The following is a 72,089-nucleotide window of genomic DNA, read 5'->3' as shown; positions in this document are numbered from 1 at the left end:
TCATATGCAAGCTATCTGTTATATGTCCAGTCCTGTGAAGTATAACTGTAGACAGAAGTGTCCAGAAGAAGGGAACACGACAGAGGTATCCATTTTTCCAGGCTTAAACTTCCAAATTGACAAAATCAGCATAACCTTAGACAGGTCAAGTTAAATATCACCGTAATCTAATATAACATAGCTGCTCACCCACACTGAGGTTAATTCTAAGAACAGCCACCAGCTATCAAGAAATGGAAACTGCCAAACGAGTTTGTGTGAAGTTGCTAAAAATGGGTAGGCTTGTCTGGGTACAGAAATGGAAAAGCGTGGGAGTTGTAGAGAGAGTGTACACGTGCATGCTAGTGTACAATGCAAAGCATGTGTAAGTGAGTCAGCCTTATCATCAGGAGCCAAGGTTGCAGGAGAGAATAAAAAGGTCTCCAGGGATGTGTAGTATGAGCAGGTCACTTCTCTGGACAACATGAACACTCTCTCTGCCATTCTTCTCCTGTCTTTTGGTCTGTGCTTTGGTGAGTCACACACACACACATTGAGGACACAGGCAGATTATTTATTATCAGTTTGTCTCTTTTTCACGTCAGCTTATATTGTACACTGCATGATGCGACAAATTAAAAGTGTTTCCCCCCCCCCCCCCCAGTCAAACAGATTACTGACTGATGGATTGGAGTTCAATACTATTTTGTTTTTGATGAAGCCAAGGAGTACTGGAAAGTACTAGAAAAGGAGTACTGTGCTGTACCATGCTAACTGCTGTTTCTAACATGCATCATTTTAACTGTAGCTTGGTCTTATCCCGATCTTAGATGCCACATACAGCTGAAGGGGCACATTGTATATTTTATATTGTAATTTTGCCAGGAAACATTATTATAGTAAACTTTAGTCCTTACTGCTGTCAGCAGTGACAGTAAATGTAAAGTAATTATTGTGTGAATGCTTTCTTTCTTAACTTGCTCTTGGCGTGTGTGTGTGTGTGTGTGTGTCTGTGTGTGTGTGTGTGTGTGTGTGTGTGTAGCTCAGGCCATGGACTACAGGGCGCTGTGGCAGTTCAGGGACATGATCCTCTGTGCAAACCCAACCAGCTGGCCCATCCTCGACTTTGCTGACTACGGCTGCTACTGCGGAAAGGGCGGCTCTGGAACCCCTGTGGATGATCTGGACAGGTCAGTCTCCTTGACGTGAAGGGAAATATGTGCCATATAGCCTGGTACTGCTAGCCGTTGACCTGTGGTAACGCAATACCAGCCAAAACACCACCACCTAGTGCTGAGAGGCACATAACTACACTCACCTTATTAAAAGTGAAATCTGCAATTGTAATCAAACACTTTTCTGGCAAAATTAGCAAATTGCTTCTTGCAGTCCTCTAGCTGTCTGTTCTGTGTGCGCTAAAAAAAATCTCTGGTGTTCATACACAGTCCTGGCTTTGTAAATGGGAAAAGTATAAGACTGGGTGTTGAGTTCAAATACCAGCAACCTTTCACCAGAATTGCGGACGGTGCCTTTAATACTCAATTTCTATTAAGTATTAATTGGCCTTATTCTATTAGCGTCACAATAGCCTGCCGTGGCCATTTTGTTGACATAGAAAGACACATCTAGGGACACAAACAGTATATTCATATCAGCTATGTGGGTCTACAACTATACCAAGTTTCATGTGAATTGGTAAAGTAGATTATATCGTCCACTCAAAATGAGTGGGAAAAATTATGTTAGTAGAGGAGCAGAGGATATCATAATTATACCATACAGATCTAGAATTCACATTTATCTGCATATATCTACATATCTAACTTTACTTATTGAAGCCATTGCGTACTAGTGACTCAAATATGCTGTCAAGACTGGGCTGACTAGCTACGTAGGGGGCGGGGTGTTTCTATGTCAACAAAATGGCGATGGCTTGGTTTGCAAATAAGGCCAATAGGTGCATGTGGCATATTGATAGATGTTCAAGAGAGATCCTATGTAGGTGATGTCTGTTACATTCAACACATGACCACTTGTCATACACACCCAGGTGCTGTGAGGTGCACGACCGTTGCTACAGCGATGCCATGCAGCATCCTAATTGCTGGGCCATCTTTGATAACCCCTACACCGAGATCTACAGCTTCACCTGCGACGAGCCAAGCAAAACCATCACCTGTCCAGGTGAGTCACAGTCAGACACTCGCCTGTCTCCTTTGGTTAATAATCATCTATGGCTTAGGCCTTACTTGCACAGTATGTTGGTATCTATTTCAGTGTAGCACACTAGCAAAGCATTCAACATAAGTCTGGAGTAAGATAGAACAAAAGGAGAGGCTAAGTTCTAAAGCTCATGCTGTCCGTGTCGTACTGGATATCGCCACTGTGCTTCTGCTCACTCTCCCCTGCATCTTTCTCTGACAGTCAACAACAACGACGAGTGTGAGCATTTCATCTGCGAGTGTGACAGGAAGGCCGCAGAGTGTTTCGCCACCACTACTTACAACCCTGAGAATGAGCACCTGCCCGGCAGCCAGTGCAAGTAAACACACACACACCAAACAACCTGGACTGGAAGTACAACTTGGATCAACTTCAGCTGAGACCATCTAGGCTGAACCAGCACAGCTGCACCCATTCCAAAATGGGGCACATATTGTGTTCTACTGTTACCATAGAAACCACTTTCAGTAACAGCAAGAGAAAGGTTAGCTTCAAGGGGAAAAATGTGTATGCTTTGCTTAAAAGTCTTTTATTTCACAATCTCCACCTAAATGCATGTATACTGTCTGCATGCTGTCAGTAGATTATCATTGTCTCCATATTGTATGCTTGTTTTTTCCAACATGGCCACCGATGCACCTCATAGTGTATGAATCTGTTTCCTCAATCAAATAGATAAATAATAAACTCCAGTAGGCATTGAAAAGGTCTGTTGTGTTTGTGTTTGCCTGTGCCTTCTAGTTCATGTCTCGCCTCCACTACTTTAGAGAGCTGAATATTTATACAACACGTGGATCAATACATCTTCATTAGTTTATTAGCTTCCTCTGTGAAGCAGACTACTGTCCTGTCTGATGCCAAGATGGGCCTTCTCCTCTAAGTTACCGCTACTCTTCAGCTGATACAGCTACATGGTATCTTGGTACCAACTATAATACCATCTATCATGGCATTACAGTAACAGTTAAAATGTCTGGTTTCACCATGTAATGGCAACATTCAAGAATTCTTTAACTGAGTAATGAACATTTATACTGTATATGTACACATCACTCCTTTGTGAGAGGATGCAGCACTAAATCACATACAGTCAATATACACAATTTTGTGACAAGGTTTCCAATGTTACTAAGTGTCCAAATTTCACTTCTGCACTTCTGTCCGACAAAGGCCATAACTGTTTATTCCCAAATGTTTAAATGATGTGGCTAATTATAGATTATAGTTTAGAGTATGGACTTATTTATTTAAAACTGTTTTGCAGGTAAATGGAGATTAAACAGGTCAAATTTGATCAGAACAGAAACACTAGATCACGTGTGTGTGTGTGTGTGTTTGGGGGGAGGATAAGCAATAACTTCAGGCTGCAGCTGATTCTGATTCTGGCATGGATCCGGTAGAGCCGTTCCAGTGGCCTGCTATCTGTCTGCTATCTGGATTGGAGTTCAATACTTTTTAGTTTTTGATAACGCTTAGGAGTACTGGAAAGTTCTAGGAAAGGAATACTGTGCTGTACCATGCTATCTGTGCTGTTTCTAACATGCATCATTATAACTGTGTAGCTTGGTCTTATCCCGATCTTAGATGCCACATACAGCTGAAGGATTTTCAGTGGTGTGTGTTTAAAATGAAACATTATGTTATTATAATTATTATATTATTATATCACATTGTATAATTTATATTGTAATTTTACCAGGAAACTTCATTGAAGTAAACTCTAGTCCTTAATGCTTTCACCAGTGACAGCTCTTGGTGTGTGTGTGTGTGTGTGTGTGTGTGTGTGTGTGTGTGTGTGTGTGTGTGTGTGTGTGTGTGTGTGTGTGTGTGGTTCTTCTTCTTAGAGCGGCGTGTTGATCTCAGATGCTGCTCAGGGGCACACACTCCCCCTGGAGGTGGGAAGGGTCACTAACAATGGTCAGTTCAGGGACTCCAGCTGCTCTTAGTCTCTGTGGAAAAGGAGATATGGAAGAGGATTAAAAGAGAGGGCCATATGTTATGAAAAGAAGGATACCTTCATTAAACGACTTTCATTATGTGCACTTTGTGTGTGTTTTTATGCTTGTGTTTAATGTGTCGGGTGTCTAGTTTGTTCTGTCCATGTCTTAACCTGCAGCAGTGTCCCCTCCCTGCGGCACAGCTCGTGCAGAGCGCCCAGAGGGATCCAGCCGATGGAGCAAAGGGTGAACATCCAGCCCAGGCCTTGGGCCCAGCCCGGGTACCGGTAGCTCCTTCCGTACTGGGGGGGAGTGAGCTGGACAAGGCTAATGATCAGAAGTACCTGTACAAGTAACGTAGGACACATTAAACTGGTGTTAGATGTCACAAATGTTAGAGCATGTTTGCCTAATAGTTAGAAAATAGTGTGTTCAGTACTATATATTTGCAACATGTGTGGGGTGAAGATATGACATATCAGTTATAGCACAAACTGTGCTATACGGTGTCTTACACTTAATAACTCAATTCAATTAAATTTAATTTATATAGCAGGAAAACAATGCAATTGTCTCTAGGTGCTTTACAGAACACAGGGCTTGAACTCCCTTAGAGCAAGCACAATGGCGACAAGGACAAGGAAAAACTGCCTTAACAGGGATTTTATTTGTATTTTGTTGTGGTGAGTTATGTTTAGTTATTTTGGCTTGGTCCAAAGGGATTTTAGTTATACAAGGATAGCAAGGATGGCAGGATACACGACAGTCTGCATCTCAGATGGAAGCAGGAAGATTATTTCACAGGAAGGGGGTTGATAGCAGAAGGCTCTGCCTCCTATTGTGTTTTTTGATATTCTTGGAATTACAAAGAGATCTGAGATCTAGGAACAAATTGGTCTTGGTGGGCAGTAGGTGACAATTCATTCCTTGAAGTCATTTGGAACTAAGCCGCTTAGGACTTTGTATGTTCGAGGGAGTACTTTGAAATCAACTTTACTTTTAACATGGAGCCAGTGCAGGTGAAATGTGTTCACATTTTTTTTTGTTCTAGTAAGTGTGCAAGCAGCAGCGTTCTGTAGAAGTTGGAGGCTCTTTATTGAGTTGTTGTTACTTCTGGACAGGAGAGCAGTAGTCTAGCCGCAACAAAATAAAAGCATGGATTCATTTTTCTACATCTTGTAGGGATAGGGCCATTCTGATTTTAGCAATATTGCATAGATGAAAAACTGATGTCTTTGAGATCTGTTTTGTGTGTTAAGTAGGAGGTCTTTGTTGATAAAAGTGTTGGATGTTGATGAATTGCCATCGAGTGTGGGTAGAAGGACTTAAGGAGCAGGACATTGTTAGTCATTCAAGCTTTTGGTGGACCATGGCCTGGTGGCCTGGATCACACAGACTACCTCACCAGCAGACCACAATACGTGAGACTGCAGGGCAGCCTGTCGGATGTGCTGGTGAGCAACACCGGCGCCCCCCAAGGAACTGTGCTGTCACCTTTCCTGTTCACCTTCTACACCTCAGTCTTCCGCTTCAACTCAGGTACATGCCACCTACAGAAGTTTTCTGATGACTCCTTCATCGTCATCTGCATCACAAATGACAACGAGGTGGAGTACCGAGCTCTGGTACAGAGTTTTGTAGGGTGGTGTGACACCAACCACCTCCAGCTCAACATCAAGAAGACCAAAGAGCTGGTGGTGGACTATCGGCGGAGCAGGAAGAGGGCCCGACCCCTATCATCATCCGAGGGGAGGAGGTGGAGGCGGTGGACAATTACAAGTTCCTGGGTGTATATATTAATAACAAACTGGACTGGACTGACAACACCGAGGCCCTTTACAGGAAGGGGCAGAGCGCCTTGTTCTTCCTGAGGCGGCTCAGGTCCTTTAAAGTTTGCAATAGGCTGCTGCAGATGTTTTACCAGTCTGTAGTAGCCAGTGTCCTCTTTTTTGGCGTGGTGTGTAACATCAATACCAGGGAGGCAAACAAATTAAACAAGCTTGTAAAGAAGGCTGGCTCCGTGGTGGGAGTTAAACTCGATAAACTGGAGGCAGTTGCGGAGGAGAGGACGAAGAGGAAGCTGGACGCTATCCTGAGGAACCCCTCCCCTCCCCTCTATGACGAGCTAGCTACTGCAGATGGGGAGCACGTTCAGCCACAGACTGATCCCTCCTCGGCACACCACAAAGCGCCTTGGCCAGTCCTTCGTGCCAGTAGCCATTAGACTTTACAACCAACACAATCAAACATACGTTTTATATAATTTGTCTATAATTTGCTATTTTGTCTATTTATTTATTTTATTTCTTATTCAAATTTTTATAATTTTTTTGGGATAATAATGTGTATAGATAATTGATTACTATTCCCACTACCCTGCTGCTTTGGCAATTGAATTTCCCGCACGGGATTAATACAAGTTTATCCTATCCTATCCTATCCTTTTACATCTAGCAGGCAAGCTTCTATCTTGGGTAGCTGTACAATATCAACAGGTTAAATAACATATTGAAGTACTTAGCATTCTATGTCAGGGATAGGAGACAGCGCTAATTTACATGTCAGAGGTTTTGGAATGTTAAAGGCATCAGACTCACTATGACGACAAGTGGAGTGATGACCAACAAGCAGGCCTTGAATTACACATTAGGAGGTTGGCCCAGAACCTTCTGTACAACTGCTGAGAAGCAGCAGATTCCTTTGGGAGTACACATTTAAAAACACACATTTCAGGCCTTGACTTGTAATTGCATTTTGTTGATTTTGTGGACAGATAGAGGACTGCAAGGAGCAATTAGCTGAATTTGGTTAAAAGTGTATGGGATTTGACGGTGCTAGAATGGTGCTGTTCTACATTTAAACAAGACACAAAACACCATACATAAAAGTCCCAAACAATCAGTCCATAGCATAGTACACTTGACACATGCGTGTATTTCTCTCTCTCTCTTGCTCTCTCTTCCTCTCTCTCTCTCTCATCCTCTCTCTCTCTCTCTCTCTCTCTCTCTCTCTCTCTCTCTCTCTCTCTCTCTCTCTCTTTCTCATCTGGCTCCCCAGGGCAAGGAAGAAGAGCATGAGAAAGAAGAGAAAAGCCCAAAGCTGAGAAGCAGGCATGATGGCGAGGATCTCATATCAGAATGCACACACTACAAACACAAGGTCCGGGCATCTCTGGGCATATTACAAATGACAGGACAGGCCCTGAAATTGACAGGACAGGAGATTTCAGATTTGAATTGTTAGGCCATTATGATCTCCATCATGGTTTTCTCCACCATCTAACTACTGTGATGGACAGGCGATATCAGAATGCACACACAACAAACACCAGTTAACTCCAAACTCCAGGCCAGGCGTGGGCACCGACATAAACACTTATCATATCACAGGAATCATGGTGTTCATGTGTTTCTTTTATTGACAGCAGTCAATATAACAACTGAACAATTTTTTGAACTGTAGATTGAACTAAACACCGGAACAAAAATAAATGGGTAGGCTTGACAGGATACAGAAATGGAAAAGCGTGGGAGTTTTAGAGAGAGTGTACACGTGCACGCTAGTGTACAATGCACAGCATGTGTAAGTTTGTCAGCCTTATCATCAGGAGCCAAGGCTGCAGGAGAGAATAAAAAGGTCTCCAGGGATGTGAGCAGGTCACTTCTCTGGACAACATGAACACTCTCTCTGCCATTCTTCTCCTGTCTTTTGGTCTGTGCTTTGGTGAGTTACATCACACACACACACACACACACACACACACACTGAGCACAGAGGCAGATTTTTTATTTTCAGTAGTTCTGTCAAACGATTAAAATATTGAATCGCGATTAATCGCATTTTTGTCATATTTAACTCAAAATTAATCGTGATTAATTCGACATTTTTTAAATCTATTCTAAATGTCCCTTCAGTTATTTTTTTCCATAATTTTTATTTTATTTTAATGCTCTTATCAAATGGAAAAGTAGATCGGCTTGCTTTATGCAATGTTTTATTTTATCGAAAAACAACATTGCCAAACAGGGCGGTACAAAATAAAATTATAAAGTGCACATTTCAGATAAACAAGGACTCAGCCTAGTGCAGTTAAACCATCGCTTAATATTTTCTTTTTTTCAAGTTTGCCGTGAATATAGAAGTCAGGCCTCTTATTTAAAAAACAATGAACCGTTAAAAGGTAAGCCTACTACTGCTGTGCTTTCAGCCAGCTGCCTGTTGACATTTTCACTGAAGCTCGCTTCTTTTGCACAACACAACTTTTAAAGGTACATTTTCTATTAAGAAGCTATTTATCATCCATTTCGCCGTATTGCGCTCACCATACACTCTAACGTAACTATAGCCTTCTACACAATTTGGGAGGGCAAAAAGAAGGTTAATCTCGCGATAAAAAAAATGAAGGGCGTTAAAATGGGTTTGCGTTAACGCCGTTAATAACGCGTTAAACTGACAGCACAAATGTTCAGTTTGTCTCTTTTTCACGTTACCTTATATTGTACACTGAATGATGTGACAAAATAAACGTTTTTTTTTTCTTCTGTCAAACAGATCAGTGACTGATGGATTGGAGTTCAATACTTTTTAGTTTTTGATGAAGCCTAGGAGTACTGGAAAGTATTACGAAAGGAATACTGTGCTGTACCATGCTATCTGTGCTGTTTCTAACATGCATCATTATAACTCTGTAGCTTGGTCTGATACCGATCTTAGATGCCACATACAGCTGTAGGGTTTTCAGTGGTGTGTGTTTAAAATGAAACATTATGTTATTATAATTATTATATTATTATATCACATTGTATAATTTATATTGTTATTTTGCCAGGAAATATTATTATATCAAACTCTAGTCCTTACTGCTTTCAGCAGTGACAGCAAATTGTAAGTAGTTATCGTGTGAATGCTTTTTTTCTTAACTCGCTCTTGGTGTGTGTGTTTGTGTGTGTGTGTGTGTGTGTGTGTGTAGCTCAGTCCATGGACTACAGGACGCTGGGGCAGTTCAAGGACATGATCATCTGTGCAAACCCAACCAGCTGGCCCATCCTCGACAATACTGACTACGGTTGCTACTGCGGAAAGGGCAGCTCTGGAACCCCTGTGGATGATCTGGACAGGTCAGTTCAATTTTTAATAATTATTAATGGGCCTATTCTATCAGCGTCACAATAGCCTGCAGTGGCCATTTTGTTGACATAGGAAGACACACCTAGGGACACAAACAGTATAGTTTCATATGAATTGGTGAAGTCTCCGGACCAGAGTTCGGTGGTTTGTATTCAGACCATCCCAAAAGGTCCGAACCAACGAAAATCTGGTCCATTTGGTCGTTTGGTCCGGACCAAACGGGGTAGGTGTGAATACGCCCTAAGTAGATGATATCGTCCACCCAAAATGAGTGGGAAAAATAATGTTAGTAGAAGTAGGATGAAAACGTTGTCAAACACTGGCCCGGAGGCAATCATAATTATACCATACAGATCTAGAATTCACATTTATCTGCATATCTAACGTAACTTATTGAAGTCATCGCGTTCTAGTGACTCAAATCTGCTGTCAAGACTGGGCTGACTAGCTACGTGGGGGGCGGGGAGTTTCTATGTCAACAAAATGGCGACGGCTTGGTTTTCGAATAAGGCCAATAGATGCATGTGGCATATTGATAGATGTTCAAGAGAGATCCTATGTAGGTAAATGGCTATGAATGTCTGTTACATTCAACACATGACCACTTAACATACACACCCAGGTGCTGTGAGGTGCACGACCGTTGCTACAGCGATGCCATTAAGCACCCTCAGTGCTGGACGATCGGTGATGACCCCTACAGCGCAAAGTACACCTTCACCTGCAACATACCAAGGGAAACCATCACCTGTCCAGGTGAGTCACAGTCAGACACTCACCTGTCTCCTTTGGTTGATAATTATCATCTATGGCTTATGTCTTACTTGCACAGTATGTTGGTATCTATTTCAGTGGAGCACGCTAGCAAAGCATTCAACATAGGTCTGGAGTAAGATAGAACAAAAGGAGAGGCTAAGTTCTAAAGCTCATGTTGTCCGTGTCGTACTGGATATCGCCACTGTGCTTCTGCTCACTCTCCCCTGCATCTTTTTCTTCCAGTCAACAAGAACGACCAGTGTCAGCATTTCATCTGTGAGTGTGACAGGAAGGCCGCAGAGTGTTTCGCCACCACTACTTACAACCCTGAGAACGAGCACCTGCCCAGCAGCCAGTGCAAGTAAACACACACACACACACACACACACCAAACAACCTGGACTGGAAGTACAACTTGGATCAACTTCAGCTGAGACCATCTAGGCTGAACCAGCACAGCTGCACCCATTCCTAAATGGGGCACGTATTGTATTCTCCTGTTACCATAGAAACCACTTTCAGTAATAACAAGAGAAAGGTTAGCTTCAGGGGAAAAACATGTTATGGTTTGCTTAAAAACCATAGTGTGTCACAATCTCCACCAAAATGCATGTATACTGTCTGTATGCTGTCAGTAGAGTATCACTGTCATATTGTATGCTTGTTTTTTCCCCATAGTACATGAATCTGTTTCCTCAATCAAATAGATACATAATAAACTCCAGTAGGCATTGAAAAGGTATGTTGTGTTTGTGTGTGCCTGAGTTAAGTGCCGAGGAGAAAGGTAAATCCTTAAATCCTGTTCTTAGCCAAGAATGAATCCCAGATAAAACCTTCATATGCCAGAATTGCCCCTGGCACTTTAGTGGAGTAACGAAGAAAAGATTGGGAAGATGAGAGTGAATGTGAACAGGTGGGCGTGGCTGTTAAGCACAGACATGACATTTTCTCAGTGATTTTGTTCTTTATTAATGTTTGTTCCTCCTTGCGATCGTTGTTGTGTTTATTTGAAAGAAATGCAACCTTACAGAGCAAAATACCGCCTGAAAGTTGCAATTCCATTTTCTAGGAAAATTTAAAAAAATGGGGCTCCTGGGTTGGAGCACAAAAGGGGAAGGTTGTGGAGTGTTGAATGGAGAAGTGGCGGCAAACTAAATTTAAACCTCATTTTAAAACGTATTGTTCCAATCCTTGATTGTAAAATTCAGCATAACCTTTCAAGTTGTCCTCATAACATTCTATGATAACATTCCATATTGCGCAGCGAATGGCAAGGCAAGGCAATTTTATTCATATAGCGCATTTCATACACATGTGGAGCAACATCATCTTGGACACTGAAGCGTCAAAATCAGGATACCCCTGGCGCTGCACCAGCAAAGTTTGAAAACTATTTCAACAATTGCACAATTTTTTCCGCTTCGCGTCGTGCCTAAAAACTCCCCTTTCCTGTTCTAAAATCAGCACAAAGCACGGCCTCTTGGGGCTTATTGCTTAATAACAACACATGTTCAGTAAGAATCCTGGCAGCTAGATTGAAAACCACACATTCCAAAATGAATATCGGACTAACAGAATCAAGGGGATTGGTCAATTAAGCTATTTTTTTTTTAAACATTTGAAAGTAACTCCGAACAAAATCATATTCAATATAATATAATTCAAAATGTTTTAGTTAACATTCAAATGACAAATAGAACCAGTTAGATTAGAATACAGTCATGGGACCATTATCAGAACCAGCTTAAACTCAGAACACAGGACTAGACCCACCTGGATTAGAACATCAGCCTCATACTCATTTTGTAAAATAGAACACATAACAAGACCTACTCTACATTCTAGCCCTGAAGGTTACAGTCATCTGAAGTGGATGGACCAGTGGATGCAGGCTGCAGCTCAGGATTTGGCCGGTCTGACACCATAGATGGTGCAAACCCTTCTTCAGGAAAATAATCTCGGTTATGGGAAAATCCCAGTGGATTTGAATCCAGAAGAGATATTCCATTGTGTCACTGCTGACAAGAACGCCTCATTCACCAGTCCTTCAATCTGGTAGATGGGGACTGTTTTGCCAGGGTTAGATCTCTCTTCACAGCGTCTCACTTTACCCCACAGCATTTGTCTCACTTTACCCCACAGCCACTTTTTTTAGAAGAAACATCTCTTAGCAATTCAGGCTATTCTTCACTAGCATCAATCATACACACACAGTTGATTAAGTTCACATCAAGAACATTTACTTTTACATGCAAAAAACACATTTTTGTGCAAACGCATACCTTCCACAGCACCAGCACCAACCTCTCCTTCATGGCAAGGGGGGAATGGGAAAGGCTTGAAAACATAATTGTCACTTGACCACAAATGTGTTCCTTTGCCTAGATACAGGGGGTCTCACATTACCCCGCTCTCCCCTATATGTATGATTGCTGTGTATGTGTGTATGTTATGCTTATTTAGCCTATTGGCATTAAATACAGATCTCCTGAAAAATGATAACAGCTAAATGTGACGAGTTTCTGTTTGATCTAAATAGAATTTGTTATAGTGTCACCAACAGAATGGTGTTAAAAAGCCAGTAAGTGCAGCCTTCAATTTAATTTCCCCCAGAAGTGTCAACCACACAGCAACAATCAAGTTCGTCAGCCTTATCATCAGGAGCCAAGGTTGCAGGAGAGAATAAAAAGGTCTCCAGGGATGTGTAGTGTGAGCAGGTCACTTCTCTGGACAACATGAACACTCTCTCTGCCATTCTTCTCCTGTCTTTTGGTCTGTGCTTTGGTGAGTTACATCACACACACACACACACACACACACTGATGACACAGGCAGTTGTACACTGAATGATGTGACAAATTGAATGTGTTTTTTTTTTTGTCAAACAGTGACCGATGGATTGGAGTTCAATACTTTTGAGTTTTTGATGAAGCCTAGGAGTACTGGAAAGTACTAGGAAAGGAGTACTGTGCTGTACCATGCTATCTGATTGTGTGCTGTTTCTAACATGCATCATTATAACTGTGTAGCTTGGTCTTATCCTGATCTTAGATGCCACATACAGCTGAAGGGTTTTCAGTGGTGTGTGTTTAAAATGAAACATTATGTTATTATAATTATTATATTATTATATCACATTGTATAATTTATATTGTAATTTTACCAGGAAACTTTATAGTAAACTCTAGTCCTTAATGCTTTCACCAGTGACAGCAAAATGTAAGTAATTATTGTGGGAATGCTTTCTTTCTTAACTCGCTATGGTGTGTGTGTGTGTGTGTGTGTGTGTGTGTATGTGTGTGTGTGTGTGCGATTGTAGCTCAGTCCATGGACTACAGGGCGCTGTGGCAGTTCAGGGACATGATCATCTGTGCGAACCCTACCAGCTGGCCCATGTTGGACTTGGCTGACTACGGCTGCTACTGCGGAATGGGCGGCTCTGGAACCCCTGTGGATGATCTGGACAGGTCAGTCGTCTCCTTGGGGTGATGGGTTTAAGGGAAATATGTCCCATATAGCCTGGTACTGCAAGCCTTTCTCTTGTGGTATCACAATAACAGATGAAACACCACCACCTAGTGCTGAAAGGCACATAACTACACTCACCTTATTAAAAGTGGAGTCCACAATTGTAATCCAACAGACTTTTCTGGCAAATTAAGCACATTTCTCCTTGTGATCCTCTAGCTGTCTGTTCTGTGCGCGCAAAAAAAAACTCTGGTGTTCATACACAGTCCTGGCTTTGTAAATGGGAAAAATATAAATAGCAGCAGCCTTTCACCAGAATTGTGGACTGTGCTTTTAATACTCAATTTAAGTATTAGTAGATGCATGTGCCATATTGATAGGTGTAGTTGAATGGCTATGAATGTCTGTTACATTCAACACATGACCACCAAACATACACACCCAGGTGCTGTGAGGTGCACGACCGTTGCTACAACGATGCCATTCAGCATCCTGAGTGCTGGTTCATCCTGGATAACCCCTACACCAACATCTACAGCTTCACCTGCGACAAGCCAAGCAAAACCATCACCTGTCCAGGTGAGTCAGTCAGACACCCGCCTGTCTCATTTGGTTGATAATAATCATCTATGGCTTATGTCTAACTTGCACAGTATGTTGGAATCGATTTCAGTATAGCACACTAGCAAAGCATTTTAGGTCTGGAGTAAGATAGAACAGAAGGAGAGGCTAAGTTCTAAAGCTCATGTTGTCCGTGTCGTACTGGATATCGCCACTGTGCTTCTGCTCACTCTACCCTGCATCTTTCTCTGACAGTCAACAACAACAACGAGTGTGGCCATTTCATCTGTGAGTGTGACAGGAAGGCAGCAGAGTGTTTTGCCACCTCTACTTACAACCCTGAGAACAAGCACCTGCCCGGCAGCCAGTGCAAGTAAACACACACACACACACACACACCAAACAACCTGGACTGGAAGTACAACTTGGATCAACTTCAGCTGAGACCATCTGGACTGAACCAGCACAGCTGCACCAATTCCAGAATGGGGCACGTATTGTGTTCTACTGTTACCATAGAAACCACTTTCAGTAATAACAAGAGAAAGGTTAGCTTCAGGGGAAAAACATGTTATGCTTTGCTTAAAAACTCAGTGTGTCACAATCTCCACCAAAATGCATGTATACTGTCTGCATGCTGTCAGTAGAGTATCATGTATGCTTGTTTTTTCCAACATGGCCACTGATGCACCCCATAGTGTATGAATCTGTTTCCTCAATCAAATAGATACATAATAAACTCCAGTAGGCATTTAAAAGGTCTGTTGTGTTTGTGTTTGCCTGTGCCTTATCTAGTTCATGTCTCGCCTCCACTACTTTAGAGAGCTGAATATTTATACAACACGTGGATCAATACATCTTCATTAGTTTATTAGCTTCCTCTGTGAAGCAGACTTCTGTCCTGTCTGATGCCAAGATGGGCCTTCTCCTCTAAGTTACCGCTACTCTTCAGCTGATACAGCTACATGGTATCTTGGTACCAACTATAATACCATCTATCATGGCATTACTCAGTGGCGGACCTAGTCATTTGGGGGCTTAAGGCGAACATAGCCAGGGGCCCTCTTCATCTGTCCTTTTAATGCAAAAAAAAAAGGGCCACCTCAAGCAGGGGCGGACTGGGGGAAAAAAGTGGCCCGGGAGTTGTCTGTCAGAGCGACCCACTTAATACACTGCGCGCTGCCCACTATACGGCGCGTTGCCTGCTCAATGGGGGCAATTTTTTTGATAATGATTAGGGCGACCTACATTAAGCAATATCAATTTTTTTGTAGGCTGATTAACTCATACAGCAATACCTTTTTGTATAGTAGATGGCAGCACACAATCAAAATATTTCCCCTCTACCTACATAGCTACAGTAGCTAGTTATATGGAAGAAAGTTGCATTCAGGAGCCTTCATAAGCAAACATGATTTGGCTCCACATTAAATTTTCCCACTTTTTCATTATCCACATGTCTCAAATGTTGTATGATGCAACATAGCTTTACAGGACACATAAAATATGTCCAGTAACAACGTAAAGAAGGGGGCAACATATAAGTCAAAACCAACTATATTTATTGACTGATCTTGAAAGTATTGGCTTACAAAAGCTAAATAAGTCTTCACAAAGAAAATAACTCGGTGTTAGAGCAAAAAGCGAACATTCACACTGTACAACCTTTGAAAAGTGACAGTGGTAGCCTACAAATAAAGGAATACAGACCACGTTAGCCAAATCCGTGTATCATTCGTTCATTTGTTTTTCCGATTTAGACGAGAATTGAAAAAATGAAAACAACGTTTGATTTCTCGTTTTTCCCTTTTCAAAACCAAAACCAGAAATCGGATTACGGTTCGTTTTCTCGTTTTTTCCATTCTGCACCCCCAAACGGAAAATGGAAAATGAAATTCGAATAACAAATCCACGCTGCTTTTTTGTGGGATCCCCGCGCCCCGGTGAATCGGTCGTCCGACCTGGGTGGGCCTAGAAGCTCGTAGAGAGTCCGTTGATGGTGCATCTTTCTCGGACACATATTTTTGACATCCCGGTGCCTGTGGAGGTTGAAAACAAGGGCCTAGAAGCTCGTAGAGAGTCCGTTGATGGTGCACTGTCCTCGGACACATTATGTTCACATCCTGGTGCCTCTGGATGATGATAACAAGGGCCACACACCTCGTAGCGAGTCCGTTGATGGTGCACTGTCCTCGGACACATTATGTTCACATCCTGGTGCCTCTGGATGATGATAACAAGGGTCACACACCTCGTAGCGAGTCCGCTAAAGGTGCACTGTCCTCGGACACATTATGTTCACATCCTGGTGCCTCTGGAGGATGGAACCAGGGGTGTAGCTGCTCAGGGCCAGTCCGCTGATGGTGTACTATTCTCGGACACCTGTTGCTCTCATCCTGGTCCCTCTGGAGGATGGAACCAGGGGTGTAGCTGCTCAGGGCCAGTTCGCTGATGGTGTACTATTCTCGGACACCTGTTCCCAGGGTTAACCAGTTTGGACTTAGAAATATTTTGAAATATGACAACCAATACGGCCAGGATTTGTTATTCGAATGTTTCATTTTCCATTTTCCGTTTGGGGGTGCAGAATGGAAAAAACGAGAAAACGAACCGTAATCCGATTTCTGGTTTTGGTTTTAAAAAGGGAAAAACGAGATATCAAACCTTGTTTTCATTTTTTCAATTCTCGTCTAAATCGGAAAAACAAATGAACGAATGATACACGGATTTAGCCACTCCACAGCGTGCTAGCCATGATTTTCTTTCGTTCCAATTCTTGGATGTAGGATTCACCTTTGTAGAAACCTGTTGAATCGATACATTTGGTGTAGGAAGTCCTAATTGTTTTTGTTGTCAATTTATCTTAATTAGTACGCCGACCAAAAATGAGTTTCTTTCAAGGAGTGACTCCAGTTGTTGCACTGAATGTTAGACATCTTGACAGAATATGCCTTGACCGTTTTTTTTAAACACATACGTCCTTATACTTATGACGAAAGCATGGAGCATGGCGAGCCCTCCCGGAAGCCATGGAAAATGCATTGAGAGCCCTCTTTTATGAAAGAGAATGGATTTAACATTAGAGTGAGAGAGATCTGGGGCGATTTCCATTTAGCCCCAAATAGGGACGCCGCCTTCTGAAGCACAACTGTTGCGTGACTGTTGCCTGATTCGACATTTGGTAATTTCCGACAGAGAAAAAAAATCTCCTTTTCCTGAAGGCAGTTCGTAGCCACAATCGCCTTTAAGGTCCGCCGCCACTGGTTTGAACTTTATTGTAGAAATGAACAGAACAGAACATACGATGGGGTGTAAACCTAATGGTAGTGTTGCATGCTGGTTGTGTGATTATGTGTGTGTGTAGGGGTGTTAAAGGTGTCTACGACCGAGACACGCAAGTATTAGGCTAGAGTGATTGACATTTAATAAAAAATAAACATAGTAAGACTGACGGAGGAGATTAGATTAGAAAATAGTAACCATGAGTGTGAATACAGGTCATGAGTAGTATAAAGAGCAGACAGTGATTCCTATTGATTATCATTAGAGGTATATAGGCTGATATATTCTGTGAAGCAAGGAAAACTGTCGCGACCGACGATATCTGCGGGAGGGCCGGTTGGTTATAGACTTGGGCCATCCCATCCCCATCGGCCCATCGGTAGCCCCGTTGGCTAATCCGCCCACCGTCGGGGGCCTTCTGCTGGTTGGGGGCGTAAGGCAGTTGCCTAGTCCGCCTCTATGGTAGGTAAGCCACCATGTATTGGCAACATTCAAGAATTCTCTAACTGAGTAATGAACATTTGGGGTGGACATCACTCCTGTGTGAGAGGATGCAGCATTTAAATCACATTCAGTCAATACCCAGGTAGCAAGCATACGTCGGGCCAACGTCATATGTGGTTGGCTACATCTCCCGACAGTATGCACGCCACCCTGCCAAAGTGTCACTGATACCCATTTGATACATTAAGTAGCATCTCCTCCTGAAGAGAATCGACCCCTCGCGGATAAACCAGCGCGTGCTAGCAAGGTAAGTGGCTTTAGCAACAGAACTTTTTTACCGTTAACATTTCACCGCTCACTTTCGCAAATTCATCTTGTTAGCCAGCCAGCCAGCCAGCCAGCCGAAGGTAACCATTTCTGTTTTAATTTATGTATGTCAAAACACCTTTTTGTGTATGACACACTATACGTGTAAAGCTGTAAATTCTTCTAATAATAATAATTCTTCTAATAATTTCAAATACAATCCTTGACAGTCCGCTACATCAACTAGTCTGTATTGGTCTGAGTTGAGTTAACAGACTGAGTGTTTGATTTTTGAGTATTGTGATTTGCTAGTAATGTATGTTGTTGTGTTATGATCTTTATAATGTGTCACAGACCAGGTATCTCTGCAGCCTGGGAGGTGCAACCCCGAAAGATATTCTGCACCGCATCTTGCGGCACGTGATAGGCGACGACCTGGCCACGAAATTCAATTGGCGAGGGAGAGGGGCAAAGAGCCCCTTTTCAGCACTCTCCCTGGCCAAAATCATAATAGGTACTGTTACTACCGTCATATTGTATGATGTTTCAATACAGATTTGCAAACATGTTAAATCCCATCTGGGTGTGATGCTAGCAATCACCCTACTAACACAAAGCTACAATGAACAAGCCCCATCAGTGAGTTTCTTTGTTTTTTTCTCTCTTTCTTTCTTTCTTTGCTTACAGATGCCGCCAAAAAACAAGGGGCCACCACAGTTGAGGCTGAAAATATCATTAAAAACTGGCTCAAATACAGTGCCGACAGAAGTGGAGGGCGGAAGAAGAGAGCAGGTAGGCTATTTTAAATGGTCCAGACACCTATCAGAAATGTATTGGGATGACATTAATACTGGTAATTGTTGTGTTATTATTGTAATGTGTAATGTATTTCTTATCTATTTCTAATATATTTCTAATGAATGTTTTCCAAAATGTTATGATTCCAGCTGGATAGATCCATGTTCTTATATTGAACACTTGAAAGTGATTTTAGGCATATTTACCCTCTTTAATTAGGGTTCATGCAGCGAAGCTGCAGAAACCTATTGTGTTTCTATGTTTTTAGGGTTCATGCAGCGAAGCTGCAGAAACCTATTGTGTTTCTATGTTTTTAGGTTTCCTCCGGTAGGAGGTAACCTATTGTTATCGTAGGTATTATTAGGTTTCCTCCGGTAGGAGGTAACCTATTGTTATTGTAGGCTTTCTTATTATGTTAGTACCATGGGAGTCAATGGCAGCCCCTAGAACCATATGGTAACTTTTTGTGAAATTTGGCACACTCATTAAGGATAGTCCCTTCTTCATTCACACCAAGTTTCATGGCTCTCATTACACCACTCTAGCGCCACCAACAGGGCAAAGTTGGACTTTTGTAACACACACAACTTTTGAATCGTATGACCGATTTTCAAAAATGAGGTACCATTGGATTCCCTGGATCAAGACGAATTAATCACACCCTATGGCGTCAATTTCCGGTTATATAGATTTTCCGCTATTTCCGGTTTTATCAAAAACCTTTGAAAGCCTTCTCCTCCTACATTTTTTGGCAAATCTTCTTCAAAATCACCAGAGATGATCTTCAGACCTAGCCTCACAAAAGTTATCGAACAGAATTTTGATCCTCACAACCGTTGGTCCGGTACAGCCACTCAAATTCAGCAGAAAAGTCGCCAAACAGGAAGTGAGGTCATATTTTGGCAAATCTTTGACAAATCAACACCAAACTTGATATGTCACTGGAAGACACTACAACATAATCCCATGTGCAAAGGCAACTTCATATCTTGAAAAATGATTGATATAAAGCAAATTGGATAGATTGTTAATGCTAAAACAATGCTTTACACATCAACAGGTCAAAAAGTGATACTCTGATTGAATCACAAGTTCATGTGAAGACACTTGAGAATGTTTAGAACACAAATCTGAAAAAAAATTGACTGTAAGATGAAAAGTAGATTTTTGGTGAATATTTGAAATACGCATGCTTGGCTTATTACTAGGGTGTTTCTCAAGTCTGCCTCTCTGCCCCTGCCCCTCTGGTCTTGCGCGCGTGTGTGCTCCAGATTCTCTCTCTCACACACACACACACACACACACACACACACACACACACACACACACACACACACACACACACACACACACACACACACACACACACAGGGACAGGGACAGGCTCCTTTGACACGTGCAAGCACACACACACAACATTTAAGGAAATGTAGGGATGAACACACCCCTTCTCACTCTTAGCTTGAAGCCATGGCCCTTGAGGATCTTCAAAGTAATGCATTTGAAATGTAATATCCCATTGGCAAGTCTGCAGCATGGATCTTTCTATACAATGACAAATTGTCACAAAAATACATTTTTCCCTGGTTCGCAATGTCTGGAGGAGGAAACCGCCATTGCTGCTTGCAGCTATATTTATTATTCTTGTACCATGGGAGTCAATGGCAGCCCCTAGAACCATATGGTAACTTTTTGTGAAATTTGGCACACTCATTAAGGACAGTCCCTTCTTCATTCACACCAAGTTTCATGGCTGTCATTACACCACTCTAGCGCCACCAACAGGTCAAAGTTGGACTTTTGTAACACACACAACTTTTGAACCGTATGACCGATTTTCAAAAATGAGGTACCATTGGATTCCCTGGATCAAGACGAATTAAACCCTACCCATGGCGTCAATTTCCGGTTATATAGATTTTCCGCTATTTCTGGTTTTATCAAAAACCTTTGAAAGCCTACTCCTCCTACAATTTTTGGCAAATCTTCATCAAAATCACCAGAGATGATCTTCAGACCTAGCCTCACAAAAGTTATCAACAGAATTTTGATCCTCACAACCGTTTGTCTGGTACAGCCACTCAAATTTAGCAGAAAAGTCGCCAAACAGGAAGTGAGGTCATATCTTGGCAAATCTTTGACAAATCAACACCAAACTTGATATGTCACTGGAAGACACTACAACATGTTCCCATGTGAAAAGGCAACTTCATATCTTCAAAAATGATTGATATAAAGCTAATTGGATACATTGTTAACGCTAAAATAATGCTTTACACATCAACAGGTCAAAAAGTGATACTCTGATTCAATCACAAGTTCATGTGAAGACACTTGAGAATGTTAAGTACACAAATCTGAAAAAAAGTTGACTGTAAGATGAAAAGTGGATTTTTGGTGAATATTTGAAATACGCATGCTTGGCTAATTGCTAGGGTGTTTCTCAAGTCTGCCTCTCTGCCCCTGCCTCTCTGGTCTTGCGCGCGCGTGTGTGCTCCAGATTCTCTCTCTCACACACACACACACACACACACACACACACACACACACACACACACACACACACACACACAGGGACAGGGACAGGCTCCTTTGACACGTGCAAGCACACACACACAAAACATTTAAGGAAATTTAGGGATGACCACACCCCTTCTCACTCTTAGCTTGAAGCCATGGCCCTTGAGGATCTTCAAAGTAATGCATTTGAAATGTAATATCCCATTGGCAAGTCTGCAGCATGGATTTTTCTATACAGTGACAAATTGTCACAAAAATACATTTTTCCCTGGTCCAAATGTCTGGAGGAGGAAACCGCCATCGCTGCTTGCAGCTATATTTAGGGTTCATGCAGCGAAGCTGCAGGAAACCTATTGTGTTTCTATTTGTTCTTATTATTATTATTATGATTCTGTGCTGGGATCCTATGGCAGCCCATAGAACCGTCTGGTAAAAAGTTGTGAAATTTGGCACACTGATTGGGGACAGTCCCATGATTCATTTCACCAAGTTTCATGTAGGCAGATGTAGCGCTCTAGCGCCACCAACAGGTCAAAGTTGGACGTACGTTCACACACGTAACTTTTGACCCGTTGGCCCGATTTTCAAAAATGAGGCATCCTTGGAATCCTTGGACCAGCACGAGTTCAACGCACCCTATGACGTCATTTTGCGCCATGATGGATTTTCCGCCATTTTGGATTTTATCAAAAACCTTCAAAAAGTTTCACGGGTCGCAATTTTTGTCCGATCAACACCAAACTTGACACACATCATCTTCAGACCAAGCCTCACAAAAAACATTGTAGTACATCTTCGCAACTAAAACCGTTCGCCCGTGACAGCCAATCAAAGTTTGCGACGAAGTCGCCAGACAGGACGTGGGCTCGTATCTCAGCAAAGATTTCATGTATCAAGACCAAACTTACTACATGGACCGCTTACCTCATCAGGAGGACGCTTAAGAAATTTGGTGACCTTTGACCTCTAGGTGGCGCTGTAATTACAAAAAATGCATTTTGGCCTGTAGCTGTTGACGTGTTTGGAATTTCAACTTACTAGTGGGATCTATACATGCTCTTGGAGGTCTTTAGATTGACACATGCAAATATGTGACATTATCATAATTGATCAGGGCGCCATATTGAATTTAGTCAAAAACACTGAAATGCAAACACAGGTCACAAATTTGATCTGATCTTCACCAAAATTGGCGCAGACCATCATTAGACCATGCCTTATAACCGTATTAGTTTATGGAACAATTGATGAAAGCGTTCGCCAGTAGCAGCCAATCGAATTAGGCGGCGAAGCCGCCAAACAGGAAGTGAGCTCATATCTCGGCAACCCTGTAATGTATCAAAACCAAACTTGATAAATGGACTGCTGACCCCATCTGGGGGACAATCAATACATTTGGTGACCTTTGACCTTAATTTAATCCAAAACACTAAAAAGTTTGCACAGGTCGCAAATTTGATCCGATCTTCACCAAAATTGGCACGGACTTTCTAAAGACCATGCTTTATCACTGCATTGCGCCCTGAAAGCATTCGCCTTCAACAGCCAATCGAATTTGGCCGATTCGCTGCATGAACCCTCCATTGCTGCTTGCAGCTATATTCTTATTATTATGATTCTGTGCTGGGATCCTATGGCAGCCCATAGAACCGTCTGGTAAAAAGTTGTGAAATTTGGCACACTGATTGGGGACAGTCCCATGATTCATTTCACCAAGTTTCATGTAGGCAGATGTAGCGCTCTAGCGCCACCAACAGGTCAAAGTTGGACGTACGTTCACACACGTAACTTTTGACCCGTTGGCCCGATTTTCAAAAATGAGGCATCCTTGGAATCCTTGGACCAGCACGAGTTCAACGCACCCTATGACGTCATTTTGCGCCATGATGGCTTTTCCGCCATTTTGGATTTTATCAAAAACCTTCAAAAAGTTTCACGGGTCACAATTTTTGTCCGATCAACACCAAACTTCACACACATCATCTTCAGACCAAGCCTCACAAAAGTTGTGGTAGTACATCTTCGCAACTAAAACCGTTCGCCCGTGACAGCCAATCAAAGTTTGCGACGAAGTCGCCAGACAGGACGTGGGCTCATATCTCAGCAACAATTTTATGTATCAAGACCAAACTTACTACATGGACCGCTTACCTCATCAGGAAGAAGCTTAAGAAATTTGGTGAACTTTGACCTCTAGGTGGCGCTGTAATTACAAAAAATGCATTTTGGCCTGTAGCTGTTGACGTGTTTGGAATTTCAACTTACTAGTGGGATCTATACATGCTCTTGGAGGTCTTTAGATTGACACATGCAATATGTGACATTATCATAATTGATCAGGGCGCCATATTGAATTTAGTCAAAAACACTAAAAAGCAAACCCAAGTCACAAATTTGATCTGATCTTCACCAAAATTGGCACAGACCATCATTAGACCATGCCTTATAACTGCATACGTTTATGGAACAATTGACGAAAGCGTTCACCAGTAGCAGCCAATCGAATTAGGCGGCGAAGCCGCCAAACAGGAAGTGAGCTCATATCTCGGCAACCCTGTAATGTATCAAAACCAAACTTGGTACATGGACTGCTGACCCCATATGGGGGACAATCAATACATTTGGTGACCTTTGACCTTAAATTAATCCAAAACACTAAAAAGTTTGCACAGGTCGCAAATTTGATCCGATCTTCACCAAAATTGGCACGGACTTTCTAAAGACCATGCTTTATCACTGCATTGCGCTCTGAAAGCATTCGCCTTCAACAGCCAATCGAATTTGGCCGTTTCGCTGCATGAACCCTCCATCGCTGCTTGCAGCTATATTTGTTATTATTATTTTATACAGAAAAGCGGGGAATGCGGACAATCAGCAGCAGCTCAGAGTCAGACACTGAATGTAAGTGTTTCTGTTGTGCCATCGTCTCCTCCTCACATTACATTTATTTATGTACTTACTTAGCCTAATTATTTGTTTGTTTATTTGTTTGTTTGTAGAATTCTGCAAGACCACGGGCAGCACCAACGAGCATTTTGCCTTTTGATTTTTGTGAGGGCCTAGATTTTTGCCTACCTGTGCCCTGAACTCTGCCTGTCTTTTGACCAAGTTTTTGCCTTGACCCTTTGTGCCTCTGCTCGTGAACTGCCTCCCTGTGTTTTGACCTCAGCCTGCCCCCGACTTTGATTTTTGCCTCACCCCACCTGGCATCTGCCCTGAATAAATCTCACTTTGATATGACATTTTTTGTCCTGGTCTGCTTCTGGGTCTCCTAGCATTGTTCTGACAAAATGTACATTTTATTCTATCAATAAGTTTGTTTTTAATGTATCTAAATGCTATTTTGGACAATTCAATACCAGTACATGAACATGTTGATAAAGCAAGTATTTTTGTGATTGGTAACCTATTGGTAATATGATTTTCCAGTATTGGTTGAGTAGATTTTAGATTTTTTATTTTTTTAGGTTGGTATAGTTGAATAAAAAAGGTTGGCCCAGCGTTGAATAGGTTGGTTGTAGGTTGGCATTAGGTTGGCATTAGGCATTAGGTATTAGGTAAATTTCTATATTGAAATTTTGGTTGGGCCAACGTTGGCCCACCGGACAAAATTACGTTGGGCCAACGGCGGCACCCAACGTTGGCCCAACACTACTCCTGACGTTGGCCCAACGTTGGCCCAACGTCTGCTTGCTACCTGGGTATACACATATACACATTTTAGTTTCCAATGTTACTAAGTATCCAAATGTCACTTCTCTACTTCTTTCTGATAGAAGCCATAACTGCATTCCCAACTGGCATTTTTGCATCATGTTGCTAATTATAGATTATAGTTTAGAGTATGGATTTATTTTTTATTCAAAACTGTTTTGCAGGTAAAAGGGGATTATAGAACAGAAACACTAGATCAGGGGTGTTTTGGGGAAGGATAAGCAATAACTTCATAACCCAGACTGCAGCTGATTCTGGCTTGGATCCGGTAGAGCCTTTCCAGTGGCCTGCTATCTGTCTGGAGAGTGTGTGTGTGTGTGCATAGACATGTATACGTAGACGCCGCCTCCACTGCTTCTCGGCGAAACGCGTCGCCGCCATATTGTTACAGGAGCTCTCTGACGTTAGAGGTCTGTCAAACGTGTCAAACAACCGCAAGTTGCCAGGAGCTGCGGTTTGTCTGGATACAAATCACGATAACCTTTTACATTTCGCAACCAATTTCATGGAGTATTCAAGGGTTTATGCTCTACGTGAAGTGTGTGAAAAAGATTTGCCTCTACATTACTTTGAATCTCGCTAGTTAAATCGCCAGTCATTCATGTGCATGGGTCTATGATAAACGCGCACCTGTCTTGCACAGCTCGTGCACTTTGAAAATACTGAGAAGATCTATAAACTATCGAAATAGTACTTCTTTAGTTACTAGGTATTGACCATCATTAAGAGAAAGAGCATACATCAAATAGTGAGAAACTGGCAGTCAGTGTGTTTTTCATAGTTTAATAGTTCCTTTTCAAGTATGTGCATTAAGAAACCTTGAACAGTGCAATTGGCAATACACAGTTATTTCACAAATCAACATTACAAAAAAAAGCTATATATTTCTATAGCAGTAAAAATATACACATCTCAATATATACATACACATCTCAATAGTTGAACTGTAATATAAATAACATAGCATATATATAATACAATATAATATAATGACTCAGTATAATGTGCAATGGAATAACATATGATATATATAATATGTGATACAATATATGTAATATATTTTAAGTATAGGTATATATTCATATTATATAATATATATATATATATGTACATTTGTACAATTTGACATATACAATCATGCTCATAACATTTTCAGATCTATGCAGTGCAATTGACACAATATAGAATTTCACACAATATATGATATAATATGTAAGGGATAATGTATTGTCCGGAGGTCATTCTACAAAAATAATTCCCGACGGGGCGAACAACACCCCGACGCGCAGCGGAGGGTGTTGTTTCATACCGAAGGGAATTATTTTTGTAGAATGACCGACGGACAATACATTATCCCGCTTATTATACGGGTACTTGCCAAAAACGATAGAAGACATTCCTCCAACATACCTCTTTTTAATGATTTAGGTGCCGTTTCATGTGTCCTGTTTAGAAATAAATAGTTCTTCAAGCAAATAGAACTTTGAAGTTTCAGGTGTTGCATAGCAACCCATTACTTGCTGACTTCAAATTACTCTCTACTGTTGCGTTAAAATGACTGGACTTCTGGCGGAATGATATGAAAGATGTGAATTAGAAGTACAAAACCCGTTGCCAATGACAGCGGTGATTATCTTTGGCAGAGGTCTGTTAGCAGGAATTAATGTATGGGTATGAAGTAGGGATGGCCCATTCAAATCAACGGTACTTTTTGGAACGTTCTGAAGAGCCGTATAATAAATATATGTTATTCCATTGCACATTATACTGAGTCATTAATTTCTTAATGCACAGTCATTCATTTCTTAATGCACATACTTGAAAAGGAACTATTAAACTATGAAAAACACACTGACTGCCAGTATTTCACTATTTGATGTATGCTCTTTCTCTTAATGATGGTCAATACGTAGTAACTAAAGAAGCACTATTTCGATAGTTTATAGAGCTTCTCAGTATTTTCAAAGTGCACGAGCTGTGCAAGACAGGTGCGCGTTTATCATAGACCCATGCACATGAATGACTGGCGATTTAACTAGCGAGATTCAAAGTAATGTAGAGGCAAATCTTTTTCACACACTTCACGTAGAGCATAAACCCTTGAATACTCCATGAAATTGGTTGCGAAATGTAAAAGGTTATCGTGATTTGTATCCAGATAAACCGCAGCTCCTGGCAACTTGCGGTTGTTTAACACGTTTGACAGACCTCTGGCGTCAGAGCGCTCCTGTAACAATATGGCGGCGACGCGTTTCGCCGAGGCAACGGGCTGAAGCAATGGAGGCGGCGTCTACCTATACATGTCTATGTGTGTGTGTGTTTGTGTGTGGTTCTTCTTCTGGGAAGTGCTTAGAGTAGCGTGTTGATCTCAGACGCTGCTCAGGGGCACACACTCCCCCTGGAGGTGGGAAGGGTCACTAACAATGGTTGGCTCTGGGACTCCAGCTGCTCTTAGTCTCTGTGAAAAAGAAGATATGGAACAGGATTAAAAGAGAGGGCCATATGTTATAAAAAGGAGGATACCTTTTCATTATGTGCGACTTTCATTATGTGCACTCTGTGTGTGTGTGTGTGTGTGTGTGTGTGTGTGTGTGTGTATAGGTGCTCACGTGATTGTATGTAAGTGTGTGTGTGTCTGTGTGTATGTGATTTTCAGAGTGATAGCATATAGCTGTGTGTCTATGTGTGTATGTGAGCGTGTGTGTGTGTGTGTGTGTCTTTATGCTTGTGTTTAATGTGTCGGGTGTCTAGTTTGTTCTGTCCATGTCTAAACCTGCAGCAGTGTCCCCTCCCTGCGGCACAGCTTGTGCAGAGCACCCACAGGGATCCAGCCGATGGAGCAAAGGGTGAATATCCAGCCCAGGCCTTGGGCCCAGCCCGGGTACAGGTAGCTCCTTCCGTACTGGGGGGGAGAGAGCTGGACAAGGCTAATGATCAGTAGTACCTGTACAAGTAACGTAGGACACGTTAAACAGTTGTTAGATGTCACAAATGTTAGAGCATGTTTACCTCATCGTTTGGAAATAGTCTGTGTGTTCAGTACTATATATTTGCAACATGTGTGGGGTGAAGATATGCCATATCACTTATAGCTCAAACTGTGCTATATGGTGTCTTACACTTAACAATTCAATTCAATTTAATTTATATAGCGGGAAACCAATACAATTGTCTCTAGGTGCTTTACAGAACACAGGGCTTGAACTCCCTAATGGGAAGCACAATGACGACAAGGGCAAGGAAAAACTCCCTTACCAGGGATTTTATAAGTATTTTGTTGTGGTGAGTTATGTAAGGGATAATGTATAGAAAGCAGGTCATTATCGGGAAAATAAGCCCAGAAAATAAGCCCAGAGCCCAGAACAGCACCCCGAAGCGAAGCTGACTTCGGCTGACTTGGTGCAAAGGGATTTTATTTATACAAGGATAGCAAGGGTGGCAGGATGCACGACAGTCTGCATCTCAGATGGAAGCAGGAAGATTATTTCACAGGAAGGGGGTTGATAGCAGAAGGCTCTGCCTCCTATTGTGTTTTTTGATATTCTTGGAATTACAAAGAGACCTGCGATCTAGTAACAAATTGGTCTTGGTGGGCAGTAGGTGACAATTCATTCCTTGAAGTCATTTGGAGCTAAGCCGCTTAGGACATTGTATGTTCGACGGAGTACTTTGAAATGAACTCAACTTTTTACAGGGAGCCAGTCCAGAGAGGCCAGTACAGGTGAAATATGTTCACATTTTTTTTAGTTCTACTAAGTGTGCAAGCAGCAGCGTTCTGTAGAAGTTGGAGGCTCTTTATTGAGTTGTTGCTTCTTCTGGACAGGAGGGCATTGCAGTAGTCTAGTTGCAACAAAATAAAAGCATGGATTCTTTTTTCTAGATCTTGGAGGGATAGGGCCATTCTGATTTTGGCAATATTGCATAGATGAAAAACAGATGTCTTTAAGATCTGTTTTGTGTGTTATGTAGGAGGTCTTGGTTGATTATAGTGTTGGTTGTTGATGAGATGCCATCGAGTGTCGGTAGATGGCTAAAGGACTTAAGGAGCAGGAAATTGTTAGTCATCTAAGCTTTTACATCAAGCAGGCAAGCTTATATCTTGGGTAGCTGTACAATATCAACAGGTTTAATAACATTACTTCAATAACATATTGAAGTACTTAGTATTCTATGTCAGGGATAGGAGACAGTGCTAATTTACATTTCAGAGGTTTTGGAATGTTAAAGAAGCAGAAAAGAAAGGCATCAGACTCATTATGACGACAAGTGGAGTGATGACCAACAAGCAGGCCTTGAATTACATATTAGGAGGTTTGCCCAGAACCTTCTGTACAATTGCAGAGAAGCAGCAGATTCATTTGGGAGTACACATTTAAAAACACACATTTCAGGCCTTGACTTGTAATTGCATTTAGTTGATTTTGCCTCAAATGTACCATATGGACTCATATACATTAAAGGCAGAGTCTGCGATCCTGGTGTAAGGTTGTTGATATCTGAGCTGAACAGCCAATCTAATTACACCCCTCCCTTCCATGCTCCTGATGCAATATGTTGATGGGCTAGAATTGTTTATGGCTCGGCCCCAGCCACTATGTTTGTTTCCCATTTACAGAGTACACACACTGAATGGACAGCCAGAGAACTGCAAGGAGCAATTAGCTGAATTTGACAGAAAGTGTATGGGATTTGAATCACAGACCACACCTTTAAAACACAGAGTCCATAGGGCATGTCATGATGTATTACATCACTCTGTAATCACTGAGCATCACTCCCCAAGACCCAGCCTGATGAAGACTATATCCTTCCTCAGACTCACCAAAGATCCAGATGATGGCTGCCACCTCAGCGAAGGCCATGATCATGACTGACACAGACGCAGTGTAGTGGTCCATCAGCTGAAACACATACACTCCTCCCTACAATACAGAAAAACAGGATCGACTTTAAATCAGGGGTCTCCAACCTTATTGGTACAGAGGAATACCCGAACAGTAGAAAATAATGTGCAGGGCTACTTATTTAAAAACTATTCTTGTATAAAAATATATTATGAATATGTAAAGACACAGGAAGACGGTATTAGAATGGTGCTGTTTTAAACAAGCTTTTTTTTTTTTTTTTTTTACCACATTAACACTTATAGGTACTATTTTGAAGGGCTGAAGGTCTACCGGGTTTCCGTGGAGATGGTGAAGCCTGCTTAAAATGGCAAATGTGGCATACAATAGCATAACAAAGGACAAAGCTAGTCTACAGTTAAGTCACCTCTCCCCCCTAAAACCTCACTCCCATTCTGGGTCACCGCACCACTGCACCTGACTTGATTTAAACTCGTCCCCTCAGGTATGAGTGCGCTAGCAAGGAGGCTAAAATCAATGGAGTCACTGGTGCATCCTGGCACTGGTGAATGAGTGTGAGCTCACTGCTTGTCAAACCCTTGATCTTGGTGTTGGTGGCACCTTCTTCTACCAGTTGAGCCACAGGAGTGCTAGATGTCAGCAATCTGCAGGCTGTGTCCAAGCCAGATCAGGGCCAGATCTAGGACTGGTTCATCCTCACCTGTGTAATAAACATGAGGCCCAGCAGGAGTCCAGGCAGGCAGACCAAAGCCACCAGCAGCTCCTTGTGTCTGAGAGCCGAGGGAAGTTTCGGGCCCAGACTGTCCACAGCACAGGTCACCACCACCTGTAAGTGAGGAAACTGCCAAGACAACACAGTCTCAACACACACACAAACACACACACACACACACACAATCCTTCTCCCTTTCCTTGTTCTTATCTGTCATTCTGTGTGTTTGTGCGTGTGCGTGAGTGTGTGTGCCTGCGTCGTAGAGATAAGCAGCAACGATTGCAGCCCAGTGTCCAGTTCTTAACAGACGCAAAACACCATACATAAAAGTCCCAAACAATCATCCATGACATAGTACACTTGACACATGCGTGTATTTCTCTCTCTCTCTCTCTCTCTCTCTCTCTCTCTCTCTCTCTCTCTCTCTCTCTCTCTCTCTCTCTCTCTCTCTCTCTCGCTCTCTCTCTCTCTCTCTCTCTCTCACCTGGCTCCCCAGGGCAAGGAAGAAGAGCATAAGAAAGAAGAGAAAAGCCCAAAGCTGGGAAGCAGGCATGATGGCGAGGATCTCTGGATACACCACGAACGCCAGGCCAGGCCCTGTGATGGACAGCACATAGCAGAATGCACACGATACAAACACAAGGTCTGGGCATCTCTGGGTAAATTACAAATGACAGGACAGGCCCTGAAATGGACAGGACAGGAGATTTCAGATTTGAATTCGTAGGTTAGGCCATTATGACCTCTGGGTTAATTGCAAACACCGATCTAAGTACTGTGATGGACAGGAGATATTAGACACATACTTCAAAATGGCAGTACAGGTCCTGAGATGGAAAGGAGATATCAGAATGCACACACAACAAACACCAGTTCAGACTGTTGCGATGAATAGACGTTTGGGTTAACTACAAACACCAGGCCAGGATCATTTCACCTGCCAAGGCTGGTAAACTGCAACTACAAAGGTCTAGCCAAGCCTTTTTTGTCATTCAGATAGTGGAACAACAGAGAATATGTAGGCAACGTCTGGCGCTTAAAGCACTGCTTAGAGCAAGAGGGTTTCAGCCAGTCTCGATAGTCTATTACCTCACCTCCCAAGCTGTACAGAATCAGACTCATTGACTTTACCCCCGACTGCGAGCTCGTCCACAGGAAGGTCCCGTATGTGGGCCAAGTAGCCCATGGCGGAGAAGATGACGAAACCAGCAAACACACTGGTGGCTGAGTTAGCCAGACAGACAATAACAGAGTCCCTGCAAGGAAAATCAATACATGGCAGATAAGGCAACAGCAGGAGAAGAGACCATTATTAGCTGTGAGCATATGCATGAAGTATACCTCAGTATATTATTGAATTTGTTGTAGCTAGCAAGGGATGTCATTACTCCAAAGCCAACTCCAGCAGAGAAGAGAACTTGAGAGGCAGCATCAATCCAAACCTGGCAGTGAGAGAGTTTGTATTGTGTGTGTTACTCCTCGATGTGTAATATTATAAATGAAGAACAATTGAGTGTGTATTTAATAAGATGCAGTCATTGAAAACTGTTAACATGTTTACACAAGGCAATTGTAAGTTGCTTTTGATAAAATTGTCTGCCAAAATGAGTCAGTGTACACGTAAGTTTTACCTGAATCTCCCCAAGTTTGTGCCACTTGGGGGTGAGGAAGAAGAGGATGCCCTCGGTGGCCCCGGGGAGACGCACGTTGTTGATAAGGAGAACCAAGAGCACAGCATACGGAAATAAAGTTGTGAAGTATACCACCTGTGAACACAGAGACCGCAGAGACGCCACGTCAGGGCCAGACACAGGACAGGGCTGGCCCAGACCAGCTGCTACTGGTCTTGGTGGTAATTAAATGTGATTGGAGAGATATTTCTGCATGTTTACTCACAATGGTGAAGGGTAATTTTGTCCTTTGTTGTGACTGTCAGAGCTTCGCCTATTTACTAACTCATTATTGACCGCAAAGACTCATTCAGACCATGAGGGAACTGTTTATCATATAATATGCTCTTGACTCAAAGACTATGAATGAATATAGTACACATAGTTCTGACCTTTCCAGTGAATCGTATTCCCTTGAAGATGCAGAGATACTCAATAATCCAGGCCAATACAAGTAGACCAGCTAGCTCCCAGCGTATGTCCCCCACAACATTGATCCCTTCACTGATATCCAAGAGTCTGTGGCTAGAATAGAGAAGGATTCAACACCATCTTTATATTATTCATCTCCTGTCTGTGAATGGAGGCTTAATGAGGACATTTGTGTTTATGAAAGTTGGTGCAATTTTTCATCCTCGACTCTACTGGAATGGCCACAGTAACGGCTGTGTTGTTATATTAACCAATATTTTCTCTTTGGTCAGTTTTATTTACTGTGTCATCATTTGAGCGCATATGTAGATAAAAATGCCGGATGTAGCCTTACTTGTTTTCTGTTCTATCCTCAGGGGATTTGGAACTACAGAGATGAGATTTTTTTTATAATGAGATCTCCAACATAATCCATCAGGTATTATCAGGTAGAGCTCACTGAATTATTATCAGCAGTTACACTTATGAATCACTGACCAACCTAAATAACTGACTATCCTAAACTACTGACCAGCTTGAACCAGAGACCAACCTGAACAACTGACGAGCCCAAACCTGAGGCGTGCCTAGACTCAAGCTGTGGAGATCTTACTCAAAGAACTGCTGGCTACGGGAGCGCAGATGAGTGGTGTTGCTGTGGGCGCTAATCGAGCAGTTTTCCGGAATGTTCCAGGTGTTGTTGCAGGACTTCCAGGGCAGTGGGTCATTGAACGAGTGGAGCATGTAGAACAGGATCCAGGTCACGATGGTGTTGGTGTAGGTGCAGGTCAGGTATGATATTACCACGGGGGCGATGCCCACACCTGCGTGTACAGACATTCACATGGTGGAGCTCTCATTCTAAAACAGGAAACATGACTGCAAAACCACTGATCATTCGTATTCCACTGTGAAAAACGGATCCCCCTAACATGACGGTTAAAGTAACACTATGGAGTTTCTGGAGGTGGCTACTTTCTGCTGGACTATTCAGTAACATATTTATTGTCTTGCTTTGTCTTTTGTTGCACTTGTTTGATGTTTGACTGTGTTAGGAAAGTTGTTTACTCGCTAGTTTGTCATGAACAAAGTAATTACATTTCAACAGGTTATGCTAAGTTTAGCCGCTAGCACGATATCTCGTTAGTGCTGATGTTAGAAGCTTGTAATTAACACGCTTGAACATTAATGCTAGTACGTAAGTAAGTGCTCTCGCGTCGGCTTCTTTGTAACATAATTGTGATAGCTACGTTGGTGGGTGGGCTATTTAACATAGTCAATAATCAAGCAAGTGCAACACAAGACAAAGCAAGACAGCAAATACGTTACTGAATAGTCCAGCAGAAAGTAGCTCCCTGGTGGCTCCAGAAACTCCATAGTGTTACTTGATCATATTGAAGCTAAAACGGTGTTTTAGTTTTGCATTTTCAGAGACCCTCTATTTACGACTCCCCTCATTCCCATGAACTCATTCATTCTGTCATTCAGTGTGTGTGAACCTATCTGTGTCACTCGTGCAGGGCAGCAGTGGCAACTGGTCTGTGGCCTGGCTCCAGGACTGCCCACCTTTCATGATGGGACATATCTGAGCAAACGCCTGCATAGGCCCCTTCTGTGTGTACTGGCCTACGACGTTCTCCAGAAACACCATTGGTATGGCACACAGGAACAGCATGATGAAGTATGGGATTAGAAAAGCACCTGGAGGAATCACAGACCCTTTTTTACTGAACAGCAAATTCTGCTAACATCTAAGCAATCAGTTTAACCAATGTCTAAAACAGAAGCACCTGGGGGAAGAGAAGAGACTGCATCTTTTCACAGAGCTTCAAATTAGCTTATTTCCTGGAGATACTTTCCAAATTTGATCTCAATATAGATAGATAGATACAGTGCCCTCCACAAATATTGGCACCCCTAGTGAATATGAACTAAACGGGCTATAACAAAATATGTCTTTGCTGTTTATCCTCTCAGTCTTTCACTCGAAAATTATTAAAAGAAAAAAAAAACATTGACATTAAATAAATATTTTCCCCCAAAACATGTGTGCCACAATTATTGGCACCCCTAAATGTAATTTTTTGTGCGGCCTCCATTTGCTAAGATAATAGCGCCGAGTCTTCTCCTATAATGCGTGATGAGGTTAGTGAACACGTGGCACGGGATCTAAGACCATTCCTACATGCAGTATCTCTTCAGATCCTTCAGAATCTGAGGTCAACGTTTGTAGACTTGGCTACAGCTCATCCCTAGATTTTCTATGGGGTTTAGGTCAGGGGACTGTGATGGCCATTTATTCTGAAAAAACCTTTACTCTGTGGTCGGTGAACCATTTTTGTGTTGATTTTGAGGTGTGCCTAGAATCATTGGCCCTCATTCTCGACAGCAGTTGGGAAGACTTTCAGAAGGACTTCAGAAGGAACTCCACTTCGGTGGATTAAGTAAAACATTTGCCATTCTCCATAGTTTTCTCACCTGCGATTTCTTCTGAACTTCAGAAGACTTTCAGAACGGGAAATAGCAGTCGTAACTCTTCCGGAATCTTCTCAAATGCGATTCCACGGGGCCATCTTGTGGTTATTTGAGGAATCGCGTTGAGGAATGACATTTGAAAAAACTCAACGGTTGAATTTGTGAGAAACCGTTGGTGATTGCGTTCACGTCAACTCTACAGACATCCTCTGATTAAAATAATTATAATAATAACTAGAATGCGTTTCGTGAACGAACTGCGAGAGTGTGCTTGCTCTGTTGCGGCCATGACCTTTGACATTGCAGCCATAACATCACACAAAAGATCAGACATGGCAACCAAGCTCAACCATTATATTTTGGCTCCACTGACGTCTAGACATATGACGGTGTCTTTGTTGTTCTGTTTTTGTTTGCTTGTTTATTGTGAAAGGGTCTAGTGTGTTACATTTAGCCTTGAGAAGTCTTAAAATAGGCTCCAAGTGACATTTGTCTTATTGTGTATGTGTAATTTACCTCCAAAGGTCGTGTTAATCCATGAGTGCACCTGAATTGTGCGGTATTTGCTGAGTTTTAATCTGCTTGTTTTAATTGTGTGTGTTGCGGCTGCAATAAATCTTGTCTCAGCTTCAAATGTAAATATAAACAGGTATGTAAACGCGATCATATGGATAAGGACGACGCACACCGAAGTAGAATTTAGTGCGATGCACTGTTCTAAATCTAGCTACAGACAGACGTGAATGACATTGAAAAATCGCTGTGGTCTACACAGCTGTTTTTAATTGATGTAGCCTAGAGGTGTATTTGGCTCAATGATGGTTGGGATTGTTAAAATTGTCGATTTTTGGCCAGATAGATTGCCTACTTCTTGCAAAGGCAAACCTTTGTCTGGAATACAGACAGCTCATGAGTATGGTTGTCTTTGGAACAGAATGTGTACAAAATTTAAAATTCTTTGGTGTCGGTTGGTTTTATTGTCTGAAACGTACTGGAATGTACCTTGCGAAAACTTGGGGTAGTGAACCGAAATCTCCAGTATGGCAGTTGAAATAATCGCACAGTCATTTAATCTGTGTGCCAGTTGCATGCTAGCTCCCACTAGCATGTATGCTAAAAGCTTAGCTTAGGCTAGCTAGCTGCTTATATTGTTTTACTATGGGGCTAGGCTAGTTGCTTCGCATATTGTAGCAATGGTGTTCGCGAATGAGTTGTTGATCAAGGTGTCTTGTATTCTTCCACTTGCTTTTTACATTTCCATGGCTGTGTGTGTTGTGTTAACCCTGTCTCTTACTGTCTGTGTAAGAGGAGGTTGAAACTCTCAGCCCAGCTAGTCATTTATTTATTTTGATGCCACCGCTGTGTTACAGAAATAAAGTCTCTTGTCCTAGAGTGGGTGACGTCACAATGGCTCAAGATTCCCCCATGTTAGTCTATGAGAGAAAAAGGTGATGAAAAGGAGGAATAAAAAAGGAGTGGCAAGGAGAACCACCGCGAAAAGATATAGCAGGTTGCACCGGATCGGGCCAGACGTTTCGGTGTTTGAACGGCGTCTGTACCTCGAACGAGCGAGGCCTGATTCGATGCAAGAAAAACTGGCGGAATAAAGAACATTTATGAAGAACAATAGTGTGCTTCCCTTCGGGCAAGCACACCAATAAATACGAGAATATTTGTATCATTAACAATTACGTTTTACATTTATAGTCATGATTCTACTAAGAGGTAGTATTTATTGTTACACTAGGTCTCTATTGCTCGTAGCTTGACTGTTCTCTCCCTTGTACGTCACTTTGGACAAAGGCGTCTGCTAAATGACTGAATGTGAATGTAAATGTACACGAACACTGCAAATGTAAGTGAATCAATAAATAAACACTAAACCCAATCTCTAGGAACTATCATATGTACTGACTGCACTTTATACTCCTACTTAAATAAATAAACAAATACACAAAATGGTGGCTATTTTTTGATTTAAAAAAAGCAGCCCGAATAAGGAGCTGGCGGGGCGTGTATGTATGCAAATCCACTTTCACGAGAATGCGCATCAATTTAAGAAACTAATCCGAGGGAACACAGCTGAGAAGACTTTGGCTGCTTATAAACGCATTTTCAAGCGTGCGGGAATGCAGCGGAAGCGTTTCCCTTACGTTGTTTTTACGAAGTCTCATAAGAAACATTCCTGAAGAATTACAGAAAATGATCGAGAATGAGGGCCATTGTCCTGCTGGAAGGTCCAACCACGGCCCGTTTTAAGGCTTACTGGAGGGGGCTGTTATGTTTTCATTTAATATCTGCTGGTATTTGATAGAGTCCATGATACCATGTATCCTAACAAGATGTCCAGAGCCTTTTTTAAGAAAAACAGCCCAACAACATCAAAGATCCGCCACCATACTTCACATTGGGTATGGGGTGCTTTTTCTATATGGCTATCTTTCTGTCTACGCCAAACCCACCTTTTGATGTTTGTTGCCAAAAAGCTTTATTTTGGTCTCATCTGACCATATAACTCGGTCCCATTGAAAGTCTGACTTACATTTGGCAAACTGTAGGCGCTTTAGTTTGTTGTTGATTGACAGCAGAGTCTTTTTTCTGGCAACCCTCCAAAACAACTTGTGGTGATGTAGGTGGCGTCTGATGGTAGTTTTGGAGACTTTGCCCCCAAGACTCAACTAACCTCTACAATTCTCCAGCTGTGATCCTTGGAGATTATTTAGCAATTAAACCCATTCCCCTCACGGTGCGTGGGGTCAATGTACAGACACGTCCTCTTCCAGGCTGATTCTTAACATCTCCTGTCTCTTTAAACTTCTTAATTATTTCCATGATAGTGGAAATGGGTATTTTCAACTGTTTAGAGATTTTCTTGTGTCCTTTTCTTGATTTGTGCAGCTCAACAACTTTTCGTCGCACATCATCACTGTGTTATTTGGTAGGGGTGCACGATTCAGAAAATGTCACGATTCGATTCAATACCGATTTTTAGGCTCACGATTCGATTCAAAATCGATTTTCGATTCAAAAACGATTCTCGATTCAAAAAAATTGATTCACAGTATGAAAATGTTAGTGCTGTCAAACGCTTAAAATATTTAATCGCGATTAATCGCATTTTTGTCATAGTTAACTCAAAATAAATCGCGATTAATCGCAAATGAATTAATCGCAAATTTTATTTTAATGCTCTTATCATGGAAAAGTGGATTGGCTTGCTTTATGCAATGTTTTATTTTATTGAAAAACAACATTGCCAAACAGGGCGGTACAAAATAAAATTATAAAGTGCACATTTCAGACTATAGTGCAGTTAAACCATGGCTTTATATTTTCTTTTTTTCAAGTTTGCTGTGAACATAGAAGTCAGGCCTCTTATTTCAAAAACAATGAACCGTAACAGTTAGGTTACCAATAAAAGGTAAGCCTACTACTTCTATGCTTTCAGCCAGCTGCCTGTTGACATTTTCAGACAACAGTGAAGCTCGCTTCTTTTGCACAACACAACTTTTAAAGGTAAACTTTCTATTCAGAAGCTTTTTATCAACCATTTCGCCATATAGTGCTCACCATCACTCAAACCGTAACGTTAGCCTACCACACAGTTTGCGAAGCCAAAAAGAACGTTAATCTTAGAAAAATATGAATCGATTTTTGGAATTCTATGAATCGATTCTGAATCGGAAGCACTTGAATCGCGATACGAATGTGAATCGATTTTTTTGCACACCCCTATTATTTAGGTATTTCCCATTATGATCAATGACTAATGGAATTTGGCCTGTGTCACCTCATATTTGTACGCCAGTGGAACTGGAAGTCATGGTTGACCTCATAAGAGTTCCTTATCAAACAGGTGAACTTGAAAATGAAAAATATGACTGGAAATATACTTCAGTTAGATTTTAATTAAAGATTTTTCTAGGGGTGCCAATAATTGTGGCAGACATGTTTTGGGGAAAAATATTTATTTAATGTCAACAGTTTTTGTTTTTTTTCAATAATTTTTGTTCAATGAAAAGGTAAGATTTTTGTGAATATTTTGAGTGAAAAACCAAGAGGATTAACAACGAAGACATATTTTATTATAGCCTGTTTAGCTCATATTCACTAGGGGTGCCAATATTTGTGGAGGGCACTGTAGATAAAGATTCTTACTCTGAAGCATATTGTACTGCTTAAGTACCCAAAGTAAATTTCAGGTGAGATAAGAAATGAAATTAGCTTCACAAATGTTCTCTATGCTCCTTACCTCCTCCATTCCTGTAACAAATGTAAGGGAAACGCCACACGTTTCCGCTGCCGACCGCATATCCCACCGATGCCAGGATAAACTCTGCGCGGCGAGCCCAAACTCCTCTGTGGTCGGACAGATCTTTGTCCATGCTTAGGGTCGGGCTAGCAGTCCCATCCATGACTGAGCTTCACACCCTGGGCATCCCCGCCAGACTGTGCCCCTAACTCTGGAGCTTTTCCTGTGACTGCACCAACTCAGGTCTAAGATGAGAAACAGCACAAAGGGGTTAATTTCCCTTGCAGACTCAGGGTGAGGGAATGCTGAATGTTTTAGAATGAGATGGAACCCTTTAGGTGAAGAGACAAGGGGGGAAGTAAGAGTGTGTAGGAAGGAAGGATTCTCACAGATCAGGGTTGGCAGTTCTGTGTGGACGTTGCCCCTCATTTCTAAAATGCAAATTAGTGGTTTTGTAAGTTACAGTTTTAACAGAACAGGGCCATGCTCTAGTTTTTTTCAGAAACAAACAACAAAAACTTTATTTAACCCACATAGAATTATATATTTATACTTAAATAAATCTATATTTACCCAGTACAGAAGTTGGCCTAAAAATAGATTTTTTTTTTATTTTGATGGATCCCAGTTTTGATGAGGTTCCCCAATCGTTTTTTTAATAGTACTGTACTGATGTTGAGCGGTGTGCGACCGCTGTCAGTGTGAAATTACCATTCTGTCAAGACTCAAGTCTCTTTGGTGTTGTTATGGAAGCAGGACTTTAATACACCTGCTCATTACCTCCCATTTCAAACAACACAAAATCCCAAAGGTCAAGTCATGCATTTAAGTATAATCACTGTGCATATAATTAAAAAAATATTACATTAAAATACTTGGTCTGCCTTCATCTGAGGGCATCTCACATTAGTCAGTGCAACTGTTCAACACTGACACAGCATCATGCAACAGAAATAAAATACAGCAAATCAACATAAAGTATCAATGCAGTTATAATTAACATAAGACTTAGCGCAAAATATTAAAGTAGAGCACTTCCTAAAGGAAATAGTACATATATCATTTCTACAGCTGCAGAGGAGTCAAGTTTACACATTAGCGTAAAACTCCTTATGAGAATTTCAAGCAAGCATGTCCTTAGTTTTTGTAATATATTTAGTCCATAGTGGGAGTGATGTTAGCCAAGCATCTCTCCTGTATCCTGCAAAGTCCATTGTATCAGTTCCCCTCAGCTCCCATCTCTCTTCATACAGAGGACAGCTCCCCCATAGTGGCTGGAATCCCATGCAACACCTGGGTTCAGAAAAAGAGAGCAGGAGAGGAGTGCAAGGGAGCAGGCACGTTCACAGATAGACCCCTAGTGGTGCTCAAGCACCTTCCATTTTGCCCTGGATGAGAAAAGTGCCCCTTCTGCTGGAGCCAAATTCTTTCTGGATTCTTCAATGTTTAAGAATACAATTACTCTCTCTGTCATCAATTCTCCCCAAATGTGTTTTGATTTCTGACCGGGCATTTATTTGAATTCTTGTGAGAATTTCGCTCCGACATGCTCCGCGGCGCTAACAAGCCCCTCCCTCCTCCTCCTCCACTTAATGCTCATGCAGTGCCTAGCGCCAGGCCAAACGGCTGCAGCCTACTTCTTCTCTGACCCGCAGTATCAGACAAGCAGATAATGACAGTGTTTGTGCAATCCCACGACGTTGTTTGGTGATAAATAAACCACAACATTAGCGCCGCTTAAAACATTATGTCGCAACTGGTCCGACGTTTCCTAAAAAATAAACAAACACAAAACTCACAAAATCTGTGATTTCAAAGCCTTGTCCAGCTCAGGCACGTGCACAGACATTATGCTTAAACTCAGTCAGAAAACAGTAAAAAAAAACATATATGTGTTTGTACTGTCTTGTCAGTTTTACAGAGATTATGTAAGTCACTCTTGATTATTATGCACAGCACAACATTGATTCATCTCATTTACACAATTTGCAGCATAATGCCAAAAAAGAGACTCAAAAAGCAGAAGTTCAGGGAACTGCAGCAAGCAGCTCAGGGTAGCTGCTCTCTTTCATCTTGGATCAGGTTATCAACAAGTAAAACAAAAAAGGGAGAATCAGTTACCCCTACCTGGTTCAGAGGAGCCCACACAGATGAGGAAGGACAGACAGAGTGTATGACTGAGTTATGTTCAGGAGATAATTTGAGTTAGTTTGTTAACAAAAATAAATATCTAAGTTGAAAATATTAAGAAGATTTCCCAAGCACAAGCCAAGGATGATGACCTCAAAAAGCTCAGGCCAATCACTGACTCCGATGGCAGAAGTGATCGGATCGGTTTTGAAGAATACCAGGGGGTGCTGTATCAGAGACTTCCTAGTACCAAGGGTGTGGCCAGATACCAATTAGTTGAGCTTAATGCTTTGGTGAATGACTTTCTTGGCTATTACCATGACAATCCATTACGAGGGCATTTGGTCCGTATGAAGAAGTTGCCGAAAATCATGGACGTTGCTTGGTGGCCCTCAATCTTAAAAGATGTATGGTCTTACATAAAGAATTGCCAAACCTGTCAGCAATATAAACCATCTAACCAAAAGCCAGCAGGTCTACTTCAAACAACAGTCGTAGAAGAGCTGAACTGCATGCTGGGGATTGATAACATGGGACCCTTGCCAATGACCAAGCAACGGAACACCTTCCTATTAGTAATAGTGGATTACTATACTAAGTGGGTGGAACTGTTCCCTTTGAGAGACAGTACATCTACTAAGCTTTGTCGGATCATCAAAGGTGATGTGTTTCTACTGTTGGGTGTACCCAAGTACTTACTGACAGACAGAGGATCCCAGTTCATCAGTGATCTGCTGGCAGATCTGTGTAAGAATTGGGGTGTCACCCAGAAACTGACCACTAGCTACCACCCACACTCAAATTTAACAGAGCACGTCAATAGAACCCTTAAGACAAGGATGGCCTCGTATGTTGGGCGTAATCACAGGGAGTGGGACCACTGGTTGCCCGAGTTTAGGTTTGCAATAAACACTGCCGTGCATGATACCACCGGGACAACACCAGCTCAACTGGCGGTTGGAAGGAGCCTGAAAAGACCACTGGAAAGGCTCATTGCCAAATCCCCTATGCCATCTCCAGAACAGCCAGCACTATGTGCTGGAAAGACACCAGAAGCTAGCAGAAGAGGTCAGTAGGAGAGTGAATGCAGCCAAAGCCAGACAAGCCAGGTATTATAATATCCACAGGAGAAATGGGCAATTATCTGATGGAGACTTGGTCTGGGTTAAAGCTCATCATCTTTCTAATGCAGCAGCAAAGTTTCCATCAAAGCTTGCGCCAGGAGTGAAGCTTGCCCAGAGCGCCAAATGTGCTTGGGCCGGCCCTGCCTATCACTTTAAATAGGTACGCTCCTGGGTTGTAGTGAGGCAGGTGAACGCAAGAAAGGGGGAGATTGTGGAATGTTGAATGAAGAAGTGGCGGCAAGCTAAGTTTAAACTTTAAAATGACTTTAAAAGGAATTTATCCAGCTCGGGATTTGGTGAGATAAGCGGGAATTTGGTCGTGTTTTTTTTTGTAGGCCTACAACGGCAATGTATTTCTATTTTTGATTTTAAATAGGAATGTTTTCCTTCTTGGGATAACGTTTACGCACGGGATTTTTGGATATATTCTAAAGAAAATCGAGGAAGCAGGCCGACGCTGCGGCCTGGCAATAGCCTACTGGTTCACGTTTGGACTTGATGTTTAAACGGATCATTCTTTTTGTTGTATAAATAATCACACACGGATAACATCAACCAAAGACAGTGTAAGATTCCTGTGTATGTGTGTCTGTTATCTTTATTTAGCCTATTGACGTTTAATACAGAGCTCCTGATAAATGATAACAGCGAAATGTGACGTTTCTGTTTGATCTAAACATAATTTGTCACCAACAGAAAAGTGTTGAAAAGCCAGTAAGTGCAGCCTTCAACCACACAGCAACAATCAACAACTCAATTAAAATGTACAAGTGCACGCTAGTTTACAATGCACAGCATGTGTACGTTTGTCAGCCTTATCATCAGGAGCCAAGGCTGCAGGAGAGAATAAAAAGGTCTCCAGGGATGTGAGCAGGTCACTTCTCTGGACAACATGAACACTCTCTCTGCCATTCTTCTCCTGTCTTTTGGTCTGTGCTTTGGTGAGTGACATCACACACACACACACACACACACACACACACACACTGATGACACAGGCAGATTATTTATTTTCAGTTTGTCTCTTTTTCACGTTACCTTGTATTGTACACTGAATGATGTGACGAATTGAAATTGTTTTTTTCCCCCAGTCAAACAGATCAGTGACCGATGGATTGGAGTTCAATACTTTTTAGTTTTTGATAACGCTTAGGAGTACTGGAAAGTACTAGGAAAGGAATACTGTGCTGTACCATGCTATCTGTGCTGTTTCTAACATGCATCATTATAACTGTGTAGCTTGGTCTTATCCCGATCTTAGATGCCACATACAGCTCTAGGGTTTTCAGTGGTGTGTGTTTAAAATGAAACATTATGTTATTATAATTATTATATTATTATATCACATTGTATAATTTATATTGTTATTTGACCAGGAAACTTCATTATAGTAAACTCTAGTCCTTAATGCTTTCACCAGTGACAGCAAAATGTAAGTATTTATTGTGCGAATGCTTTCTTTCTTAACTCGCTCTTTGTGTGTGTGTGTGTGTGTGTGTGTGTGTTTGTGTGTGTGTGTGTGTGCGCGTGTAGCTCAGGCCATGTACAACAGGGGGCTGTGGCAATTTAGGGACATGATCATCTGTGCGAACCCTACCAGCTGGCCCATCATGGACTTTGCTGACTACGGCTGCTACTGCGGAATGGGCGGCTCTGGAACTCCTGTGGATGATCTGGACAGGTCAGTCTCCTTGGGGTGAAGGGTTTAAGGGAAATATGTCCCATATAGCCTGGTAGAGCAAGCCTTTCTCTTGTGGTATCGCAATACCAGATGAAACGCCACCACCTAGTGCTGAAAGGCACATAACTACACTCACCTTATAAAAAGTGCAGTCCATGATTGTAATCAAACACACTTTTCTGGCAAATTTAGCAAATTGCTCCTCGCTGTCCTCTAGCTGTCTGTTCTGTGCGCGCTAAAAAAAACCTCTGGTGTTCATACACAGTCCTGGCTCTGTAAATGGGCAGAAATATAAATAGCAGCACCAGAATTGTGGACTGTGCCTTTAATACTTAATGTAAGTATTAGTAGATGCATGTGCCATATTGATAGATGTTCAAGAGAGATCCTGTAAGGAGGAAATGGCTCTTTGAAGTGGAAAATCACAGATGGCAGTATTCTTCTGTTAATTAATTCATTTGGTGGGACTGGGTGTTGTTTTATGGTGCCCTGTTGTGCTGGTGTAGTGTTGATCTTCCCAGCCCCCTGCAGAGACTCTTATCTCAGATCTCAGTTCCTGTTTGTCTCTGTGTAAATTGCTGAGGTCAAACTAGGAACAGGACAATGAGGATGAGAGGGTCAAACTCAATGTGATATTAGAAAGTGATTTCTGCATGATGTTTGGACTCATTTTAATGGTCTCAATCTGAGTGGGAAAATGGTCTCAGTTCTACAGCTGTATATATTAAGGAAAACATAGGTAACAGAGACTTGATCCTTTTGGCCTCTGTGAGAGGGCGAAGATGCCCCTGAATAGAGGGGGAGGGAATTCCCTCCATTTGGTTGTTAATGTGTGAATCTCATCTTGAGAAACATCCTGTTAAGGGGGGTTATCATTAGGTTTAGATGCAGGATGAAAATGGGTATATAAGGGTAAGACAGACAAAGCTCTTGGAGTCTTCTGTCTTCAGATCTCCCTCACATCCGTGTGAGTTAGTCATTTCGCAGCAGCCAGGTATGTTCATGTTTCTGGAAGTGTTTTTATGTTTCATGTAGACTTAACATCCTTCAATTTAGATATGTTCCTTGGTAGTTAGACTGGTTTATTCACTTAGGATTGTTTTATAACTATTAATGGTAACTTGCTTCTTGTTAAAATAAACTTGGTAAATTCTGACCTACGCTGTCTTCTTCTGAAATCATTAACTGATGTTATGATATAGTGTCCCGCTAATACTAACTAGGGTTAAGTTGCAGACACCAGCATCAAGCTGGGTGTTCCTGGCTATAATCACCTGAGCTAAGACATGCCATAGTGAACTGTTAATGTATAATATAGAGATAGGTAGGTGATCAGCCTCTGTACTGCGTGTGCGTGTTTTAAACTAGGAACGGGCAGCAGTCTGGCGTTCTGTCCCTGAATCACGTGACGCCATCAAGCTGAAAATATACCTTTAGCAGCATTATGAGACCTCTGTGGTTAGCTCAGACTAGATGCATATTATGACGGTGGATTTGTCCAAAAGGGAATCGGCCGGCCGAGGCAAGTCCTTCAATGACGCTATTACTGTGTGGAACACGGTTATTAGAAAGTAAGAGAAGGAATTCAAATACAGATGATGAGTGCATAGGGTTGGAGACCAGCTCACGATTTAATATAACTATATACAGTTTAAGAGAGGAACTTAGACTGGGTTCCCAAAAAAGTAGAGTCAGATCTTAGAGATAATGGAGTCAGATTAAATACGAGCATTAAATGTGAGGTTTAATGAACGTTACTTTTCCAGCAAAACGCCGACAGCACCGTTCACTAATACACGCCTTTCAGACGGCCCGGTCCCTTTTTTGGTCCAGGGAAACTTCCGTTTTACAGTGGTGACCAGGCGACGTGTGATCGACGTGCTATACGTCCAATCCCATCTGAGTGACGTTTTCTCCGCGCAGTTCGAAATCCCGTGTGACATGAGTTTTTCGATTCTTGTTCGCGGCCTACAGCTGTGGTGGTGAGTATAGAGTTTTGTTCTTTATTGTATGAAATTGAGGGCAAGTTACTGCATTCATACATATATACACATTGTAGAATGGGTCGACATACCCACTGATATACCGGAGATCGTAGAAATCCGGTGGGGGAAAACTTAGTGGAAACATGACATTTCAGGGACATGAACATATTGACGGAGAAGTCAGAAAGTTAAAACAACTAAGTGACACATTCCGTCGCCTGAGCTCAGAAAGCATTACTTTAACATCGAGTAATGACCCGGAATTAGTATGGTTTGCAAGAGAAGGTTGCGAGTTCCGAGACGTTCATGCGTTAATTTACATGGCTGGGCTGAAGTGTGTGTGCTTTCATTCACATGGAATAATCAATTTAATTATCTGTTTTTAAACTCAGCGAAGTGGTTAGAAAGTCACTTCAGTTTGTTTTCTAATTGGTGAAATATAGCATTAATAGTTATACAACATGTGGGGTGTTAATCTCATTAATGGTAAAGCTACGGTATAAAACCAGGAAATTGCATCGGCTATGCGCCGTATTGGGGAACAGTGGCAGGACTGTTATTAGTGTCTATGGGACAGTTGGGTTACTGCTGCCTGGTCTCCCCTTTTAGGATAGATACTGACCTACGGGCTGATAGAAGCAGCACACAGATAAGGCTGGCAGGCTTGAAGGAGGTTAGTAATATTTACTTTCCGAATGAGAAAAAAGCCCCGACATCGTCGGAAAATTATTATAAGAAAGGACATGACTAGAAGGTTCACCTTGTGAAAATGGATAGTGAGAATAGTAAATGGGAAATATTTTTCAATCGGAATAGAAACAGCGAATGTTCAAACAGCATGATCTGACCCATATATTTAAGTCAAAAGCAAGGATACATATAGCGGCAGGAGCCTAAAGGGCAGTTAGCAGGAAAAAGAAAGTCAAGAAGTTAGAAGAAAAAAGAAAGTCAAGAAGAGGGGAAGAAGGAAAGAGGAGTGAACAAGAGTGGCTCTGGATAAAGAGCTAAAGAGGGAGCGAGGTAGAGAGACTGAGGGTGAGAGAAAGTAGATTGAGAGGGATAGAGAGAAAGACGGAGAGAAGAGGTTCCTTGGATTTGGCTTAGCCAGGTGTCAGTGAAGCACAAGTGCAAGCCAATTTAAAGACCAATGTAAGTCAATGAGAGAAATGTATGTTTTTAAGTAGAATACATGGGAATAAGATAGTTTTGAGAGAAAACATACGTAACGGGAGAGGACGTGGTATCTGGGCCCATGCTGTTTGATCATTGCGCGTTCTGTCCGATAGAATTAGGCCATTTAATACTGCAGCAGGTTGGTTATTAAGTAAGATGGAAATTGATCGGCTAAAGTAACAAAAGTATTAGACAATCATGTCCAACAGTGAAAGAAAGCATACACACAACAAGAGAGCCCTCCCAACCTCCTTTATCGAAACGATTTCGCGTTTCTATCCGCGTAAACGCGTGAATGGGAGAAGGTGCGTAATTTGGGAAATAGGTGTTTTGTGGTCTTTTTGCATAGGTAACAATCACCAGTCAATTAAAGCGATGATCAATGCAGTCAGCAGATTTGCGCAGTATAGTGGTTGAGAACAGCAATAGAGCTCATTGTTTGTTTGTAGGCCATGAGGGTGCATAACAAGCACACGCTGCTCGGAATGCTGATGCATGGCCGAATGATATGCGTCACTGCTCAGAGATCGGTTAGGTAATTAATAGACGTGATAGAGATCTAGAAATGCAATTCAGGCGCGCAAATCTTCCGTATCCAGTGTAAATGTACGCACTCATATAATCAAAAATCCGAATGAACACGAGCAACGGAACAACAGTGTTGATATAATATTACTACTGATTAAAATGTGCGTTTGATGGCCAGCAACGGCCTCAGATGTACATAGCGGATGCGACTCATGCCTTGTCTGTGATTCTGTGAATCAAGACATACCAGGTTGCATCTGATTGCGCAGGCCTGAACCACCAAAAGTCCCGTGGGAGAACCTACAGAGGGATTTCATTGGTCCGCTATAGTGCCAAGGGGGGTATCGCTATTGTTTTCATGAACATTGATAGATACATTTTTCAAAAATAAAAATAGTAAAAGTAATTCCTACTCGAAACAAAACAGCGCAAACAGTGGCACAGAGGTTAGCGAACCATATTATCCCTCTCTTGGGCGCACCAATTTAAATAAAATCTGTTTAGGTAACCCACTTCACAGGGCAGGTGATGAATGACATGTGTAAAACTTTAAACATTGTGCAGAATTTCCATATCCATGCAGACCTCAAAACTCTGGAATGGTTGAACACAAAAACCAAGCCATCATGGAAAGAAATGGTAAAACATATTGCTCACATAACAACAACTGGTCTGATGCACTGTCTACGGTTATAACCATTGCTGAGGGCAATGGTATTAAAACCCACAGGCATTAGTCCATATGAGCTAATGACAGGGTGGTCATTGATGTACCATTGAGCCCAAACTCTGAAGTCAAATTTGGAGGCGGAGATATGGTGATGGGGGATGTGTGTGTGTGTGAAAGAAAGGGCCTGGGCTTCCCAGGTGTCAGTGAAGCCATATCGAATCAAAGCAGACTGGAACAGCTGCTTGGCTGTGACCATTGAAGGGAAGCTATAAAGGTACCATATGTTACGATGTAAAAGTTTAAAAATCAGTCAGTCAATAACTGTTTTGTGTTGTGTTGTGTCCAGGTCAGTCACCACCATATCATGGGCACCGACGTCAGGAAAGAGTCGGGCCAACAGCCATAAGTTCCAGTGCGGGAGATGGGTATGGAAATATTCTAAGGGGCCATCCACACGTCATATACAAATTCTATTTTAGCAGATATTAACATGGCCTCCCGGATTAGCACCGGAACCAAATTGTAATAAACGGATTTGCTGTAACTCAGGATCCACCCATCTCCATAGATTAAATATCACTGGACATATGTTTTGTTAGACTTTAATATACCACAGTCGGGTAACAACTAAAAAGCATTCTGGTTCTGACGTAAGCGTCATGAACATAATGTATTGGCAAGAGAACAACGGTCTAGATCCTAAAAAAAGTCTCAGCACTAAGGAGCTAGAACTGTCCGCATACCAGTGCATACACATAGTACCACATAATGTCATACATATAGGATACACAAACACAAACATAACCTTAAATCTTTTTACTCCAACAGGGAAACACGATATAAATCTTGTCATGGCACATGTGTCGTACAACATTTCCAATGTAATGTCAGCGTATGTAGAACACTGTAGTAATGCAGATGAGGAAAATAGGCATGGCTACAGGCACGCATCGATGATTTAGTTTCTGATTATGAAAGCAGATTTGTTGTTCCAGCTGTAAACTGCACAAGCAAAGCAAGACCTAATTGAAGATATGATTGGTCTCTTTGACGCAGCTAATTCTCTTGACAACATATACAGTCTTACTGGACAATCTCAATATTCAGCAGGGTTGGCAAATCAGAACGCGACTGGTTTTCAACACTTCACTAATAGCAACAACATTTTTTAATCAAAGCGGTTAAATCCGAGGCGCTGGCGCCTCTAACCGATAGTCACCCAAATATTCAATCAGACCCGTACCATCGAACGTGCCTTAGCCTGCAGAACATATACACAGGACTTGTTCACCACTGCCAGGCAAAAAGTATCACAAAGTATCTGTGCCTGCGCAAGTCACCTAAACATGCTTAAGGGATCATTGGCATCCTGGATCTGCATAGGTGGTTTGCGTCTGAACAAATTAAAAAATATCCAGTATTCAAAAATGGGAACATTAAAGATGTATACAGAAAGTGAATATACCGGCTGCATAGGGTTCTTGGCTGCCTTTCTTTTAAGTCACCCTGAACAAGTCTTTCTAAATTCTACCACCAAACGTTCAATAGGAGTAGTGGTAGAAAATCGGGTATTGAAACGAGATCACACAATAGAATAGATGACAGTGAGAAGGACTGAGACCTTGTTTTCCACTCTGACTTATTGCCATGAGATATCATGTATGTTGTATGTACCTGTATTACTTTGCAACCTTTCTCCTTTAATGGTACTTAATGCATGTATAGTCACTCCATGGATATGCTGATGCCATCCAGGTGTCACGCACACAAGAATGTATCCTCCGTGAAATGAACTCCTTTCCCTATGGAGGTCTGACCTGCCCAACAAACAACAGTGTTGTCTGGAGGTAACCGAGGACTCCATGGGGCAGTTCAACTTTATAAAAAGAGTTCCACTGGACATGAATGTTTCTCCCTAGGGGGGAGGACACCTTTTGTGAGGAAGGTATGCAGGCTCTTACTAACACCATGAGCCTGGTGCAACAGGTCAGACAACAGACCAAATACCTCCTGAAACCTGGATCAGGGGTGGTACTCAAACGCTTCATTCATGCCCTGAAAAGGGACACAAAGACATTTTCATTCTCAGACAATTACATACATCAGCAACAACAAGTGAGAATTGGAAGAGCCATCCTGCCACAGGCAAAACTGCCCGAATGACTCCTATGGGGTCATGTTCATATTTGACCCCAATGGGGTCAAGGGGGGTCTGTAAGGAGGAAATGGCTCTTTGAAGTGGAAAATCACAGATGGCAGTATTCTTCTGTTAATTAATTCATTTGGTGGGACTGGGTGTTGTTTTATGGTGCCCTGTTGTGCTGGTGTAGTGTTGATCTTCCCAGCCCCCTGCAGAGACTCTTATCTCAGATCTCTGTTCCTGTTTGTCTCTGTGTAAATTGCTGAGGTCAAACTAGGAACAGGACAATGAGGATGAGAGGGTCAAACTCAATGTGATATTAGAAAGTGATTTCTGCATGATGTTTGGACTCATTTTAATGGTCTCAATCTGAGTGGGAAAATGGTCTCAGTTCTACAGCTGTATATATTAAGGAAAACATAGGTAACAGAGACTTGATCCTTTTGGCCTCTGTGAGAGGGCGAAGATGCCCCTGAATAGAGGTGGAGGGAATTCCCTCCATTTGGTTGTTAATGTGTGAATCTCATCTTGAGAAACATCCTGTTAAGGGGGGTTATCATTAGGTTTAGATGCAGGACGAAAATGGGTATATAAGGGTAAGACAGACAAAGCTCTTGGAGTCTTCTGTCTTCAGATCTCCCTCACATCCGTGTGAGTTAGTCATTTCGCAGCAGCCAGGTATGTTCATGTTTCTGGAAGTGTTTTTATGTTTCATGTAGACTTAACATCCTTCAATTTAGATATGTTCCTTGGTAGTTAGACTGGTTTATTCACTTAGGATTGTTTTATAACTATTAATGGTAACTTGCTTCTTGTTAAAATAAACTTGGTAAATTCTGACCTACGCTGTCTTCTTCTGAAATCATTAACTGATGTTATGATATAGTGTCCCGCTAATACTAACTAGGGTTAAGTTGCAGACACCAGCATCAAGCTGGGTGTTCCTGGCTATAATCACCTGAGCTAAGACATGCCATAGTGAACTGTTAATGTATAATATAGAGATAGGTAGGTGATCAGCCTCTGTACTGCGTGTGCGTGTTTTAAACTAGGAACGGGCAGCAGTCTGGCGTTCTGTCCCTGAATCACGTGACGCCATCAAGCTGAAAATATACCTTTAGCAGCATTATGAGACCTCTGTGGTTAGCTCAGACTAGATGCATATTATGACGGTGGATTTGTCCAAAAGGGAATCGGCCGGCCGAGGCAAGTCCTTCAATGACGCTATTACTGTGTGGAACACGGTTATTAGAAAGTAAGAGAAGGAATTCAAATACAGATGATGAGTGCATAGGGTTGGAGACCAGCTCACGATTTAATATAACTATATACAGTTTAAGAGAGGAACTTAGACTGGGTTCCCAAAAAAGTAGAGTCAGATCTTAGAGATAATGGAGTCAGATTAAATACGAGCATTAAATGTGAGGTTTAATGAACGTTACTTTTCCAGCAAAACGCCGACAGCACCGTTCACTAATACACGCCTTTCAGACGGCCCGGTCCCTTTTTTGGTCCAGGGAAACTTCCGTTTTACAATCCTATGTAGGTGAATGGCTATGAGTGTCTGTTACATTCAACACATGACCACTTGACATACACCCAGGTGCTGTGAGGTGCATGACCGTTGCTATGACGATGCCATGCAGCATCCTGAGTGCTGGGCCATTCTGGATAACCCCTACACCGAGATCTACAGCTTTACCTGCGACAAGCCAAGGAATACCATCACCTGTCCAGGTGGGTCACAGTCAGACACTCGCCTTCTCCTTTGGTTAATAATCATCTATGGCTTAGGCCTTACTTGTACAGTATGTTGGATTAATTTCAGTGTAGCACACTAGCAAAACATTTGACATAAGTCTGGAGTAAGATAGAACAGAAGGAGAGGCTAAGTTTGAAAGCTCATGTTGTCGGTGTCATACTCTCCCCTGCATCTTTTTCTGACAGTCAACAACAACGATGAGTGTGAGCATTTCATCTGTGAGTGTGACAGGAAGGCAGCAGAGTGTTTCGCCACCACTACTTACAACCCTGAGAATGAGCACCTGCCCGGCAGCCAGTGCAAGTAAACACACACACACCAAACAACCTGGACTGGAAGTACAACTTGGATCAACTTCAGCTGAGACCATCTAGGCTGAACCAGCACAGCTGCACCCATTCCAAGACGGGGCACGTATTGTGTTCTACTGTTACCAAGATTAAGGCCATGGCTCCACGAGCCCGGTTATTTTTGAAACCGGAGTTTTGCTCCGCGACCACACGAGTGGTGTAATAAAAATACTCTGTACATACGCAACCGTGGAAGCCGCCACCAAGTGACACAATGCACGTGTAATACACATGCCACAACCATAAGTGGCGATGTAAGGTAACATGGGAAGGCTGTTTTAACCAATGAAAAGATACCGGGAAAAGAAATCACCAAATACAAACAACAATGGCGCGCAAGGACTCGTTTGTATGGACGGACAGCGAGGTGGAGTTGCTGCTAAACATCGCAAATGAATACAGAGTTCAGAAAATAGAAGAGAGTGTGGACTGGGAGAGTGTGCAGTCCAAATATACTGACATGATCATCGCTGCTGGTCTAGGCGCCTTTGTTGTTGCATTAGGTTGAGCAACTGCATGTGACAACCACATAATGCCGACAGCATGGCAATAAACAACATCCACTTCATTTTTCTAACCGCTGATGTGTTTTTCCCGTTAACGTCATTGCTGTGCGTGTGCTGAAGTGAAGCAGGCTCGCAGCTATGACGTAAACGGGAAAAACAATCACAGTTGCAGTGTCCACACGCACCCGGTGAAACCAACCCTGGCCGAAAACCCCACCCTGGACTCTGGTTTCAAAAAACCACGGTTTCAGGGTTCCAAAAGCGCGGTAGCATGTGGACAGGACATACAACCAGGAACATCTGTTCATGGTTTCAAAAATAACCGGGCTCGTGGAGACATGGCCTAAGGTTAGCTTAAGGGGAAAAACATGTTATGCTTTCCTCAAAAACTCAGTGGATGGATAAATAATAAACTCCAGTAGGCATTGAAAAGGTCTGTTTGTGCCTTCTAGTTCATGTCTCACCACCACTTCTTTGGAGAACTCAACATTTATACAACACGTGGATCAAATACATCTTCATAAGTTCATTGGCTTCCTCTTTGAAGCAGACTACTGTCCTTCACCTCTTAATTACTGCTACTCTTAAACTGATACAGCCACATAGTATCTTGGTACCAACTATAATACCATCTATTATGGTACATTGCATTACAGTAACAGTTAAAATGTCTGGTTCCACCATGTAATGGCAACATTCAAGAATTCTCTAACTGAGTAATGAACATTTGGGGTGGACATCACTCCTGTGTGAGAGGATGCAGCATTTAAATCACATACAGTCAATATACACATATACACTTTGTTTCCAATGTTACTAAGTATCCAAATGTCACTTCTTTACTTCTTTCTGACAGAGGCCATAACTGCATTCCCAACTGGCATTTTTGCATCATGTTGCTAATTATAGATTACAGTTTAGAGTATGGACTTATTTTTTATTCAAAACTGTTTTGCAGGTAAAAGGAGATTATAGAGGTCAAATGTTATCAGAACAGAAACACTAGATCAGGGATGTTTTGGGGAAGGATAAGCAGTAACTTCATAACCCAGACTGCAGCTGATTCTGGCTTGGATCCGGTAGAGCCTTTCCAGTGGCCTGCTATCTGTCTGGAGAGTGTGTGTGTGTGTGTGTGTGTCTCTCTCTGTGTGTGTGTGTGTGTGTGTGTGTGTGTGTGTGTGTGTGTGTGTGTGTTTGTGTGTTTGTGTGTGGTTCTTCTTCTGGGAAGTGCTTAGAACGGCGTGTTGATCTCAGATGCTGCTCAGGGGCACACACTCCCCCTGGAGGTGGGAAGGGTCACTAACAATGGTTGGCTCAGGGACTCCAGCTGCTCTTAGTCTCTGTGAAAAAGAAGATATGGAACAGGATTAAAAGAGAGGGCCATATGTTATAAAAAGGAGGATACCTTCATTAAACGACTTTCATTATGTGCACTTTGTGTGTGTGTGTGTGTGTGTGTGTGTATAGGTGCTCACGTGATTGCATGTAAGTGTGTGTGTGTGTGTCTGTGTGTATGTGATTTTCAGAGTGATAGCATATAGCTGTGTGTCTATGTGTTTATGTGAGCGTGTGTGTCTTTATGCTTGTGTTTAAAGGCACCCAGTGCAACTTTCGAGGCTTAAAAATAAACATTCAATTTTTAGTCTTTTTTAAACGTAGTAAGTTTCAATAACTCCATACCATTCCATATCGACATTCAAGGAGCAAAGATGAGACGTCGTTGTGTGGTGAGAACTGATAGAAAATCGATAACAACAACAATCGCCGCCATTTTCTTTATTTTTTGTAACCTACAATAAATACAGCAGGCTTCCAGTCAATGGAAAAATGGCCTCTCCCCCCCGGCGATTGTTGTTGTTTACGATTTTCTATCAGTTCTCACCACACAATGACGTCTCATCTTTGCTCCTTGAATGACGATATGTAATGGTATGGAGTTATTGAAACTTACTACGTGTAAAAAAGACTAGAAATTGAATGTTTATTTTTCATTGAATGTTTACATAAAGTTGCACTGGGTGCCTTTAATGTGTCGGGTGTCTAGTTTGTTCTGTCCATGTCTTAACCTGCAGCAGTGTCCCCTCCCTGCGGCACAGCTCGTGCAGAGCGCCCAGAGGGATCCAGCCGATGGAGCAAAGGGTGAACATCCAGCCCAGGCCTTGGGCCCAGCCCGGGTACAGGTAGCTCCTTCCGTACTGGGGGGGAGTGAGCTGGACAAGGCTAATGATCAGAAGTACCTGCACAAGTAAGATAGGACACGTTAAAATTTTGATGTCTCAAATGTTAGAGCATGTTTACCTCATAGTTTGGAAATAGTCTGTGTGTTCAGTACTATATATTTGCAACATGTGTGGGGTTAAGATATGCCATATCACTTATAGCACAAACTGTGCCATATGGTGTCTTACACTTAATAATTAAATTAAATTAAATTAAATTAAATTAAATTAAATTAATACAATTGTCTCTAGGTGCTTTACAGAACACAGGGCTTGAACTCCCTAATGGGAAGCACAATGACGACAAGGGCAAGGAAAAACTCCCTTACCAGGGATTTTATAAGTATTTTGTTGTGGTGAGTTATGTAAGGGATAATGTATAGAACGCAGGTCATTATCGGGAAAATAAGCCCAGAAAATAAGCCCAGAGCCCAGAATAGCACACCGAAGCGAAGCTGACTTGGTGCAAACGGATTTTAGTTATACAAGGATAGCAAGGATAGCAGGATACACGACAGTCTGCATCTCAGATGGAAGCAGAAAGATTATTTCACAGGAAGGGGGTTGATAGCAGAAGGCTCTGCCTCCTATTGTGTTTTTTGATATTCTTGGAATTACAAAGAGACCTGCGATCTAGGAACAAATTGGTCTTGGTGGGCAGTAGGTGACAATTCATTCCTTGAAGTCATTTGGAGCTAAGCCGCTAAGGACTTTGTATGTTCGAGGGAGTACTTTGAAATGAACTCTACTTTTGACAGGGAGCCAGTCCAGAGAGGCCAGTACAGGTGAAATATGTTCACATTTGTTTAGTTCTAGTACGTGTGCAAGCAGCAGCGTTCTGTAGAAGTTGGAGGCTCTTTATTGAGTTGTTGCTTCTTCTGGACAGGAGGGCATTGCAGTAGTCTAGTTGCAACAAAATAAAAGCATGGATTCTAGATCTTGGAGGGATAGGGCCATTCTGATTTTGGCAATATTGCATAGATGAAAAACAGATGTCTTTAAGATCTGTTTTGTGTGTTATGTAGGAGGACTTGGTTGATAATAGTGTTGGTTGTTGATGAGATGCCATAGAGTGTCGGTAGATGGCTAAAGGACTTAAGGAGCAGGAAATTGTGAGTCATCCAAGCTTTTACATCTAGCAGGCAAGCTTATATCTTGGGTAGCTGTACAATATCAACAGGTTTAATAACATTACTTCAATAACATATTGAAGTACTTAGTATTCTATGTCAGGGATAGGAGACAGCGCTTATTTACATGTCAGAGGTTTTGGAATGTTAAAGAAGCAGAAAAGAAAGGCATCAGACTCATTATGACGACAAGTGGAGTGATGACCAACAAGCAGGCCTTGAAATACACATTAGGAGGTTTGCCCAGAACCTTCTGTACAATTGCAGAGAAGCAGCAGATTCATTCACTGAATGAACAGCTAGAGAACTGCAAGGAGCAATTAGCTGAATTTGACAGAAAGTGTATGGGATTTGAATCGCAGACCACACCTTTAAAACACAGAGTCCATAGGGCATGTCATGATGTATTACATCACTCTGTGATCACTGAGCATCACTCCCCAAAACCCAGACTGATGAAGACTGTATCTTTCCTCAGACTCACCAAAGATCCAGATGATGGCTACCACCTCAGCAAAGGCCATGATCATGACTGACACAGACGCAGTGTAGTGGTCCATCAGCTGAAACACGTACACTCCTCCCTACAACAGGATCGACTTTAGGGTCTCCAACCTTATTGGTACCTAGGACTACCTGAACAGTAGTAAATAATGTTGAGGGCTGCTATTTAAAAAAAATTCTTGTATAATATACAGCCGCGGAAAAAATTAAGAGACCACTTCAAAATTATCAGTTTCTCTGGTTTTACTATTTATTGGTATGTGTTAAAGTCAAATGTACATTTTTGTTTTATTCTATAACCTACTGGCAACATTCCTACCAAATTTCAAATAAAAATATTGTCATTTAGATCATTTATTTGCAGAAAAATGACAATTGGTTTTGTACTCATTTTCGCTAGTTTCGCTATTTTACTATCACGTGAACGAGACAAGCGTCTTGACGTGACAAGAGGCACAGGCGAATATTACGTCCTAGAAAAGCCAGTCGTTTTTCAAAATAAAACACCTTTCAGACGCTAATAATGAATAGGCTACAGCGGACATTACATAAATTATTTATTCTTTCTGCGCGGCCCGGTAACAGATGCCTCACGGACCGGTACTGGGCCGCGACCCGGTGGTTGGGGACCACTGTTCTAGAAGGCCCGGAAGATTTCTTTCCTCGTGTTGAACGTGACACGTAAACGTCCTTTGATTGGATACTGAGGCAGACCAGTGCAGTGCTTCAGTGCTCAGTTTAGCTGGCTAATGTGAAAACGACGTACATCGGTTTCAATGCTTATTATGCTAGTTGTTTCAATTGGTAAGACTAAATATAATTACATTAACCAACTCAAATTAACTAGTTTACACCAACTTGATAATTCCAGTTTTTGATACAATTACAACGCCATTTTCAAGACGGAACTTTCAAGAAAAACTGGATATGGTGAGGATGGGAAGTTTAATGAAACTGCTTTGCAGGTGGGACAATGCGATGTTTAGTGGACAAACTTGTTAAAGCTTTCGGTGGACTTAATAAAACTTTGTAGACTAATCCCTGAAAATCGCCTTTTATTTTTAAGTTGTGACAGTAATATCCAAGCGATCATATAACTGAGAGTTTACTACTCTTAATGTATTGTTAATACGGGTGTATTGATTTTAAATGCTCCGGAAATATTTATAAAGTCTGTTGTACTCGACTATGTTAAGGTGATGCAATGCTCACTTATACTGCCTTTCTGTATAGCCTAAATATAATGGTTCGAGAGCCATGGCGTCATAATGATGGTATTAGGAGGTGGATTGACTCAGTTTAACATCGTGTAGGACATCGCTGAAGGCCCAGTCGTGAAATGCACGGACCGCCACTGCCTAGTTCGTCTTCTCTGATGAGTCCAATTTTCAGCTTTGCCCAACACATGGTCGTCTGATGGTTAGACGGAGACCTGGAGAGGCCTACAAGTCACAGAGTCTTGCACCTACTGTGAAATTGGACTCATCAGAGAAGACGAACTAGGAGACCCTCCAGTCCGCTTTGGTTCAATCCTTATGGTCTTTTACAAACCTCAGCCAGGCAAAGTACAACATTGTCCCGGAAGAAAAACTTGCTTCCTATTGCTCTGACAATGTTCCCCAACGCTGAGAAGTGTTTTTTCCAGCAGGGCAATGCTCCATGCCATACAGCCAGGCCAGTAAAGGTGTGAATGGAGTATCACCAGATCAGGGCCCTGTCATGGCCAGCCCAATTTCGAGACCTGAATCCCATAAAAAAAACCTCTGAAATGTGATCAAGAGGAAGATGGATGGTCACAAGCCATGAAAAGAAGCCGAGCTGCTTGAATTCTTGCGCCAGGAGTAGCATAAAGTCACCCAACGGCAATGTGAAAGACTGGTGGAGAGCATGCCAAGACACATGAAAGTTGTGATTTTAAATCAAAGTTATTCCACCAAATATTGATTTCTGAACTCTTCCTAAGTTAAAGCATTAGTATTGTGTAGTTTAAAAATGAATATGAGCTTGTTTTCTTTGCGTTATTCGAGATCTGAAGACACTGCATCTTTTTTGCTATTTTGACCAATTGTCATTTTTCTGCAAATAAATGATCTAAATGACAATATTTTTATTTGAAATTTGGTAGGAATGTTGCCAGTAGGTTATAGAATTAAACAAAAATGTACATTTTACTTTAACACATACCAATAAATAGTAAAACCAGAGAAACTGATAATTTTGAAGTGGTCTCTTAATTTTTTCCGCGGCTGTATATTGTGAATGTGTTAAGACACAGGAAGACAGTGCTAGAATGGGGCTGTTCTACATTTAAAGACACAAAACACCATACATAAAAGTCCCAAACAATCAGTCCATGGCATAGTACACTTGACATGTGCATGTATTTCTCTCTCTCTCTCTTTCTCTCTCTCTCTGCTGAGTGCATGCTGGGAAAGAGTGAGCGGTGCGTTGAATGAGTGAGTGTGAGCGTGGACGCTGTGCCACAAACGCTTGTGTTCTTTTTTCTATCTTTCTTTCCATCTTCTATGTTTATTTTGTTTTGTGTGCGTTAGTTTTCTGTTTTTCTTTTGAGATATAATTTGTTGTACGTAGAGTAGGTTAACATCGTATATTGTTTACCTGGGCGTCTGCTTCCTCCTTGGGAGTATGACTGCCTTAGGTATGGAGGATTTTAGTTTTCTCACACGACAGCATGCCGTCAAAATAACTACGACTGCCAGTGTTGAGGACTGCAGTCTCGCATTTGGGCAAATCGTTAAGCATGAAAATGTTTTGTCCGCGGCAAGGATGAATAATGCCACTCAGGGGCGGCCCTAGCACATTTGGCGCTCTAGGCGAGCTTCACTCCTGGCGCCCCCCCCCCCCCCCCCCCCCCCCCCCCCACGAAAACGGAAAACTTTCAAACGCTACTTTGCCTTGTAAGCCTGCAATTATTTCACATAAACACAACAACGATCGCAGCAAATAGACTGTGTTACCGTCACGCACCTGTATAAACTCAGTCCCAAAACAGTACAACGACATGCAATAAGAACAGTAAGGAACAGGTACATCGTTAGTTCATCATCACACATAGAAAATGATGCGCCCGCCGCAAGGCATTATGGGGCGACTATGCCGGCACGTTACAGTATGTATTCTCATTATTTGTTAAATTTAGCTTTGTGGCGAAATTTACTTTTTCGCTTCAATGTCGTTAAAAGTATAAGTTAATTTGCGCTTAGGCTTAAGTGACATTGTTGGAGGAAGTTTGTTTTGTAATTAGTTGCAGCAGACGAGGCGCTGTTGAGCGGCTGTTCCCATAAATCCATGTTAATGTTCGTCATTCACAATAATGTTTGATAACCCCCTGAAGAAGTTGTATTAATTTTTTCCCACGTGTTGTCTATCTGCTCATTATACACTGTTTCTCCAAAATGAGTTTGATCTCTGAAATACTGTGTTCATTAGTGTTTTCATGATAACATATTGTAGCAACCCTTAATGTGTATTGTACATCATAAGTACATATGCCTGCACCTCGCGAGGTTACAACATCATTCATTATTCATCATTCACCTGTCTTTACAACGGTAGAGAGAGCAATTTGGTGTGTTCTGTAATCCGGCCCGTCTAATCATGCACGCCGTTCTGTCAATACCAATGAAGAACATACCCCTCCGTTTTTTATTTTTGGCTCATATACCCTAATGTTAGATTTAGTTCTTAATGTCAAAATATTGGTTGGAGATATAGAAGGGGCGCCAATGAATGCGTCCGGGGGGAAAAAAGAAAATTATTATTGTGTTTTTTTTTCTTCTTTCGGGCGCATTATTTGGCGCTCCCCCTCTGATGACGCTCTAGGCGGCCGCCTATCCCGCCTGTAGGAAAGGCCGCCCCTGATGCCACTGTTGTTTTCTTAAGGACGGTGGGAATGGCGAACTCACTGGTAGAAACCGGAATTGTAATGAATGGGGACTACATTGATGTTTTGCCCCTGTCTACTCCTTCCAAAAAGGTCATAATTTCAAATGTGCCACCCTTTATTAGTGATGAGGTCTTGTCTGATACCCTTTCACGACATGGTAAACTGATATCTCCAATTAAGAAGATTGCCATTGCGAGTAAAGACCCGCTGTTAAAGCACATCGTATCCTTCAGGCGTTCTGTCTTCATGGTGCTTAAAAAGGAGGATTTAGATCTAACGCTAAATGTGAAAGTTGACAACTTCAACTATGTCATATATGTCACGACAAACTCTATGAAGTGCTTTCGTTGTGGACAGGTGGGACACCTCGCAAGAACTTGTCCCGATACCCGGAAAACCCCAGATAATGCAGACGCAAATACGAGTAAGGATACTGATAAAACTACTACAGCTACTGATGTTGAAACAACAGAAGCCAGTAATGCCCAGACAACACCTGTGGAAATTGAACTAGTGAAAAAGGCCAATGGTATTGACGAGCTAGAGATAGTTTTTAATGACTATCGGAATATTGAGAACGAGGCAGAGGCCGTTGAACTAACTAGCGCTGGCGATGGGCCAGAGGAGGACACAGAGAGCACCCAAAACAGCTCTAACTCAATCGCTGAAATTAATAATAGTGACTTGGACAACGTTGATGAAGGGACAAGCTCTTTAATGGAAAGTGAGGAGGCTCTCTTCAAAGTTCCAGCTCCTCAAAAGAGGAAGAGAGTAAAAAAGAGCGAGCTAGATGACAGTCTAACAGATGGTGAAAGTGAGAGTGATTTCTCCGACTGCAGTATAACGTGCAGTTTGCGGAGGAGTGGCTTCTCAAGCCATACCTACACAGTAGAGGATATTAAGTCGTTCCTATTAAAAACCAAACATACGCGCAACGTCCGTATTGATGATCACTTCCCTGACGTTGAAATGTTCATTGAAAGAGCTAAGTCATTCATGAGTGAAAATTGTTTTACCAATCAAGAAGTATACCGTCTCAAGAAAATGTTTAAGAAGCTGGCCACACTAGCAAATAATGATGAAAGCAATGAGAGAGACTAAGTATCTTCTGATGATACTATTTATTTTCTTTTTATTTATAATGTCTCAACTCCATATTGCCTCTTTAAATGTAAATGGAGCAAGACAAAGTTTGAAAAGGGTAAAACTATTTGAAACAATGAAGCAAAAAAAGATTGATATTTTCCTTATACAAGAAACACATACTGATGCTGTAAACTCAGCTGAGTGGACAAGAGAATTTAATGGACTTGCCATCCTAAGCCACAACACAGCTACTAGTGGTGGGGTTGCTATACTCTTTTCACAGAGTTGCATTCCTTTTTCCTACCAAGTTGAAGAGATTTTAAAGGGGAGGCTTTTAAAAGTTAAAGCACAGTTTGATGACTATTGTTATGTGTTTATATGTGTATATGCACCAACTATGGCCACTGACAGAATGCTGTTTCTGAACACTTTAGACAATGTATTAAGTAGCAATGACTCTGATGAATTCTGTCTTATTGGGGGCGATTTTAACTGTACTGAGCTTGACATAGACAGGAACCATATAGAGCCTCATATGCCTTCGAGAAGAAGAATTATTGAGCTAATGGCCACATATGATCTTGCAGATGTTTGGAGGACTATTCACAAAGATCAACGACAATATACATGGGCTCATTCACATAGCGGTCTTATGTCTTTGGCTCGTCTAGACAAGTTTTATAGCTTTAGACATCACCTAAGCCTTTTTAAGAATTGTCGTATTATTCCTACTGGATTTTCTGATCATTGTATGGTGCTATGCACTCTGGCATTAAGGTCAGTCAAGCCAAAGAGTGCATATTGGCATTTTAATACATCATTATTGGAAGATAACCATTTTAAAGAGGTGTTTACTTATTTTTGGAACAATTTTAAACTAGAAAAAGCTTCCTTTTCCACATTGCAGCAGTGGTGGGATATGGCTAAGGTTAAAACGAAACAGTTGTGTCAGCAGTACACACTCAATGTCACTAGGAACCTAACTATTTCACAAAAAGATCTGGAAACAGAAATAATGAACCTCCAGAACTTGGTAGATACCACAGATGATCCAATTAAGAAAAGTAATTATATTGGAAAAATTAAAATAAATCAAATAAAACTTAATGATCTACTGGAAAAAAAGGCACAGGGCGCTCTGATCCGATCACGTTTCCGTAATGTTTCGGAGATGGATGCTCCTTCCAAATTTTTTTTTGGTCTTGAACAGAGGAATGGTCAAAGGAGACTCATTCATGCCCTACGCTCTGAAACAGGGTCTTTAATAACTATGACCTCTGATATGAGGAAGAGGGCCACAGAATTCTACTCAAACCTTTTCAAAAATGAATATCAAGAGAAACAGGAGTTGAGTGATGCGTTCCTGAAAGATTTGCCAAAGTTGACAGAAGACTCAGCGGCAAGGCTTGATAGAGCATTGACTTTGGAGGAACTGCATGATGCTGTCATGGGGATTGAGAATGGGCGCTCAGCTGGCATTGATGGGCTGCCTGTAGAATTCTACAAGCATTACTGGCCAGTCATAGGGCAGGACTTGTTAGACATGTTGAAGGCCAGTGTGGAAGGGGAAAAACTCCCCCAAAGTTGTCGTAGAGCAGTCCTGACCCTGGTGCCCAAGAAGGGTGACCTGACTGAGCTTAAACAGTGGCGCCCGTTGTCCCTTCTGTGTATTGACAGCCGTATCTTTTCTAAAACGCTAGCCACAAGGCTAGGAAAAGTAATGGCAGAAATAATTAATGTGGATCAGACGTACTGTGTGCCAGGTAGGTCAATTTTTGATAATATCTTTCTAATAAGAGATTCACTGAATGTTTGCACTACATTAAAGAAAGAAGTCGGCCTTCTCTTCATGGATCAAGAGAAGGCATTTGATCGAGTAGAGCATACATATTTATGGAAGGTTCTGGAGGTTTTTGGATTTAATCCAGGCTTCATTGCAATGATAAAGGTTTTGTATAGTGACATTGAGAGTCTACTTAAAATAAATGGTGGATTGTGTGCACCTTTTAAAGCGGAGAGAGGCATCAGACAAGGCTGTTCCTTGTCAGGCATGTTGTATGCTCTCTCTTTTGAACCTTTATTACAAAGGTTAAGAGATGAAATGTCTGGTGTCTGTTTGGGTCAAGGTGTCTTACGCCTATCAGCCTATGCTGATGACCTTGTTGTAATGGTGAATGGACAGCGGGATATAGATGTTTTAAATAACATTTTTAAAGATTTTAAATGCCTTTCTTCAGCCAGTGTCAATTGGACCAAAAGTGAAGCTATTTTAGTAGGAGAGTGGGCAGGTTCCTTGCCAACGCTTCCGGATGGGCTTAATTGGAAAAGGGGAGGTTTCAAGTATCTTGGTGTTTTTTTGGGGGATGTAATGCACAAAAATTGGGACGGTGCATTGGAGAAGATAAGAGGCCGTTTGAAAAAATGGAAATGGTTGGTGCCACAATTGTCTTACAGAGGGCGTTGCCTCATTATAAATAATCTTGTTGCTTCCTTTTTATGGCACAAATTGATGTGCCATGATCCACCATCAGGCCTTCTAGCCAAAGTGCAGGCACTTTTAATTGACTTTTTTTGGGACCGCCTGCATTGGGTGCCTCAAAGTGTCTTATATCTTCCTAAAGAAGAGGGAGGACAAGGTGTTATTCATTTGTCCAGCAGAGGTGCAGCTTTCCGGCTGAATTTCATACAGCGCCTACTTACAGGGCCAGAGGACTTGACGTGGCGAGGAATGGCCTGTGAAATTCTACATACTGTGGGGGGTTTGGGACAAGATAAATCTTTGTTCTTGATGGACCCTTCTAAATTGGACACAACTGGATTACCTGTTTTCTATAAAGGATTATTCAAAGTTTGGAACTTATTTGAAATACAAAAACAAGAAGAGAATGTATCTCTACACTGGCTTTTAAGAGAGCCGGTTATCCATGGAGGGAGGCTGGACATAACCTGTGGCACTGCTGCATTTGATATGCGACTTTGCCAGAGAGGAATAAAAACCTTACATGACCTTGTAAACATATGTGGACCCACACTTGAAAATGCTGACAACTTAGTTTCTCAGATGGGGTTGAGATCTGTACGTGTAATGGGCCAGGTCTTACACAAATTGAGGTCTGTTTTAACACCAGATGAGCACAAAGCACTGAAGGACTATGGCAATGGACTGATGGGTCCAGACGCAACTGATCCGTTTCCAAAATTGATTTTTATCCCGAGAATCAATGAATGTGAGGTTTCCCCGCTATACGCTACTGAATGTATGAGAATGGACATGGTTGAAGTCAGTGGCAAAATTATGTACAGGAACTGTGTCAAAGTTTTGAACAAGAGATGGTTAAGCAGTAGAGTTGATACACCGTGGCGAAGTGTATTAAATCTAAAGAATACTGTAAAGCCAGAATGGCGAACCTTGTACCGACTACCATTAACAAAAAAATGGGGGATTTACAATGGAGGGTGCTCCATGGTATAGTGGCAATGAATTCTTTTATTACTGTTTTGAATCCAGATGTCACACAGGATTGTCCTTTCTGCATAGAAAGAGAAACAGTATTTCATGCTTTTTTACATTGCTTAAGACTATTACCTTTGTTTAATTTTTTGCACAGCCTTTTCAGGGCTTTTAATGAGCGTTTTTTAGAACAAATATTTATTCTTGGATTTAAACATTGTAAAGCGGACAGGTTCAAAGGAGAACTAATTAATTTCATTTTAGGTAATGCAAAAATGGCTGTCTATATCAGTAGGAAAAACAAAATAGACCAGGACTCTGATTATGATGTTTTGACTGTTTTATTGAGAATTTTAAAATCAAGGATACAAATGGACTTCAATTTTTACAAATTCACAAGTAATCTTGCTGCTTTTGAAGATGTTTGGTGTTATAAGGGAGCAGTGTGCTCAGTGATCAATGAAGAGCTAGTGTTTGCATATGGCTTGTCATAAGTGTTCTCTCTTTTTTTTTCTTTTCTTTGGTGGTGGTGAGTGTTTGAGGATATAATGTAAAACTGTATTTTTGTAATAAAGGATAATTAAAATTCAAATTCTCTTTCTCACCTGGCTCCCCAGGGCAAGGACGAAGAGCATAAGAAAGAAGAGAAAAGCCCAAAGCTGGGAAGCAGGCATGATGGCGAGGATCTCTGGATACACCACGAACGCCAGGCCAGGCCCTGTGATGGACAGCACATATCAGAATGCATACGATACAAACACAAGGTCCGGGCATCTCTGGGTAAATTACAAATGACAGGACAGGCCCTGAAATTGACAGGACAGGAGATTTCAGATTTGAATTGTTAGGCCATTATGATCTCCATCATGGTTTTCTCCACCATCTAAGTACTGTGATGGACAGGCGATATCAGAATGCACACACAACAAACACCAGTTAACTCCAAACTCCAGGCCAGGCGTGGACACCGACATAAACACTTATCATATCACAGGAATCATGGTGTTCATGTGTTTCTTTTATTGACAGCAGTCAATATAACAACTGAACAATTATTCTAACTGTAGATTGAACTTAACACCGGAACAAAAATAAATGGGTAGGCTTGTCTGGGTACAGAAATGGAAAAGCGTGGGAGTTTTAGAGAGAGTGTACACGTGCATGCTAGTGTACAATGCACAGCATGTGTAAGTTCGTCAGCCTTATCATCAGGAGCCAAGGCTGCAGGAGAGAATAAAAAGGTCTCCAGGGATGTGTAGTGTGAGCAGGTCACTTCTCTGGACAACATGAACACTCTCTCTGCCATTCTTCTCCTGTCTTTTGGTCTGTGCTTTGGTGAGTTACATCACACACACACCCTGAAGACACAGGCAGATTATTTATTTTCAGTTTGTCTCTTTTTCACGTTACCTTATATTGTACACTGAATGATTTTCAGTGGTGTGTGTTTAAAATGAAACATTATGTTATTATAATTATTATATTATTATATCACATTGTATAATTTATATTGTAATTTTGCCAGGAAACATTATTATAGTAAACTCTAGTCCTTACTGCTTTCAACAGTGACAGCAAAATGTAAGTAATTATTGTGGGAATGTTTTCTTTCTTAACTCGCTCTTGGTGTGTGTGTGTGTGTGTGTGTGTAGCTCAGGCCATGGACTACAGGACGCTTGGGCAGTTCAAGGACATGATCATCTGTGCAAACCCTACCAGCTGGCCCATCCTGGACTACGCTGACTACGGCTGCTACTGCGGAAAGGGCGGCTCTGGAACCCCTGTGGATGATCTGGACAGGTCAGTCTCCTTGGGGTGAAGGGAAATATGTGCCATATAGCCTGGTACAGCAAGCCTTTCTCTTGTGGTATCACAATACCAGATGAAACACCACCACCTAGTGCTGAAAGGCACATAACTACACTCACCTTATTAACGTTTGTAATCAAACACACTTTTCTGGCAAATTTAGCAAATTGCTCCTCTGGGCTCTGGGTGTTGAGCTCAAATACCAGCAACCTTTGACCTTAATGGCGGACTGTGCCTTTAATACTCAATTTCCAGTGGTGGAATGTAACAAAGTAGTTTTACTTCGTTACTGTACTTTGTTACATTTTTACGTATCTGTACTTTACTTAAGTAAAAATAATAGTGCATACTTTTTACTTTGTCTTCGTTACATTTTGCAGCTATTATCTATTATCTATACTTCTCCGCTACATTTCTACAATATGTGTCGTTATTCGTTACATTTTATGAACACAGTTGCCTACACAAAAATATGGATTGCGTTGCTTTAGGACGTTTCAACCAATCAGGTGGCTCTATCAGCTCCAATGACAGCAGAGTGTGTATTTGACAGCAGCACTACGGTAGCCTTGCCTGTTTTGCTTAAACATTCGACAAACAGCCTGACTAACAAACAACTTTTCAGCATGGATTCAGAGTTAGCCTCATCTGAGGACATGTTCAAGTTCACAGGCCTCAAGAATAACTCGTGGAGGTTTCAGTGCGTTTCCTGTCTACCTCAAAAAAGGAGTTGTTAGCCTTCAAATGTGGAGAACCCGTCGAGTTATGCGGAGTTCTTGCTATGCTAAGTTAATGTCTAAGACTTTTGTATATCGTATGCGGTTAGGAGGGAGGGGTGAGGAGGAGGGCGGGATGAGGAGGAGGGAGGGGTGAGGAGGAGGGAGGGGTGAGGAGGAGGGCGGGATGAGGAGGAGGGAGGGGTGAGGAGGAGGGGTGAGGAGGAGGGAGGAGGAGGGGTGAGGAGGAGGAAGGAGGAGGAGGGAGGGGTGAGGAGGAGGGAGGGGTGAGGAGGAGGGAGGGTTGAGTTGCTCAACATTTTATAGCCAATTCCCTGGCGTAAATATGTCCACTACAAACACGAATCATATTCTCATGTAAACCAGCAGATTTAAAAGAAATTCCTGCATTCAAATAATGTATCATGAAAGTTTGGACGAAATGGTCATTTATTATTACATTAGCATTTAATTATCACGGCAAACAATTACGCTGCACTGAACTGTAAGTAAAGTATAAAAAAGTTAAAATAACGAAACCTGTAATTATTTCTTGTGAACGAATATCATTCACGTCTTACTAAACCTAGACACGCGAAAGTGAACGAGGTTAATAAGTCCTTTCTGTTTCCTCTTCTGAGCATATACAGGTTACGTGAAAAATTATAAGACCCGTATCCGAAGACTCAGTCAAAATGAACGAAACATTTCGGTTTTCTCTAGCTTCCCATGCTGAGCCTATGTAGATCACGTGAAAAATGATCCAAAGACTTGCATCCGGCAGATGAACTAATCGTTCACCTCCCGACCGTGTATTTGGATCAACGTTTCGTTCATCTGCCGGATACGGGTCTTTGGATCTATAATTCGTTGTTCGGCCGGATACGAGTCTTTGGATCAATGATTCGTTCTTATGCAGGATACGGGTCTTTGGATCTATGATTCGTTCTTCTGCTGGATACGGGTCTTTGGATCAATGATTCGTTCTTTTACCAACCGTGTCTTTGGATCAATGATTCGTTCTTTTGCCAACCGTGTCTTTGTGATCTATGATTCGTTCACCTGCCGGATACGGGTCTTTGGATCCTTTACCACGTGACCTGCATAGGCTCAGTACTGGTAGAAGAAACAGAAATGATTCGTTCCTTTTCCGACTGGGTCTTCGGATACAGGTCTTTGGATCATTTTTCACGTGACCTCCATTCAACGAATCATTTCTGTTTCCTTGGCTTAGCCTATGCAACAGTCCCGATGCGCGGTCATAAGGAAAAGAACTTATCTTTTTTTGAGAGGACTCGTTACTCTCGAGTCCTTGTAAGGATTCGTTCAAAATGAACGAATCGTTCACAAATGGCACATCACTAGTCTAAGTAGATGATATTGTCCACCCAAAATGAGTGGGGAAAATAATGTTAGCAGAAGAAGGATGAAAACGTTGTCAAACACTGGCGCAGCGGCAATCACAATTATACCATACAGATCTAGAATTCACATTTATCTGCATATCTAACGTAACTTATTGAAACCATTGCGTACTTGTGACTCAAAACTGCTGTCAACACTGGGCTGACTAGCTACGTGGGGGGAGGGGTGTTTCTATGTCAACAAAATGGCGACGGCTTGGTTTGCGAATAAGGCTAATAGATGCATGTGGCATATTGATAGATGTTCAAGAGAGATCCTATGTAGGTGAATGACTATGAATGACTGTTACATTCAACACATGACCACTTGACATACACACCCAGGTGCTGTGAGGTGCACGACCGTTGCTACAGCGATGCCATCAAGCATCCTGAGTGCTGGGCCATCTATGATAACCCCTACAACTCGATCTACACCTTCACTTGCAACATCCCAAGGGAAACCATCACCTGTCCAGGTGAGACACAGTCAGACACTCGCCCGTCTCCTTTGGTTGATGATTATCATCTATGGCTTATGTCTTACTTGCACAGTATGTTGGTATCTATTTCAGTGGAGCACGCTAGCAAAGCATTCAACATAGGTCTGGAGTAAGATAGAACAAAAGGAGAGGCTAAGTTCTTAAGCTCATGTTGTCCGTGTCATACTGGATATCGCCACTGTGCTTCTGCTCACTCTCCCCTGCATCTTTCTCTGACAGTCAACAAGAATGACGAGTGTGAGCATTTCATCTGTGAGTGTGACAGGAAGGCCGCAGAGTGTTTCGCCACCACTACTTACAACCCTGAGAATGAGCACCTGCCCGGCAGCCAGTGCAAGTAAACACACACACCAAACAACCTGGACTGGAAGTACAACTTGGATCAACTTCAGCTGAGACATGTTATGCTTTGCTTAAAAACTTAGTGTGTCACAATCTCCACCAAAATGCTTGTAAACTGTCTGCATGCTGTCAGTAGAGTATGACTGTCTCCATATTATGTACTTGTTTTTTCCAACATGGCCACCGATGTACCTCATAGTGCATGAATCTGTTTCCTCAATCAAATAGATACATAATAAACTCCAGTAGGCATTTAAAAGGTGTGTTGTGTTTGTGTTTGCCTGTGCCTTCTAGTTCATGTCTCGCTACCACTTCTTTTGAGAGCTGAACATTTATAATGAACATTCAGGATGGACATTTATATAGGTACACATCACTCCTGTGTGAGAGGATGCAGCATTGAATTCCATACAGTCAATATACACATATACACTTTGTAATGAGGTTTCCAAATGATACTAAGTGTCCAAATGTCACTTTTCCACTTCTGTCTGACAAAGGCCATAAATGTTAATTCCCAACTTGCATTTTTGAATTATGTGGCTAATTATAGATTATAGTTTAGAGTATGGACTTATTTTTTTAAAACTGTTTTGCAGGTAAAAGGAGATTAAACAGGTCAAATTTGATCAGAACAGAAACACTAGATCAGGTGTGTGTGTGTGTGTGTTTGGGGGGAGGAAAAGCAATAACTTCAGACTACAGCTGATTCTGATATGGATCCGGTAGAGCCGTTCCAGTGGCCTGCCAACTGTGGTGAGTGTGTGAGTGTGTGTGTGTGTGTCTGTGTGTGTCTGTGTGTGTGTGTGTGTGTGTGTGTGTGTGTTTGGCTCTTCTGGGATGTGCTAAGAGTGGCGTGTTGATCTCAGATGCTGCTCAGGGGCACACACTCCCCCTGGTGGTGGGAAGGGTCACTAACAATGGTCAGTTCAGGGACTCCAGTTGCTCTGAGTCTCTGTGGAAAAGGAGATACGGAAGAGGATTAAAAGAGAGGGTCATATGTTATGAAAAAGAGGATACCTTCATGAAACCCCTTTGATTATGTGCACTTTGTGTGTGTGTGTGTGTGTGTGTGTGTGTGTGTGTGTGTGTATTTCCTCACGTGATTTTCAGAGTGATTGCATGTAGCTGTGTGTGTATGTGCGCGTGTGTGTGTATATGTGTCTTTATGCTTGTGTTTAATGTGTCGGGTGTCTAGTTTGTTCTGTCCATGTCTAAACCTGCAGCAGTGTCCCCTGCCTGCGGCACAGCTCGTGCAGAGCGCCCAGAGGGATCCAGCCGATGGAGCAAAGGGTGAATATCCAGCCCAGGCCTTGGGCCCAGCCTGGGTACCGGTAGCTCCTTCCGTACTGGGGGGGAGTGAGCTGGACAAGGCTAATGATCAGAAGTACCTGTACAAGTAACATAGGACATGTTAAACTGTTGTTATGGCATATTTATCTAATTGTTAGGAAATAGTCTGTGTGTTCA

The 72,089-nt window shown here is 41.9% G+C and overlaps 7 protein-coding genes and 1 pseudogene across 8 annotated transcripts in view; 6 read left to right on the top strand and 2 right to left on the bottom strand.

Annotated features, from left to right (window-relative positions):
• Positions 1-1,029: 1,029 nt before the first annotated feature.
• LOC308372318 (phospholipase A2-like) lies at positions 1,030-2,525 on the top strand (the record flags this gene model as incomplete). Its single annotated transcript, XM_080847474.1, has 3 exons — positions 1,030-1,169; positions 2,030-2,163; positions 2,404-2,525. 3 exons carry the CDS (start codon positions 1,030-1,032, stop codon positions 2,523-2,525), a joined length of 396 nt encoding a protein of 131 aa, XP_080703600.1.
• Positions 2,526-9,116: 6,591 nt separating this feature from the next.
• Positions 9,117-10,387, top strand: LOC308372317 (phospholipase A2-like; the record flags this gene model as incomplete). The annotated part of the gene is made up of 3 exons (XM_080847473.1): positions 9,117-9,256; positions 9,889-10,022; positions 10,266-10,387. 3 exons carry the CDS (start codon positions 9,117-9,119, stop codon positions 10,385-10,387), a joined length of 396 nt encoding a protein of 131 aa, XP_080703599.1.
• A 2,962-nt stretch (positions 10,388-13,349) lies between these two features.
• Positions 13,350-14,428, top strand: LOC308372316 (phospholipase A2, minor isoenzyme-like; the record flags this gene model as incomplete). Its single annotated transcript, XM_080847472.1, has 3 exons — positions 13,350-13,489; positions 13,936-14,069; positions 14,307-14,428. 3 exons carry the CDS (start codon positions 13,350-13,352, stop codon positions 14,426-14,428), a joined length of 396 nt encoding a protein of 131 aa, XP_080703598.1.
• A 13,055-nt stretch (positions 14,429-27,483) lies between these two features.
• LOC308372315 (sodium- and chloride-dependent betaine transporter-like) lies at positions 27,484-39,633 on the bottom strand (the record flags this gene model as incomplete). The annotated part of the gene is made up of 13 exons (XM_080847471.1): positions 27,484-27,573; positions 27,889-28,059; positions 29,818-29,822; positions 29,938-30,037; positions 30,681-30,806; positions 31,177-31,289; positions 31,515-31,519; positions 31,787-31,916; positions 32,311-32,458; positions 32,755-32,887; positions 33,387-33,597; positions 34,340-34,474; positions 39,501-39,633. 13 exons carry the CDS (start codon positions 39,631-39,633, stop codon positions 27,484-27,486), a joined length of 1,500 nt encoding a protein of 499 aa, XP_080703597.1.
• A 4,662-nt stretch (positions 39,634-44,295) lies between these two features.
• Positions 44,296-53,000, top strand: LOC308372314 (phospholipase A2-like; the record flags this gene model as incomplete). Its single annotated transcript, XM_080847470.1, has 3 exons — positions 44,296-44,435; positions 52,535-52,668; positions 52,879-53,000. 3 exons carry the CDS (start codon positions 44,296-44,298, stop codon positions 52,998-53,000), a joined length of 396 nt encoding a protein of 131 aa, XP_080703596.1.
• On the top strand, positions 45,918-50,710 carry LOC308372859 (annotated as a pseudogene). Its single transcript has 4 exons — positions 45,918-46,006; positions 49,138-49,216; positions 49,916-50,098; positions 50,517-50,710. The product of its transcript is annotated as an uncharacterized misc_RNA (transcript).
• Positions 53,001-67,539: 14,539 nt separating the features above from the next.
• On the top strand, positions 67,540-70,618 carry LOC308372312 (phospholipase A2 GL16-1-like; the record flags this gene model as incomplete). The annotated part of the gene is made up of 3 exons (XM_080847469.1): positions 67,540-67,646; positions 70,120-70,253; positions 70,497-70,618. 3 exons carry the CDS (start codon positions 67,540-67,542, stop codon positions 70,616-70,618), a joined length of 363 nt encoding a protein of 120 aa, XP_080703595.1.
• An 866-nt stretch (positions 70,619-71,484) lies between these two features.
• The window catches only part of LOC308372311 (sodium- and chloride-dependent betaine transporter-like), a gene marked incomplete at both ends in the record, with an annotated part of 9,168 nt that continues 8,563 nt past the window's right edge, over positions 71,485-72,089 (bottom strand). The window contains 2 exons of the mRNA XM_080847468.1: positions 71,485-71,574; positions 71,840-72,010. Of these exons, the coding sequence (XP_080703594.1) occupies positions 71,485-71,574; positions 71,840-72,010 (261 nt within the window). The remainder of the gene's footprint in view (positions 71,575-71,839; positions 72,011-72,089) is intronic.

Source organism: Sprattus sprattus (assembly GCF_963457725.1).
Source record: "Sprattus sprattus genome assembly, chromosome: 11".
Taxonomy (NCBI): Eukaryota; Metazoa; Chordata; class Actinopteri; order Clupeiformes; family Clupeidae; genus Sprattus; species Sprattus sprattus.
This window is presented reverse-complemented; position numbering and strand designations above follow the sequence as displayed.